This window comes from Papaver somniferum, chromosome 9 (genome assembly GCF_003573695.1).
Source record: "Papaver somniferum cultivar HN1 chromosome 9, ASM357369v1, whole genome shotgun sequence".
Taxonomy (NCBI): domain Eukaryota; kingdom Viridiplantae; phylum Streptophyta; class Magnoliopsida; order Ranunculales; family Papaveraceae; genus Papaver; species Papaver somniferum.
Genome location: NC_039366.1, coordinates 22,605,281 through 22,677,369, shown reverse-complemented (window position 1 = coordinate 22,677,369; position 72,089 = coordinate 22,605,281). Strand labels below are relative to the sequence as shown.

The window sequence follows — 72,089 nt, the reverse complement described above, 5'->3', positions numbered from 1 at the left end:
AAATGAGCTAAGCAAACCTCTAATGGATCTCCCAAGTGACTCTTGCAAATATCTTGCGAGTGCATACTTTCTTTTCGCCAGCACTTCAGACTACAGTACCTAAGAAAAAATCAAACAAACTGTGTAAAAAGAACTAAAAGAACAATAAAAATAAATTATTTACAAAAATTAAAAATAAGCTACATACAATGATATCAACTAGCGAGTATTTTGCTACCACTCCCCGGCAACGGCGCCAAAAATTTGATGTAGATTTTAGATAACCAAAATTAATGATTAAATGAAACCCAGTAATATCCGCAAGCGCACAGATCAATAGTAATATAGATAGCAAATGCGGTTCGTTCTCACAGGGAGTGTGAAATACTCTACCAACTAATACCAAAACAAAATAATCAAATAGATAATGTTTCAACGATTTTTCAGAAATTAGGGACAAAAATGAAATAATAATAATTTAAAGATAAACAAAACGAGTGTGGGTTATTAGGATTTTCGGTTTCCACCAATTAATTATGCAAACTCTACTAATCTTTAAAAGTATATTCCATGCTTTTTCAAATATTGTTTCTCCGCTATAGTTGTCTTCGCTTCATGAGTAGTGATTCTAAAGCATTACCTATCTATCCTTGCATACCACGTCTAGGGATTTAACCGAAGCACGCAGTATCAATTAAAAAGCATAAATAATCTAGAAAATCACATCAACAATAGAATACCAAGCCAAATGAAAAAAAACTACTAATCAATCAGCTCATTATTAAGCATATAAATATAGAGTTTTCATAATAAAATTGGGTTCTACCTAGACCCTAACATAGATTTAGCTAGACATGGCTTTCACAAAAAAACATAAAAAGATTAAAATCAAATATCTAAGCAAAAATGGAGAAGAAAAACTCCAAAATCCTTCTCCTGTTTCTCTTCCAGCTCTGTGGCCGGGCGCCCCTTGGTATATTTTGAAACAACACATAAATATAGCTCACAAATGAATTCACGTTTTTCTTCTTCGTCGCCACATCACCTCCCAATGGAAATCTGCCACATGTCATGAAAAATATAAATTCACCCAATGATGTTGTGTCGCGTGTCATAATATGACGAGATATTGTAAAGTATCACCGAATCTCTACTTTCCATAGTATATGAATTTCATTTAGAAAGCATGATATTTTCTTGCATGTGCTGGGTCCCACCTTAACTGTATTTCCAAAATGACGTCATCTGGCTTCAAATATTCCTTCAGATTCTTTATATAAATATAGCAAGAGAACTTATGTAAGGACAAGATATATTAATCTTTCTTTTTTCTTCATTTGCACGTGGTCATGGAGGTGATATTCTTCCAATCTTATGCTAACAATAATAAAGTCACTCTAGACCAATCTTAGGTGACATTAGTGTGTTGACATCGACTCGCTTCACCATGCATTAATCGAGATTAAGAATTGTCTGTCCGTTGTGAACTCGTGAGTGCCAAGCCAGTGACACTAGCCAACTGAATTTTAATTCTGCCCACGTCTATAGAAATCGTGAACTTAATCATGTACTCATTTTTCCTTGCAAGTTCATAAGGCTCCGTTTATGTTTGGTGCCGCGCAGTGGTGCTGATACATAGGAATACCAGGCCAGCCACATTTACCCATTTTAGTCGCAAATGTCATTTGTTGTTTATTTAACCACTTATTTCTCAGGTGATTGGATTTGTTTGTAATTCCTGCAAAAGCCTTAAAACAATATTATTAGCCAAAATATCGAGTCCTAACTAATATAAATATGGGCATAAAATGTAGCACTTTCGTGCTTATCAGACCCTCGTGTTACAAAAATGAGATGATGACGTTCATAGAGTGTTTCTCGTTTCCAGGGACCCACAAGATCGTCCTGATGTGACCGTCCGTTTAAACCTTGGCTATCTAGTCATGGTGTTTTGAGTGTGAAGGTTCTCCAACTTTCTTCTAATTTATCATCTAGAGAAGGGAGAACTCGTAAGCATAAGTTCTGATTCTTTTTCATTAGTCATATGTTATCATTTCAATAGTGAAATTGAAATCCAATAAACTTCTCCTACATATATATAGATCATCCTCTTCCAAGTAAACGAAACCGCTAATCTTCACCAAGAATTTATATAGAATGTAAATTTCTTACTCAATATTCTAACTCGCATCTGCTTCAGACCGATTTGAATAACACAAGAATAACACAAAAACTACCTTTACTAGAGATAGGTCAACATGATCTTAGTCATCACCTACCACAATAGAAATACTAAAACATAAATAACTCATATGTAGACTAAATACAAAATTTATAGAACATAACTATGATATGTGTATACGTAACTCTTATACGAGTTAAATTACCATCATCTTCTTATGATTATTTGATACAGCAATCCAAAAGGTTAGATATGAAATCTGCTCAATCAAAAAGTCACTAAATCATTAAAAAAATAATCCAATATCATACTTAATCAAAAAAACAAAACTAATCTCATATAACCGAAAGCAAAGTAAAGAGATCTTAAATTGGAACAAGGAATGCAATCGCAACAATCAAATGAATGATACAAGGATTTTAAAAATAAAAACTTACCATTCATATGATTTATTGATAGTTTTAATAAAATTTATACAAAGATTGATGTCAATCACCAATTGATTAGGTTATTCACAAAAATCTGAAATTGAAGATTACTTTGTAAGTTGATTATAGTTTTGATTATCTTGAAGTATGTCTAATCTTGAGTATCCTTCATCTTATCAGAATCTAGTGGTAATATCAACTAGTCCCTAAAGAGTTTCTGGAAACATAAAAGCTAGTTGTTTTATAATACAGTCAAATTGCATACCAAGACGTCCAACCAGAAACATAAGGTTACTGTTTCCTTCAGCAAAAGACTGAGAAGAAGAGACGTTAACTTGTTTCTCTTTTTTGTCTTCTAAGCACTACTGTTCCGTCAGAGACAACTTAGTAATTATCTGATCACCAAACATAAGTACCAAATTACCACAGTTTTAAATTACAATGCCATCTATTCAAGAGGAAAAATTTGTCAAATTAGTACTCAAATGTACAATGCTATCACATATTGTTTTCTATTTGACACACCAAATATGACTAGGATCGTGGACTCCCTAAAATGAGTATAAATTATCATTTAAAATTCAATTGTATTTCGTTACTTTTTTTCCTTCAAAGGAAAATGAAATCCTCTGAATTTTATTGATATAATAAAACTTTGTGCATTATATTTAGATACATCATTGAAAAACATAATAGAATATATATGTTCTATATCACGACAACAAATAAATTTTTAAACACCATGTTACCATATACACGAATTCCAAATTTGAGGGTACATTAAGATTCCGACAATCTGATTCGAAGAAATTTCATTATCCACTATCTTCCTCAGTAAGTTAAAAATATCCCAAAAATTAATTAGTTGCACAAAATATCATTACAATATTTTAATAGTCGAAAGGATCATACCGTGCAAGAAAAAATCACCTGATTAACATAGTTGAAAGGATCACCTTTGTTATTGAAAATTATACTTTGATTAGTGCAAATATTTTTTCAATAGTTCTGCGATTGATTAGGTTTGCAGAATAGTAATTAAAGACTAGTCTTTGGGAACGACCAACTAATTACACATGTCTATCCACTCCTTTATATAACTACCTTTTCCTTTTGACCTGTCCTTATTCCACCAAAAATATCTTTGAATTATGTCTAACTTATTTAAAGTATCTGTGGGGAGAGCTAGCATCTGCATCTGATACGTTGGGTATGCTTGGGGGATTGACCGGATTAAAACTGTCCTGCCCGCTACAACTTTGCTTTCCAACCTTGTAAAGTATTTTAGTATTTTTTAAGGAGCGGTTCAAAATTTTCTTTTCGGTTTCTATCGAAAAAAAGAGGGGTTCCGAAATATCAATCTTTTTTAGTCATCAGGTGAATTTTTATGATTTTTGCAATTATTTTTCCATGTGGTGGTATGGATTTTATGACTGAAATAGATTCCCGATTTTTATAAATTTACCATTTGCCCAGTAATTTCCCCAAAATTAGATAAGATATCCAATAATTTTTTGCATTTGCAATTTGCAATCAATCGAAAGAGGAGAGTGTAGGTATGATGTGTTTGCAATCCTGTCGGGCGAGCAGCTGCCTTCAATTTTACTTTTTACTCTTATGTTTTTATTAGTAGTAATAAATTTTGGGTTTAGTAAGAAACAGAATTTTCCGGACATAATCCTTCATCACGCTGAATCTTCTTTCATGTTAGTGGGGTCCACAAATCCACAATTGATCTTCAATATGATCCCTCCGTTTTTAGAAAAGTGTTATTTTCAAATTTTCAACCAGACTTATTTTAAGATTAAAATGATAAAATGAAAGTAACTCTTTTCCAGAAACGAAGGTAATATAACGTAATTGTTTTTATCATGGTACGAAACATCCTCTGATTCGCATCATTAAACTCCTTGATTCGAGTAAGAAAACATGGGTCCCAACTACTACTACTAAACAAGGCCACTTGTATCTATTTTGAGTTTTAACACGTGTCAACCAAATAGGTAGCCCATACACCATCATTCTATGTTATTAGTGAGATTCTTTTCCTGTTTTGTGTTGGCGCGGTTGCATTAACTCCCACCTGCGTTGCACGGACACGGATTCGGGAACGCGGACACTAGAGATTAATCAAACTAGGATGCGGACACGTATATATATTAATTATATTATATTTTTATAAATAATCTCAATATAATTAAATATACCTATCATATAATTTTTGGAAAAGTGGGCATGATTTCTTTATTTTTTCTTAGTTTTTTATTTATTATATGAAGTTTTTTATGTCGTGGAAAAAATTCATTAAAATTCGCATGAATTTGTTAGTTTGGAGTTTAGGATCTTAAGATGTACTATTAATTAGATTATATAAAGTTGAATTAATAAATAATGAATCGGAGATTCAAATTAAAAGAGGTAGGGAGTTGATTTAACTTTTGAACAAAAAATGAGAAATTTCTGTAATGTCTAGGGAAATAAGATTCGCTCGTGTAACAGTTTAGTTGTTTTTATTATATGCATGCTTCAATAAAAAAATCAAATAATTGGTTTATATAATTAATAAAGTAATTAAGTTTACTATATATATATTAGACGAACTATGAATCAACAACTAAGAAGTGGAACGATGGTCAAACCCTTTAGTTTGGCCCATCAAAGGGCACGAGTTCGAATCTCAGCCCCTCCCCCAACTTTTTAATCAATAAAAAGTAACTAATTTCACTCGCGTCCTTACTGCGTCCAACGCGAGTCCAGATCGAAATCACGAGTCCGCGTCGTAGGCGCGTCCTGCGTCCACCGTGCGTCAGACGCGGACTCGGCACCAAAACTGCTGCGTCCGTGCATCCCAGACTCCCACCAATTCCCTCGCGCATGTTAGCAATATTTACAGACAGGGTGTGAGGGAGTAATTTCAGGTAGTTCATCGGGGTTAAAATCAGAATACAACAGCCTAAGGTATAGAGTCATCATTGTACCTATCACCTGATCACAGAAAGTATCACTGTAATTACGGATTTGCCACAAACTCTTTTGTTTTATGTTTAATTAGATTGAATGAGAATTTTACTAGAACTCGATGCATTCTTGGCAGGGACTAGGGAGGGGTTGATTTATTAGTTATCTGGAATCAAACTCCAATGGGTGGTGCTATTCAGCTCCCTATTTTCCACCTCCCTACTCTGCTTCCTCCAATCTAAATTCCACATTTGGAAAATGGTGAATCCCACCTGTACCTGAATGTGATTCAAATCTTAGATGTGTGGTGTAGATTAGAGGGAGCAGAGTAGGGAGGTGGAGAATAAGGAGGTGAATAACATTTCCGAACTCCAATGGAACAATTATAATTTAGAAGTTGGATGTGTCATTTTGGTGAAATTCCTCATAGTCAAACGGCTTTGCTATATTTATCGAGTATTATACGAAACAATTTGCTCCTATGTTATTATTTTTTTTTGCACTCTCTTGCAACTTTTTATAGAAATCTTACTTTGGTTTATTAGAATTAGAAGCGATTTTGAACCATTTATGTTGGTTTTAATGGTTTATATTGTTACTTTTATATTTACAGGTATATAAATGCAATATCAATTCAACGAAATTCCTCGGCTAGGTTAAATAATTACAACTGCGCGTACCATTCCAATCATCCACTTGGAATATCTGGATGACAATTTTTCCTCAATTTAATTATTTCTTGGTTTGATGAAAGTTTTTAGCATAGGTGATCAACACCCAAAACCACATAACAATCAACAGGCTGATAAACATGGAGATGACATTCAACTGGTAAAAAACATAAGAATCAAACATTTCAAACACAATCTAATTGCTTTCATTATTGTGAAATGACTTTTTGAGCGTATGACTCTAATTTTTCTCTAAGTATGGTTGTTGGACGTAATACTTGGGGTTCCCATTCCATAACACATGATATTTGGAGTCGGCTTAAAGCCACGATCATAAATAATTCTGCGAGTAAGTCAAGAATTACTAGTTGCAAAAACAAAGGTTGCAGCGTCTAAGATTCAACATGAATTACGCACAGCTAGTACTATGAATAACAAAAAGACGTCGGGAGATCAATATATCTGGAAAAGTATTGAGTCATAATCTGATTTGAAAAAGTATTGAGTCATAAACTCGATCATTTTTTCAAACCAGACTCAAATCCTTTTGGAAAAAAGTCATAATCTAATTTGAAAAAATCTCCCGATTAATATATTTGAAAGGATTATCTTTGTTATTGAAAATTTATAATTCAATCGATCCAAAATTATTTTTTATTAGTTTTGACATTGTTTGACTTTGCAGATCGGTAAAGACCACTCTTTGGGAGTTACCGAATAAGAAAATAGAGACAAAATTTAGGAGGTTTTGGGGTATAATCCCTTTTACAATATGGTGGACTATTTGGAGGGCGAAAAAATGATCGCGTGTATGGTGACAAAAAAGATAAATTGAAATCAAACGGTGATTTCAGCCCAATGCATCCTTTATAATTGGACTAGTTCGAATATATAATACCATTTTTTTAAGATTTATCTTTAAGCACAATTATTTATAACTGGAATGCACTGGTTTCTATACGCCAGTCTCTTAGCCATGTTTGTACTTTGCTTCTCCTAATATTAAGGCTTTCTCTCTTGGTCGTTCCATATTCAAGAACACTAAAGCGTTACCCAAATCCTTCATTCCAGATAATGTTCAACGGTTTACTTGAAAGCAATCTGAAATCAATTCCGTGGCACCAAATGTTTAACGTTTTATTCTTAACCATTCAAATTTTCTTTAAATTTTAAAATTTAATGGCGGCTTTAACGTTTCAACGCCAAATGGTTCCGCACTGTCTTGAGTGAACTTTGAATCACCTTAAAACTTGGTCCTGATACAAGCTGATGCGTAATCGTTGAATGTTTACCAATGATAAGAGCAAGCCTAATTGCTTTTTTTACGATTGCTTTCATTTTTAATTTAGTTTGCTGTTTTTCCATGATTGCTAAAGGCTGATGTCAAAATTTCCAGGGAGTACCATTTGAATGATTCAACAGTCAGGATCAATTTTTATCTTTTTGTCTTATATAAAATGGTACCCTTAAGAGTTTTGGCATCAGCCTTTAGCGATCCGTTTTTGGGTATAAGAAACCTGGCGTTTTTAGGGGCCACTCAAAAGGATTTAGGGGCCAACAATAAAACAAAAAAGGTCACCCAAAGGGAAAATGTAGCCAGCCCTTATCTCGCGTAATTCGTAATGGCGAAATTACCCTTATATATTCGGAGGATATGATAACATTGTTACCCACCGAATGCAATCGGAGGCCAAAATATTTTCCAGACGTCCGATTATATGAGGTGCAGTATTTCTTGGTTCGTGTTTTGGATTCAGCGTTAATCGGGAGTTAAATATATTACAAAACCTACCGATTATAAGTTGCCGCAAATTCAAAATTTGAAAGCTACCATAATCGGTAGATATGCTAAATCCAATACCTACCGATTATTGGTTTCGGAGGATAGGTTTTTTATAAAGTTCCGAATGTACGATGGCCCAAAAATCAGAATTTGGAAAAACTTATACTTTTCAAATTTTGTCTTTGAAATAATCGGACGTTAAATTAGTTACCAAAACTTCCGAATATGGGATGTCTAACCTTCAATATTGGCCTTTGGAACCACCTGGAGCCATGGCGTGGTTTGTTTTGAACTTGTGATATTCGGAGGATAGGTTTTTTATAAAGTTCCGAATGTACGATGGCCCAAAAATCAGAATTTGGAAAAACTTATACTTTTCAAATTTTGTCTTTGAAATAATCGGAAGTTAAATTAGTTACCAAAACTTCCGAATTTGGGCTGTCTAACCTTCAATATTGGCCCTTGGAACCACCTGGAGCCATGGCGTGGTTTGTTTTGAACTTGTGATATTCGGAGGATAGGTTTTTTATAAGTTCCGAATGTACGATGGCCCAAAAATCAGAATTTGGAAAAACTTATACTTTTCAAATTTTGTCTTTGAAATAATCGGACGTTAAATTAGTTACCAAAACTTCCGAATATGGGATGTCTAACCTTCAATATGGTCCCTTGGAACCACCTGGAGCCATGGCGTGGTTTGTTTTGAACTTGTGATATTCGGAGGATAGGTTTTTTATAAAGTTCTGAATGTACGATGGCCCAAAAATCAGAATTTGGAAAAACTTATACTTTTCAAATTTTGTCTTTGAAATAATCGGAAGTTAAATTAGTTACCAAAACTTCCGAATTTGGGCTGTCTAACCTTCAATATGGGCCCTTGGAACCACCTGGAGCCATGGCGTAGTTTGTTTTGAACTTGTGATATTCGGAGGATAGGTATTTTATAAAGTTCTGAATGTACGATGGCCCAAAAATCAGAATTTGGAAAAACTTATACTTTTCAAATTTTGTCTTTGAAATAATCGGAAGTTAAATTAGTTACCAAAAATTCCGAATTTGGGTTGTCTAACCTTCAATATTGGCCCTTGGAACCACCTGGAGCCATGGCGTGGTTTGTTTTGAACTTGTGATATTCGGAGGATAGGTTTTCTATAAAGTTCCGAATGTACGATGGCCCAAAAATCAGAATTTGGAAAAACTTATACTTTTCAAATTTTGTCTTTGAAATAATCGGACGTTAAATTAGTTACCAAAACTTCCGAATATACCACACAAATCATTGTCATTTGAACTTGTCTAACTTAGTTACCCAAACAAATTTCCGAATGTACAACAAAAATCATTGTCATTTATCTGCTCTTCTTTACTTTACGACCGTGACTACCTCACAGTCCTGCACGACCACGGGTTTGAGCACCTTCAGTTTGAGCACCTTCAGTTGGAGCAGCTTCAGTTGGAGCAGCTTCAGTGCTCGATGAAGCTCGAGTTCTTTTACCCGTCTTTGATACTGCCACCTTGGTCCAAAATAAAGGGACAAGTCCGACCGAACATTTATATGCCCACTGACTCGATCTTCCTTGTATGGATCAAAGCATACGTCTGAGGCCTTCAATTGGTCCAAAATCTCCCTCATGCGAATCAACTGCTGCTCCTTTGTCCTAGAACGGTTGTCTTTAAATATATACTTTGTTCCTCTAGGAGTACCTTTGCACCACCCCGGGTTCTCTCCGGCCAACTTCAGGATAAGGAAGTGGTCATAGATCCATGCCTATATACATAAGAAACCAAGTTTTAGTAAATAGATTGTGTATATTCGGTAGTAATTTCCAAACATAATTTCCGATTATATATAATCGGAAACAAAACTGAGTAGCTATCCACCGAATACACAACATTCGAAAATATATATGGATCATTTCCTACCGAATATGCGTCATTTGGAGTTCAGTAACCTATAGCTTTTCTGGCCTGTATATTCGGTTCTAATATCAAAAGAATATTTCCGATTGTATATAATCGGGAAAACAATTAAGTACCTAGCCACCGAATAACCAACATTCGGAAAATAAGATGGATCAATTCCTACCGAATATGCGTCATTTGGAGTTCAGTAACCTATAGCTTTTCTGGCCTGTATATTCGGTTCTAATATCAAAAGAATATTTCCGATTGTATATAATCGGAAAACAAAGTAAGTACTTAACCACCGAATAACCAACATTCGGGAAAAGAGATGGATAATTTCCTACCGAATATGCGTCATTTGGAGTTATGGATATGCATCATATGTATTGTCTACTGAATAACTATAGAGTGAGTTATAGAGTTAAAGAAAAAACCTGCAATAGAGCCACATTCCCGGCAACTTGGCAGGTTCCTAGCCTCGAAGCCTTTCTCAACTCTTCCATCAAGAATGCTAGGCATGCCGTGCCCCAAGAATAGTCACCGACTTCATGGAGAGGATCCAAAAGTTGTATAAGGTTGGCGTCGATCCGGTTGCCAGAAGTATTGGGGAATATGACACATCCCAATACAAAGGAGATATGGGTGGCAGCGTGGTTCACTTGCTCATCAGTTAACGTTCCATTCTTTTCCTTCTCCAAGGTGCCTCGAAACATATTCATCAAAGCTGTAATGTTGATCTGTCTTGTTCTGTAACTTGCATGCCTCCTAAACTCTGCTGTTGTTGTCTCTTCATCCCAACCTAAGCACTTGTTAGTTAGAGAATAAAGTTGTGCCCAACTTAACTGCTTTGTGTAGTTAAACTTCACAGCTGTGCCTTGGTCGGGAAGGTTAAGAATCTGCACAACATCATCCGGGGTGATCGTCATCTCCCCAAACGGCATATGGAAAGTATCGGTCTCAGGATACATTCTCTCCACGAACGCCGATATGGCCACACGATCATGTTCCAACAATGAATTCTCGGCGGCATTAGCTAACCCCGAGTTGGCAACAATTGTCTTGAACCTTTCACATTCACCGGATAAAGGCCGCGCAAGCATTTTTGTTGGTGCGGCGGTAGGTTTGAGTAGACGGACCGCATCTTGATGATCCTATTAATACAAGTATTACGATATAACACATAGACAATACATTAATAAAAAATAGTAATTTTATTACCTCGGTTTCATATATTTCTCTGGCCCATGAGTCTTTGTATCCAAATAGCAATTTTCCTCCATCCGCTGGTAGTCCAAGGATTGTGCCTGCTGGAATACCCTTCTTCTTCAAGTGCTGAGGGACAAGATGTGATGCTTTCTTAGCAATATCCTTCCTTACAACATATTTTCCTTTTTTGGCTTTTTGGGTACCACTTGGTTGTCCTTCTTCTTCTACTCTTGCCACTGGATCAACTGGTTCAATACTTGGTCCTGCACTTTGTTGAGCGGCTTGTTCAACACTTAGTCGCACCCCTTGTTCACTGCCTTGTTGTTCAACAGTTGGTTGCACTCCTTGTTGACTGCTTTGTTCTTGTTCGCTTTGTTGAGCACCTGAATTATCTTTGGCACTCCTTTCCCTCCTAGCACTAGCTGTCACTTTCTTCCTCCCTTCTCGACTTTGTCTAAACAACAAAGAAAGGAACAATATTTACAAACTACACAATCGGAAGACAAAGTATGAAAATATAACCCGAATGTACACATTCGGACGTAAGAAGACACATATTGTTCCCGAATACAAAACAATCGGAAGCTAAGTAAACATATTTGCAACCGAATATACATCAATTGGAGTTCAGAAGCTGTAAATTTTTCATCCTACACAATCGGAAGAAAAAGTGCACCTCTATAACCCGAATGTACAAATTCGGAAGTAAGAAGACACATATTTTTTCCGAATGAAAAACAATCGGAATATAACTAAACACGTTTACAACCGAATATTCATCAACTGGAGTTCAGAAACTCTAAAATTTTATCCTACACAATCGGAGGTATAAAACATTATATTGTCTTCCGAATAAATACTGGCCCCAAAATGGGATTTTTCCTATATCATAAATTTTGAGATTTTTTCAATATATACATTCGGTAGTGAGTGTTCTTCCGAATACTTTGTGTCTACTTAAATATATTCGGTAGCCAAAAAATTCATTAAACTACCGATTATTAGCAGTTTGTATCCAGGAAGATATGGCCACCAATATTCGGCAGATAATCATCAAATCTTTCTCCCGAATACTGTCGATGTTCTTGAAAAATGAAGAAAACGACTACATTCGGAAGTAAATGAGCATGCATATCGTCCGAATCTGGATAAATAACCGAAAACCCTAGAAATTTTTTTTCTCGATTCGACGAATTAAAGCGAAATAAACCCCAAAAATGATAGATTCTTACCTAATTGGGGCCATTTGAAGTTGACGAAGTGTTTGAGTCTCGGAATCGCCACCACCGACTACATTGCCGGGTACTTGTTCTTCGCGTTCTTCGCGTTCTTCTTCATTTGCAGCAAGAATTTCTTTATTTCTTGCTAAAATTCCAATGTTTGGATCGATACCCCGAGCAATATTTTTGGTTCTAGGTATTTGGGTTTCATTTCTCTTATCCATTGTTTTATAATCGAATCGACGATGTTTTGATTTTACGATTCGCGGCGATGTTTCGGTTGAACGAGGAATTTTTTTTTTTCTTCCACAATCGGAAGATAATATGAAACTGGAAGAAGAAGAGTTGAAATGAGTAGAATTGTTTTTGATTTGGTTTTTATACAGTTTTACCAGAAGGGCATTTATGTAACTTCAGTATCATATAGGGTACCCTTAACTAGAGTCTTTGGCTGGGTATAAATTGATGGCCCCTAAATCCTTTTGAGTGGCCCCTAAAAACGCCAGCATGAGAAAAACCTGGTAAAAGTAAAAAGATGATTTATTGGCAAAAAGGAGTTCGACTTTGTCTGGGTCCCATTGGTCCCCTTAGTGCCATGCAAATCTTTGCTGCTGTCCCACTACCATGGAATACCCCCATTCGTCCCTTTATTTCTAATTTAATAAGACTAAATATGACAAGGCGGGACCCACCGTTACAAAACCCATAGAAACGAAAAAAAACGCAAAAGAAGAACCGAACTCGCTCTCTTCTTTCTTCTTCTCCTCCTCCTCCCACACTACTCTGATACCCAAATTATCCGGGAAAAATGGCTCACGAATTTCGCCGCTTGTCTATAAATATCACCCTACACTGGAAGCTTCTTTTTCTATCTCAATTTAGAGTCTTCCGATTTTCTCCTCAGCTTTCTCTTTCCGTCTCAAAATTTACCTGAAATTCTTCTCTCCGGCTCAAGTTTTTCCGCGCATCATCAGCCGATTGACCAAAGTTTTAGTATATAAGAAAATCGAACGTGTAAGTATTACTGATCTGTTGAATTTTATCAGTTATTGAGTTGATTTTAGTGTTCTTGAGGTAACTTTAGTGTTCTGGAGATGATTTTATTGAATTTTTGGGTGAATGTCGATAACTAGAGTTCGATTGAACTTGATTTGGCTCTCTTTCTCCTTGTTAAGTGATGATGATCAAACTATCTGATTTTAGTGTTGATTCAGAAGTTTCTGTACTGGTTTGAGTTTCCTTGGTGTAAATGAGTTTCTAGGTTTAAGTTGGATGATGGAAATGTAAGTTTAAGTAGACGAAAACGTCGCGCCTAATTCTTGCCTTTTTTGTTGAATGTTATCGGTTCTTGAGACGATTTTAGCTCTCTTGATATGATTTTAGTGCCTTTTTCAGATTTTTTTTGTGTGTGTAATTTTTGGTAATTGGACATAGATTGAACTGAATATGATTTTACTTTCTCTGTCAATTGATGATTTAGTGTTAATTAAAAGATTTATTTATCAGGTTGTTATAAAAATTGATGATAGTGGAAATGTATGTTTTAGTTTGAGGTTTGATATTATTTATTAAGATTTGAAGAAGTGTTTCTTGAAGAAGTTATCATTTGTTGTTATAAAAATGCTGAAATTAGTGTTTTCTTTTACTGTGAGTGTGAAATTGGTTACTGAACTAGTTTGTTTGTAATATCTTTTGGTCACTTTATAGATACTGTTAGTTGTTGAGCTTCATATAAATGATATTATCAACAAATGCTACTATGAGTGCACGTCCTAAGAGGAGAAACAACTGAAATGAATTTGTTTTAGTAAATGCCCGAATCTTGAAGTGTTTGTATATGCAAGTTTGATTGGGTTTAGGTTTGATTTGTGGTTGACATCGGAAATCTCAACCAAGAGCATTTTCGTTGGGTTTAAGTTTTAGTTGTAGGTTTGACATCGTTTAATAAGTTGAATCTGTAGGTTTGTAAAACGTGTTTCTTGAAAAGGAAAGTTAGTTGTCATTTTAATTGTTAAAAAAGCTGAAATTAATCGTTTATCTTGTTAGATCACCATCACTTGAAAGGTTTATTTTGCTGTTATGTAGTTTGTTGTTAGATTCTTGCAGGTATGTATTGTTGGCTACTGTGAAATTGGTTCTTGAATCAGTGCAAGCGCCTATGGACATTGAAGTAACCATGTACTAATGTAGCGTTTATGTGTCTTTAAATTTTCCTTGCTGCTTATTACTGAAGCTCAGGTCAGACCTAAGATAGATTAAGTGAGCGATTTTTTTTTTTGTCAAAAATGGACATGGGTACAATCCTGTTTTTCATGCACGAACCAAACACATTAAGTTGATTATCACTCAGTTCGTGAACTTCGATTTTTTTTTTGTCAAAAATGGACATGGGTGCAATCCTGTTTTCCATGCACGAACCAAACACATTAAGTTGATTATCACTCAGTTCGTGAACTTCTTGTAGCAGGTGATATCTGTGTTGAATTCATTCCTACTGCTGCTCAGCTTGCTGACATTCTCTCTAAAGGACTCACTTTCACTCTCTTCTTTCTTTTGAAGGCAAACCTGATGCATTGTCTTCCCACTGCTTAGTTTGAGGGGGATGTGTTAGAGTAAATCTATGAATGTATTGTGTGTTTTACTGCTTTACTTATTTTTACTGTGATGAGTCATTTTCTTATCCTTATATCTTTGTGAAAGGGTTCTCTGGGTTATCTTAACTTTACTTGCTCTTCAAACAATCTCCTCTATAAGATGAGTCACCATAGCTATAGGAATTCCTTGTAGCTCATTCTCAGTATTAGTTTTGTTACTATTCGATACAACACCATATTCTTATGGACCGTCGACTGATATTTTAATCTGAATTTCTATGCCTTCAATTTCTGCTGAAAGTTTCCAGATATTGATATGATACTGGATTTCAAATTCTGTATTGCAGGACGGCATGGCAACTAACAAAGAAGTTTATGATGGGCTCTTCTTGAGCAAAAGACAGATTGATCATCAGTGTGCTCATGACTCCAAAGGTGGAGCCAAGCCTGAGCTTATTGAAGAGATCAGTACCTTGCTAGAAAATCTTGCTGCTGCTGGGACGAGATTTGAAATCAACGTGGAGGTCCCTCAGTCATATGCAACCCTAGTTAAGAAGCTTGGTAAGGACGTTTATAAGCCAACCTATGCTTGCCCTGCTGTACTGTTGAAGCTTTTGAATAAGGTAATAATCTACCCACCCTCTAGAGACTAATCTCTTTGTTCTCCTCCATATACTCGATGTCAAAATTCCAGCCAATTTTGCTGTGTCTAACTTTCTTTTTCTTCTTTCTTATTTTTTCAGGTATTTGTTGCTTACACAAATGCATTGAAGGCTGGAATCTGAGTTTCTTCCAGCTTTAGTATTAGTCAAAGAGATGTGACAATCTTGCTAACAGTCTCATATGTGTTTCCAGTTGTTCTGTCAGGTTGTTTAACACTATTATTAGGCTCTACTATATCCAAATCTGGAATGTATTAACTTTTACAAATCAACATCTAGCCTGTGTTTGAATCTGACGGAGGATTATTACTTAAAAACTTTTCATCGGTTCTTGTTGTAGTTTATTGCTCTCTGTCTTGTTGCTTGGTGGACCATGCACATACCTGCACATAAATTGGTGATTGTGGACCATAAATTGGTTGATGATATGGCCAAGCACATTGACCTGCACATGGAGCTTCGGGGTTACTCACCCATATATAAGCAAACTTTTTACTATTTTTGGTTTACCGATATTAGTTAAACCATAAGACTCACATTTACTCATACAGAAGCCTTCTTGAATAGCAACATCTTTAGAAGTGAAAACAACATTAGATTCCTCAGCTTTGAAGCTAAGTAAACGTTATGAACAACGTGGAGTACCTACAAACTTCCTCAAAATCACTGCACTGTCGGCTTTAAGAAATTTCCAAATCAATTCAAATTACGGATGTTTTTTGTTTTTTCTGGACCAGTGACGCGTTTTGTTTCACTAAATAAAATTCTAGGTCACTACAGCTGCAAACTGGCAACAAATGCGGAGTTCTGTAAGCTCTGAATCAGTTGCTTACGGTCACAGCTTAAAGCGCATCCCAGACTGATAGAAAACGGAAATGAAATAAAATGAAAAGGCACTCGAAGGATCTTAAACAGCTGCTTACGGTCACTGGATATCTAGAGGACCTCTTAACATGTTTAGCAACATAAAGAAATGAATTGAAAATGGGCATAAAATGCATGTAATCGGGCATGTTATAGCTCCCCAAGGATCTCAAACCCAACATTGACTTTAATCAAGAACAGGCAAAGGCATTTTGTGTCCCCCCAAGAGAATCTAAAGAAAGACTTCCGCCATGGTGATTCATCTAGACGACGGGAGCTAAATGAATTGGCAGTGCTCAGCATGTGCTGTAATTTGATTCCCAAGTGTGCTCTGGAGATGCTTGCTGGAACTTGGGACTTCCAAATTAGCTTAATAAGCATTTTATGCACCAGAAAGAGAAGATTTTCTAAATTCTGGCCATTTTTATGTAATAAATGTGCGACAGAAAGTAAATGGTTGTGAAATTGAGAATTTAAGTATGCATAAAATTGGCATGGCCTCATGGTAATCTGGGTTTTTCTGATGATGCCAAATTCTTGGAGAACGGGTGAAAGGGGGATGTACTACTAAAAGAACTGGCGTTGAGCGAGTGTGTCTTGAATCCGGCGATCGTCTTGGGCCGACCAGCCCGACCAACCACGTCAACAGCGTACCGATAAAGGTTTGGGACATTCTCGGGCTAGAGCCAGAAAATAGAGGAGTACTTCCAAGAATAGCCAGCAAGTGCCATGCCAAGGCTGGCTAAGCAAAAACCCAATGCCCTAAAATCCCATTTTCACTCTCACCACCACCACCACCACCACCACCACCCAGTCATCCTAGAGATTTTCTCGATCTTTGCTTCTTTCTTTCTCAAGAGAATCTGGTTGATTGCGATTTCACCAAAGTTTGAATCGGTAATGTTTTAATTTAGTGAGTCAATCCCTTTTCTTTCTTTACTTTACTTTATATTCCTTGCTTTAACCCTAATTTCAACATTATCAGGGTTTTTAATTGTGTCTTCTACAATCATTCTTAGATTATGTGAACCTAAGATTATCCTTACAAAATGAAGTTTGTAGATATTATTAAGCTATTCTTACAATACGGGAATGCAAGTCATCTGATTTCTTCTTTGAATTTAGATTCATTGACAAGGCCTTACCCTCTCTAGTTCCTATGTTGTTAGAGACGTTAATGTAACCACGAAGAAGAGGTGGTATAGTTACACAGGTGAAACAATCTTGAAAGCTCCATCCTGTTTGTGATTATTCCTTTTTCAACAGCCTTGAAATATCCCGGAAGTTGTTTTAGCTGATCTGTGAATTGATCTTGCAAATGAATCTTTGGTTATATTATTTCTTTGTATTCTAAAATGCATGTTTTACTTGGTACTTTGAAACAGTTCTTTTACTTGGATCATTCACTATCCATTCTTAAAGTCAGCTTGGATGTCAAATGTCGTGTAAAGACTCTCACAAGTCTGTTGTAAAGTGGGTAAATTTGAAACACCACTTGCTTTAATAGAAGTGCGAAAGCCTAGTCAAGTTGCATTTAAGCCGGCAGATTCTGGTGAGGCTCGAAGACATTCATTTGAACCGAAGGAGCATCAGGTGGTTTCTACTCTAGATACAGATTGTCACTCGGAACCCTTTCACCACTCAGATTCCGTTGGGAGGGTGAAACGTTTTCACACCGCTGATCCACATTTTCTCCAGGAGTCTCTGTTGAAAAGCTCTACTCAGAAAGGAAGACAGCTTGTGTCCTTGGGTGCAATCGAGCTACATGGCAATTCAAAACCCTCAGAAATTTCTATAACTTTTCTTGTGCAAGAAAAGCTGGAGAAATCTCAGTGTGTCCGCCACAAAAGTATGCAGTTTGAAGATAATGTATCACAAGATGATTCTGGCGTGATTTATGCTAATGGTCCTCGAAAAACAAATGATGAGTATGAGTTCATGGGGAATGAGATTAGAACTAGCAAGTACACTGTGATCACTTTCTTGTTGAAGAATCTGTTTATTCAAATCCATCGACATTGCTGCCTTGAACCAGCTCTCCCTCTTGCTATTATTGGTAGAACGGTATCACCTTTTTCTTTTGTTCTTTGTGCTCTGTGTTACGGCTATTAAAGATGGATATGAAAGACACAAATCAGACAGAAATGAGAACAACAGGGAATCTCTTGTTGTGCAATTTGACAAGTATCGTGTAAGAAAGTGGAGATAAAATCGTGCTGATGAGGTTGTTAAAATACGTGCCAACAAGACAATTCCACGTGACATGATTTTTTTGAGGACAAGTGATACTGGTGGGACAGCATACACTCAAACAATGATCCTTGATGGTGAATCAAACTTGAAGACTGATGTATGCGCGGAGCAGTTTCAATGGCTTTTGACGAGGCAGTATTCGAGGGCCTATCACATGCCAGCAGCACCCAGCCGACATGAAATTTGATGGGAATAAATTTCCACTCAGCCAACCAAACATCAATTTTGCCAGTTGAAAGAACACAGAACGGGTAGTGTAGCATCTCCTTCCAAACGAAGCAGAAAGCCATATTAAACAGGGAATTCTTGTGGTTTTTCGGTTTTTCTTTTAATTATGTGCGTGGTAGTGGCGCTTGCAGCTCTGAGCCAATGATCACCAGCTCGATACCCTGCCTTACTAGTATCACTTGCATGATACTGACCATTCAGTAAAGCAATCATCTATTGAAGGTACACGGATCTCCTTATTTATATTTCGATGGATTATTGATAAATATACATATGAGGCATCAAGTTTATTAATTCTATTTGTAGTTGCTGTTGGATAGTATTATCGATCACCTTTTATTAACTGGCTTATTCTTTATCTTGAAGAAACTACTTATAAGAAAACATTCTAAACTGTATGAACATGTAAATCAATCTGTTCTTTTTATCTGAGATTTACCATTTTTACGTACGCGGTAACCTAATTTGCTGCATTATTAGTTGCCACAGCATTCTTGCTCTTGCATTAAGAGTTTCCAGTACAACGTGTTTAAAAATGAGAAATAAAGCATATGTATGTATGTATGAATCATGCTTTGCAGATGCCATACTTTACCTTCTGAGTCAATATTTGTTATATTTTGTTGCAGAAGTGTCAAACCCAAATTTGAAATAGCCATTTGATAGTGAGCTGGTTGGGCTGTTGCATAAGAACGTAGAAGGAGATGAGGGATAGTGGTGCACGAGCAATGAAGATGTAGGAGCTATTGAGTATCAGGGTGAATCTCCTAACGAGCAAGCCTTTGTCTCTGTTGCTTCTGCTTATGGATACACATCTGGGGCTCTGGGCACATCCTGGTTGATGTCAATGGTGAGAAATTAAGGTACAGTTCACTACTTATTAAGTATGCTTTTCTTGATATCCTAAATTTGGAACTTTGAAGTATGATCTTGCCTTGCCACCAGTGAAATATTGGTATTACAGGCTACAGAACCAACCCTGCAGCTTTGTGTTTATCTTATCTCATTGTTCAAGGTTTTCTGGCCAGTATCTTTATCAGCATTTTGGCAATTTTTTTCCAATTCAGGTTGAACGTATTGGGTCTGCATGAGACATGAGTGTGCACAAGAGCATATCAGTTGTTAGATTTCCTAACAATGCCGTCAAAGTGTTGGTGAAGGGAGCTGATAGATCAATGGTCAACGTGAGAATAATACAGACAACCGTAAAGATCTTTTGTCAAGAGATATAAAGCATGCAACTCAGAATCATTTGACAGAGTATTATCGTGAAGGTTTGCTCACGCTTGTCCTTGCTTCAAGGGATCTTACAGATGAAGAACTTGAAGAGTGGCAAGGCTGTTAAGAAGAGGCGAGCACTTCGTTGGTTGACAGATCCGCTAAGCTACCCCAGACAGCATCTCTCTTAGAATGTAATCTTAATCTTCTCGGGGATATTGCAATTGAAGATAAGCTACAAGAAGGTGTTCCAGAAGCCATTGAGTCCCTTCAGCAAGCAGGAATTAAAGTTTGGGTTCTTACTGGGGATAAGCCAGAGATTGGAATTTCAATCGGTCTCTCATGCAAATTTCTGACCCAGATATGCAGCAGATTATTGTAAATGGCACTACTGAGGTGGAATGCAGAAACCTTTGGGCTGTTGCAAAGGTCAAATTGGTGGTGGTATGAGAGTGTAGATTCTGCTCCTCTGTTTCATTGGGAAGGCCTTAACCTCTCTGGTTCCTATGTTGTCAAAAATGCCAGACCTCACTCCTTTGAACTTGACGTGGACGATACATTCATCGTGGGTATATGAGAGAGGTGGTATAGTTACACAGGTGAACCAACCAGAGGTGTTGGAGTTTAGGACACTTAGAGAAGATATCCTGGTGATTATCATCCGAGTAACTTTTCTAAGTTTGATATCCACCTCTGCTGCACTTGGCTTTTCAAGCATTGGATAGGTTTGTCGGGTAATTGGGACGCAGAGAAGTTGTATTCTAATATCTATTTTACTTTGAAACAGTTCTTGTACTTCGACCCTGTTGAATCTGGGACAAGTAGAACGATTTTAGCAAGAGCCATTGCTGGAGAAGCAGAAGTACCATTCTTTAAGTTTGAGGAAATGCTTGTTGGTGTGGGAGCAAGAAGAGTGAGGGATCTATTTTCTGCAGCAAAGAACCGGTCTCCATGTATTTCTTTTTTCATTGATGAGATAGATGCGGGAGGGCGCCGTGACCCCAAAGATCAGAAATGCTCGCAGACGACCTTGAACCAGTTTCTTGTCGAGCTTGATGGCTTTAAATAGAATGATGTAATTATTGTGATTGCTGCAACCGACTTCCCCGACTCTTTGGATAAAGCACTAATAAGGCCTGGACGTTTCGAGCATAATGTTGTTGTACACAATCCAGATGTTGAAGGACGGAGACAGGTATCGGAATCTCACATGTCAAAGGTAATCTCACATCTCACACGGGTGGAATTAAGGCTAGCTTAAAATCTGATACTGCCTTGCTAACTTATGAATTCTGAGGGTAAAAATTTGTTGGAATGAGTCTCATGGTCAGGATGTACATGAACTGTTAGTCAACAGTAACAAGTAGTAAATCCGCAATCCGATTGCAAAGTGTTGCAGTTGCAATCTGACTGCACCCTAGTGAACAACGTAATCTAGATATTTTACCCATTAAGGGAGTCTCTCCTCTGAGTGGATTCTCTCTGTTTCTACAAAATTAAACTCCTCATAATCTTTCAGATTATTTACAATATACAGTCCTATTGCAATGTCTAATTGTACGGCAACTATGTCACTAACTTGTGGGGGTTACTCACCTGTTGCTATGGATCTTCAGATCTCGTGAACAGATGATATAGAACAGCAGTGAGACTTACAAGCTCTGCTCTGCGGTGTTCTTCAGGTGATCATCCAGAAATTGAGTGCTTCAGCTGAGAGCAAGACCGTTATTCTTTAGGCAGCAGATCAAATTATGATGTTATTCCTCAAGGTGTTTGGTTGCGGCAGCTCTAGAGTACTCGAAGAAGCTATCGGGGCATTGCCTTATGCTACATGCTCTCAGTTTGTCAACTACATGCTAGAATTCTACAAGTATTTGTCACAACTTTGAGTATCAGGTTTGTGCCATATCTGTTGGGGTTATAGGTGATATCTGCCATGCTTTGCATTACAAGATCTTACCATTCTGTGATGGGATCATGGCCCTTCTTCTCAGTGACTTGTCAAATGGTGTTTATAGGAACCAACTGAGGTGTGGTGTCTTCGAAGCTTACTCTGGTAGTGAATGATAAGACGAGGTATGTTATGTTGATCTAGTAATCTTGTTCCATCACTTTCCAGTTTCTAATCTAAATGGCCTCACTTGATCTGTTGTGTTTTGGGGATTGCGGGAGTGTCCTAATGCGTTTATATTTTATCTTTTCTTTTCAGGGTGAAAGTTTTTGTTCCTTTTAATCAGCAAAGGGGATGAAAGTGTTTCTTGTTCAGGAGAATGTCTTGAGCCTGAAGACGATCAGCTCAAGGCAACAGCACCTTGGACACATGTGAAGGATACTGTAGCTTGGTCTTTGAGTAGGAAGATATTTGAGAAATTGAATTCGCCTGCCCGTGGTTGTTCTGTGACTCGTCTTGTGGATTTTTTTTTCCAAAAAATCTTGTAGAAATTAACATTTAATCCCATATTAGTTGGGCTTTAGACACTCTATTCCTGTCCCCTCAAGCCTAGTACTAGGAGGTCCAAATATACCAAATCCCGGACGAGTTAGTCCATTTTTGTACGATTCAGTCCAAAATTATTTTTTATCTCGACAAGAATACCCATCAGCTAAATGGAAGGTAAATCTCTAAGAATCTTTTTGTTCCTGAATCAGATCGAAGAGAAAAACCAGATCTAAAAAATGGAGAAACCATAGAAGAGAGAGAGAGGCGATTCCAGAATTGGAGATATTTTGTTCATCTCGATTCAATTTAAAAGACCTATAGTTCATCTCGATTCATCCTTGAAAAGAAGAAAGCATTTTAGGTTTTGGTTCATCCCGATTCATCTCCATTAGTTGTCGCTTGAAAAAATTATAAGATCTATAATTTCATTTCTCGATTCTCAGAGAACAAAGAAAAAAAAGCGGAACTTAAACTGATATATTTCTAGCGTCGTACTTTATGGATCTTCAACCTGCAAGTGCTAGAGATGATTTTGATTACTTTATGAAACTTCTCCTCATGGTTGATAACGGTAAGAAATTACAGATTTTTGATTTTTATTTGTTAGAATTTATTCAAATTGGTTGGTGAAATTAATTGTTGAGAGGATCCGTTGATTTCATGAATTTGAACTGATTTTTCATTTGAAAATACTGGTTTGGCAAGCAAGGATCTGAACATAATGAATGTGTACATTGATATACAGTGAAAGTTTTCTTGAATCAAATTCGATAGGTTACATTTCCGGGCTAAGGAAATTGAAGAGAAGAAAAAACCTAAGATATAATCATTTTTGTGAAACAGGAAGAACATAATAATAATGAAAGTAAATGGAGATGTTAATTTAACTGGAATTGATTTTTGGTTGTTGTTCAAAGTACTTTTTAGTTTAAACCTTAAATAGTTTGAGTCTCTTGGGTTATGATTCCTTGTAAAAATCCGCAGGATAGTGAGAATTAAGGAACCTGGTAATAGTAAGTTGTAATTATGTAGTGGTTTACACGACAACTTCCAGTAAATTTTAATCTGCAGTAGCATACATTTGGTAGACACTAATTAAATCAAAATAAGTATATATGGGAGGAGTTTGTATGTGCATGTGACCATGAACTATACACACATCAGTTTTTAAAGTTTCACGTCTTCTTTGCTTATTTGGTGAATTTATTATTATATGAAATTGAAATGTACAGATAACTTTGTGAGTAAGTTCCACATGTTTTCATATTGAATAAGAGTAGTTATAATACAAACCACTCTGTAGCTCTCATTTATTTATATATTTATTGTACGTGATAGCATTTGGAATTGTTCGTTAAGCATTGCTTGTTAGTTAATTTGTCTAGGCTTACTTGGACGATTATATATTTCGTTAGTTCTTCGAAGAAAGTAATGCAATTATTTCTGCAAGTGAGTTTCATTTTATAATGCAAGGCCTCAGCTAGATAGAAAGCTATATGTAGTTTTATCTGATTATGGTATGCTGCAAAGAAAATTATGGACAACAAAAATGTGGATTCTGGTGAAGACGGTCCAGTTGAGTCTGTCAGTGATGATGAAGACGACGATAAGGAAATGTTGGATCCTGATTTTGAAGGCTCTGATGCTGATGACCCGTACAAGGAAAGTAGTTTATCAGCAGATGAAAACGATGGTGATGTTAATAATATTTTGGATGGACGAACCGTATAAGATTTAAGGTATGCATAAGCTTTAGCAATCTTGATTTTTTTTTTCTTTTTTTCCTTAAATCTTGCATTGAGTTCTTATGTTTCTCCTTGATATGGTACTATGACTCTATATTCCTATATATTATTTACTTTGTGGTTCTTATCCAATGATCGCATTTGGTTTTAATGGAAACTAGGGTGTACAAACTGGTGCACATGGGAAAAACTGACTCCAAAATCTTATACTTGGTGTAAGATTTGTGGGATGTAAAACATTGTCTCCATAAGCTTATGCTTACGTAAACAATTAGGGTGTACAAATTGATGTATATGTGAAAAAATGACTCCATAAGCATATGCTTGGGTAAATAACTAAGGTGTACATAATTCTACACGTGTTGATTCTTAATGTATACATAATTGTATACATGTTGATATTTAATGTGCACATAGTTTTGTAGAGGTATACATGTTTGTACACTGGTATGCTCTGTGATGAATGGATGGCTTGTCATATGGGTGTCGATGATAGAATTTGTTAGGTTTCTGTATAGTTGTACATTTTTGTACACTAGTATGCTTTGTATCGCTTATTAATTTTTTAGAAGTTATTTTGATTATTTTGATTTTAAGATTGTCAGAATCATATTTTGGTGTACATAGTTGTACACATGTTAATTGTTAATGTGTACATAGGTGTATACATGTTGATTATTGATGTGCACTTAGTTGTACACGTACTGATTTCTAATGTGTACCACATACTGATTTTTTGTGTGTGGATTTTTGTAATTGTGGAGGAAGGTTAGATATTTCGATGAAGAGATTGTTCCCATGGACTTGTTGTATATGATGGAGAGTTTTTTTTAAAGCTGCTCAGATCTTTGCATCATTCAATGATATAATTATCGTAAGTATCAAAGTTATGGTTCTTCTTTCTTTCTTCGATATTGTATTGTTTGTGTTGTGAAAGTTGTATTGAACTCTAGTATGTTTCAATTTTGTTTGCTGCATGTGACTGATTTGTCAGGAAGGAAAACTTTGGTTCATATTTGCTGGTATAAATTTGTTTTAGCTTATTATTTCACAATTTTGCTTCATATACCTTCTAGTTTGCATCTATAAGCATCTAGTTGTGTTTATGTTGTTATTACCGGTGCTTAAGATACAAGATTCAAGTTGTATGTGTGTAAAAACTGGTGCACCTTGTCTTGTTTCACGAATATATTGCCTGCTTTATCGGTATGAATGTTAGATTTTCTGGATTTTGTGGATGTGTACATAGTTGTACACCTTTGTCATGTCTCATGGATGTATTACATATTTTATGAGTATTTGATATATAGCATGGCTTATGAGTATGGATGTTGAATTTGCTAGGTTTTTGTAAATGTGTATATAGTTGTACACCATTTTCCTATCTCATGTATTTATAACCTATTTCTTTTATTAATAATTCGTTAGCATTAGTGATTGATCAGTGAAAAATGGAAACAAAATCATTTAATAATTTCCTTTCGGCAAAGTGCAATAAATCAGTGTACTTAGATCGTTTGAAATCATATTAAGTTTGTGCAGTTAAGCACAAACGGATAGTGTCTCTTTAAGTTAATAACCGACTAACTTTTTACTTTTGATAGCTTTCTTTGCTTTGTTTCTTATGTGGTTGTTGATGAAAGGTGATCACTTCCTTTCCAAGCTGTGGTTTCTTATGAATTATTGTTTTATCCTAGATGTTGGTTAATTGCTAAACCATCTTACGCAAATCCAGCCATCATGTAGCTAGAGCTTGGCGTGTTAGATATTTTTTTTCAGTCTGTGCAGACTAGAGTGGCAGTCTGACTATCATGAATGTTGGATTTTCTATATTTTTTGTCGATGTGTACATAGTTGTACACTAGTGTGAATTAAAAGAATTTAAAAAGTGAAAATTATAAAGTCATATGAGTAATCTTTTTGTAGATATCGAAAAGAGTTTTCTGAATATATAAATTTTGTGAATTTTGGACGAGCGTTTAATTATTTATATATTATTTAAAATTGCAGACATCGCCATGAGTCATTTTGGATTAAAATGCAAATATTTGGACTAAATTGTAATAATAAGTGCTATTAGTGTACTTTCCATACATTTGGACTAATTTGTACCTAGTTGACTCGGGATGGACTAAACTGTACTTTGGGACTGAATTTTGGACTAAACCGTATTTTTCCCAGAAGTGAAAACTACAGACAAACCCATTTTCCAGATTTCTTCCACTGTCAAATCCACACTCAAAAATATGAAGGCACACACCCATTTTGTGGGTGAAAATTCTTCGCATACCAGAATTTCTGAAATTAAGTTTCACGGATTTTTTTTCCCGTTAAAGGCAAGACATGGAGAGAGCCGAGAAGAAAAGATTTGTGACTTTTTGTTATCCTCTGATTGGTATCACTTTCCAAGTTTCTTTTCCTTCAAATTTTAGTTTAAGGAATTTCTTACAAGATTTCTACCGAGTTTCCATATCAGGTAAGAAATTTATATACCAATTTTCCTAGAAGATCATTATGTTTTTGAATCAGATCTTGAATCTTATACTTTGATTTAGGGCATTTTTTGGGTATTGTCTTAATCTAGTTTTAGGGTTTCACTTCCATGTGACATTTCCAGGTTAATTGAATCTTAAGAACATTAACGTGTTTTTGGATTGTGATTTAGAATTTTTGGATTAGATTTCAGATTTGAGCTAGAAATGATGTGTGAAGGAATTAAACTATTAGGTAAGCAACTGAATAACTGGGAACCATTGGGTTCAGGAGCAGAGTGACTAACTGGAAGCAGAATGTAGGGGTGTAAATTCGGGCAGGCCGGGCCGCCCGACCCAAAAACTAAGACAGGCCAGGCAAGCCAGACTTAATATTTGTGAGCCCATAAACAAATTCAGGCCGGACACAAGTAGATAATTTGCTACCCAAAGACCGCCCAAAGCCCGCTTTTTATACGGCAGGCCAGATCGGGCCGGACAGGCCATTATTTTGAATTTTTTTTTTTAAGTTTAAATTTTCAAATGAACGGTATTAAATACAATATCCTTTCCTTTCCAACATCGCATATCGTAAGTGATAGTATTATTTTATATTTAAATTACACTGACAAATTTTTAATTTTAGCCTATAATAAATAATTAATTAGAGTATAATAAACTTTCTAATAAGAAAATATATTACCATTAATGTTTTGAAAAGGTTAATTATAAGTAAAAAAACAATTATATATTTTATTTTTCTTGACACAAAATTGACAATTATAAAATTGTAACTTTTAAGTCTTTTTAAGAGGATATTAAATGATTAATGGCACATAAAAGGCTTTCAGGCCGGACACCAGGCCGGGTATCAGGCCGGGCATCATAATTAATCGCAAAGCCCGAGACCGCCCAATAAATTAATCCAGGCCAGGTCGGGTGGTCCATGACGGGCCATAACAGGCTTTGGGCTACTTCGGGTACGTACAGGCGGGCTCGGGTGGATACAGGCAGGCCGAGTATTTTCGGGTATTATTTACGCCCCTAACAGAATGTCTTTCGGAGCAGTAAAATCATTGGCGTGGACTTAAGGGGGAAGCAGAAAGGTGAACTCATCGCTGCAGATACTCCAAAATGACCAAAGTGATGTATGATGTTAACACTCAGAGAACAAGTGAATTCACTCCAACCTTGGTGTAGAATATGGTTCCAGTAATAAGTCAGATTAGGAAGAAAGCAAACATATTAGTTCCAAGCTAATATCACTCATCTTTCGCTACGACTTGACGATTGTTTTACATGAATGAATGACTAACCATAATCTCGAGTTCCAGATTTTGTTTTTGTTTTTTTCTTTGAAGAAAGAAAACATATTAGTCCTACTTTAAATACGTATTCGTGGCATTCAAATGGACACCAACCAAACTTTATACTATTATTCAATTGTATTCCCATTTCAGAGATTTCTTATGGACAAGTACTACAAATGGATGCAGCTATAGGTGGAAGTGCTTTACTACAAATGGACCCACCTGACCAATTCTTATATCTGAAGGGGATTTCAGTGGGAAGGCGGTCCGCAGAGAACCACTCTTTCTTAATTGGTTTGATTTGAATTGAATGTCTACGATGCAACTTTAATCAAAATCCAATACTGTAAAAGAAACATGGCACATTCATACTCTGTTAATAATTATGGGCTGATGTACGGTAGAGGCTGTATAACTTGATATAAATCTGAGACTTCGATGGTGACGAATCAAACAAAGAGAAACTGAATTGCGGATCCTAGATTAGGAAACCAAAACATGTTTAGATAGACAGCAAGATGACTCTGATACAGACCAAATTGGCAGGGTCTACGGCCGTTTAGGGTTTGGAAATCAAAATATAAGGCCGTTCATAATGTCACACTCTTTCCTAGAACCGTTGATCACAAACTCATTTAACTATATAAGGAATCCTAAACCTTTCCGAACTCTGTTTACTGGTTGAGAAAAGAAAAGGTGGGTTAGGGTTCATATATATATATATATATATAAGATGTATAGAGATGGATACACCAAGGATTAGGAGATCCAAGTAATTTATCAATTGTTGTTCAAGTCCTAACGAAGAAATTAGGTATGTCCTCGATTTGTGATTTTATGAAGATTGTTATTATTATTATTATTATCAATTTGGTTAATGTTTCTGTTTTGAAAAATAAAATTGTATAATAGTTAACAACACCATCATGTCTTCTTTGAATTCTGATGCGATTCCCCCTTTAATTTACTATTAACATTAATTAATAGAGTTACTGAGTTATATAGTTGTTTGATGTTGAACCCAAGTTACCCAACAGAACAGAAGATATTGAGTTTATGAATGATAAATAGAGATAATGAACAGAATTAAGACTTGAGGATAAATTTCAAATTTTATAATCCTAACACATGAGGTCTGATTTGTGGATCCATGTGTTGAGAACCCCCAACTTCCTTTCATAGGAGAGGTTGGGGTCGAACCCTTCAATAAATAACACAAAAATCCTAGGCCTCTATACCTTGTGCCTTGGTAATAATTTCTAGGGATAATTGTACTATGTGAATAAAAAAACCTTAGTATATTTGATCGTAGTTATAGAGACTACTGTATTAGTATAACAAAACAACAAAAAGAAAAAAAAAAACTGTAAAGGGGAATTCTACAACCAAGCCTCATCTAAAAATTATATGTAGTTTGGTTTATTATGTATGGGTAGGATCCGTTAACATGGTTATAATGACATAATCTTGACATTTTAGCACAATTTTTTCTACCAAACCCAACGGGCAATGAATTTGGGGCTAATATTTTGATGACATGTTTTTCTTATAAGTCTCTACACTCCCACCAAAAATGAGAGCATTCCGAGATGTATAAGACCACCATCTACCATTTTGAATATCGAGCGTTGAAGATTAACGGTTGAAATTAAATTTTGTGGATGGTGAAGTTTCGTATTTCAGAATTCTCTCCTTTTTAGTAGGAATGTAGAGTTTTATACGAGGAACATGTCGCCAAAATATTAACTTTAAATTCATTACCAGTTGGATTTCGTAGAAAAAATGACAACCATGTCAACGGATTATGTCATTATAACCATGTCAACGGATCTTTCCCCATTATGTATATCTTAGTTAAACAAAGACATCAAAAAATATAAGCTGTATCCCTGTTGGTTGCCCTTATCACAGTGTAAAAAGCTGAAATTTGAGAATCTTCCGATAGTATTTTCCCCAGGGCATTACCCTCCGTTATTGTTGTTTATAGAGTATTTTCCAGGGCATTAACCAGGGCATTGCCTGCTTTGCCAAAGCATATCCGAAATTTAAACCCAAAAGTTGATATATATACTTAGTTTATTTATACGACGGTGCTATTTATCTCCCTATTCTCCTATCTACAATCTAAATCCCATGTTAGGGAAATGGCGAACCCCACCTGAACCTGAATGCGAATCTCGATATGAATGTGGGGCTTAGATTGTAGGGAGGTGAATAAAGAGGTGGAGAATAGGGAGCCAACTAGCATTTCAGTTATTTATATGACCACCGATTATATTTATATGGACATCTATCCTTTTCTGATCGTTTTTTTGTTATATATATACTTAATTTATTTATATGAACACCAATTTTTATTTATGGACATCTATTCTTTTCTGATCGTTTTTTGTTATATTATTGTTATTGTTGCTAGGATCTATGGATTCTCTTCCTTCAGATGCTTTACTAAATATCATTTCTAGGGTTCCAACAGAATCTGTATTGGAATGCAAATTGGTGTGTAAGAAGTGGCTAACTCTTATCCGTGAGAGTGGAACTTATTTTACTAATCTGCACTTCAGGCACCTAATTAACCATTTATACGGTAGCGGTAACGACGGCAACAATATAGCCACTAAGGCGCTGGAAAGTCTCTTTTTTGCTTGCCGAAGGGATGAACTCGATGGCCCAACGTGGCTTTTCCACGGGCAGAAAATATCTGATAAGATTAGCGCCAACGAGAAATACTCTTACAAGGAAAATCTGAGAAAGGTCAATCATCCTCCCATGCACAATGAACTATATGATCACTTTGTTGGCTCTTGCGATGGTTTGATTTGTGTATCTATGCACCATGATCGAGTTATAGATCCCATCTACATGTTTAATCCAATCACTAGAGAATATATTTATCTTCCCGAACTAGTGGTGGCACCGTCGCCCGATATGGAACGTCCTTTTATCACAGAAGAAGGGGAGGTCGATTTGCTTGGTTGCGTATCATCTGGATTTGGGTGTGTTAGATCTACTAATGAGTACAAGATTGTTAGAATCCACTTTCCTTGCACAGTTTATGAAGGTCATGTCGAAGTATACACACTTGGCAGTGGCCGCGGATGGAGATTCAAAGGTGTAACTGCCATTCGGTTGATGAAACCTAATGGTGCTGGTATATTTGCAAATGGATCTCTCTATTGGACCGGAGATAATAATATTGTGGCCTTCGATTTGGCCAGTGAGGACTTCCGATTGATCCCTTATCCTCCATGTATGATAAACTGCGTTCGGAATATTGATATATATGGACTTGTGGCACTTGGAGGGAATTTGTGTTTTTACTTGGAGAAGGTACGCCTGCAAATATGGTCCTTGAAGAAAAGGAGTAACGAAAATAGCGACATCGAAGATATCTGGTGTTTGGATTTCGATATAGGTTTTGAAGGTGTGGCAGTTGATCGTGAATGGACGTGGTTTACACCGGTTTTACTTACCGAGGCCAGAGAAGTCATACTTATATACAATGATTCTGCACTTTATAGTTATGACTCGAAAACGACAACTCTGAAGATGATATCAGATGATGATGAAGTGTCGAAAGAGTATTTCGCCAATGTCAAAGCAATTTCACACGTACATAGTTTTGCTTCGTTGGAAGCGATGGGAGAAAAATCAAAGAGGTATTCGGTTGGTGATATATGGGAATGTAAGATCGCCATTGAACAATTAGAAACAACGAGTCTCGTATGGGGAGGGACGACCGCACAGAAGACAAATACGCCAAATTGAAAAAAAATAAAAGTATTATTTTTCCTGATTCTGAGGGAGTCTACTGTTTAATTAATTGCAATGAAAAACTAGTTGATGCATAAATCAATTATGGATGCATAATTTGTTATGCATCCTTTAGTTTCCATAATGACTATGCGTTCAACTTAAGAAAATTGTGGCTAAAGGATAAACACCTCCAAATTTTTCGTAAAAACTCAAATTTGATATTGTTGTTTGTACTCATTGTGTACATCTTTTTAAAGTCTTTCCGACGAGATTAAATTTGTAAAATTTCAAAACACGGATTTTTAAATATGTTATATTTTAGTTTGCTTGTCAAATATATCCCTAAAAAATATGATATATATAAGAAATTATGAAATTATGTGAAAAGGCTTCACAAAAAAAACTTCAAATCCAATCTTGTTATCAAATTGCACATTTGCGTCATATTTCATTTTACAAAAAAGTATAATGCGACTCACTCCCTTCGGGCTCTCCGGTCGATCAGCCCATTAAGAAATGCATATATACTATAGTTATCTCCCCGACCGCTCAACCTATTTTAAGTTTTGTTTATTGTTTGGTCTACCTGTCAGTATCCTCACACAAAACTTTAGTCAGCCTGCAATGGCGGGTCTTGTTTAGTTAGTCGGGTCATAGTAGTCCGGACTAATGGCCCCGTCCGTGGATTAGAAAATCAATAGTCAAATAGTTTCTGCATTAAAATTATTTGTGATTAGGTTGAAATCTGAGGGTTGAGCATATAAGGTAACCTCATCCTGGAACGTGTTTTACAACATCTAGAGTTAAATACAGTCCATGCATCAAAATAGGTCGGTGCCTACAGCCCCGGACGAGGCCCCTTAAACAGGTCATGGTGTTTCGCTAGCTAGTCGGGATAAATTAGCCGACCGGGGATACAACCCCTGCCATGGCCCCTTGAACAGGTCCTGGTATTTTGTTGGACGGCTCAAAATTAGTTGGGGCCACGGCCATGATCCCAGTTCTTTTGGGAAGTTCATATTTGACATAAAAGCTAAATGTTTTTACGGGCCGTGATTTATAACCCCAAAAGTGTCACTATCCATACACAAAAACTCCAACAAAACAAATTGTTCACAAAAACCGCATTTAGCATAAATTGTCTATATTACCCTTTTAGTTTAAATTAACCTAACAACAACAAAAATCAACCCCAGATTTAATTTTTATTATATTGTCACTAAATACAACAACCCATCACCAACAACTAGCAACACCACCGGTCACCATCCGCCGCCGACCACCACCACCGATCGCTGCCGACCACCACCATCACCGACCACCACCGCCAAACACCACAGCGCCACCACAGTCACGCCACCGCAGTCGCCGCCAACCACCACCACAGACCGTCGCCGCCAACCACCACCACAGACCGCCGCCGCCGACGACCACCGCTGCCGCCGAGCAACACCACCATTATCGTCGGCCACCACCAGAAACCAAACAGAAAAATGATGAAACCAAAATTGGTTTCACCAAAATTGGTTTCACCAAAATTTGTTTCACCAAAATTAGATGAAACCAAAATTTGGTTTCATCATAAAAGAAAGGAGAAGGAAGAAAGAAGAAAATAGGAAACACAATAAGATGAAACCTACCACCACCGTCAACTACACAACCCTCATCGTCGCCACAACCATCATCACCACAACCACCACTACCATTACCTCCTCAACTAAAACTAGTTTCAACAAAAAATTAAAAATCCACCTGTGTCTCACCGTCAAAAAATTGATTTCATAGAGATCAATATTCAACAAAATGAAAAAAATACAATGAAACCTAATTAGGTTTCATCATTTTTCCACATATTGTCATTTCACCAGCACAACTTCAATGATGAAACCAAACACGACGACTTCCAAGTCAGGCCGATTAAACTAGGAAAAAATCAGGTGAAACCAAAATTTGGTTTCATCATAAAAGAAAGGAGAAGGAAGAAAAAATGAAACACTAAAAGATGAAACCTACCACCACTGTCAACTGCACCACCCCCATCGCCGCCACAACCACCAGTACCACAACCGCCATTATCATTACCTCCTCAACTAAAAATAGTTTCAACAAAAAACAATCCACTTGTGTCTCACCATCAAAAATTGGTTTCATAGAGATCAATATTCAACAAAGTGAAAAAAATACGATGAAACCTAATTAGGTTTCATCGTTTTTCCACAGATTGTCATTTCGCCAACATAACTTCAATGATGAAACCAAACACGCCGACTTCCAAGTCAGGCCGAATAAACTAGGCAAAAATCAGGTGAAACAAAAATTTGGTTTCATCACAAACTTAATTTTCATCATTAAAATCTTTGGTTTCATGATAGAAAATAGGCAAGTTTATGATGAAACCGAATTTGGTTTCATTATAAGTTTACTGTTTTCACCAACGAAAACTGTCAGAATTTGATGAAACCAATTTTGGTTTCATCATAAATCTGTCATTTCCCCAACACAATATTGATTTCGACAATGAAGATGTATCATCATTTGCTGGTGTTGTTGGTGGTCGATTTGAAGGTATTGGTGGTGGTTTTAGATGATAGAAGGAGGATGAAAAAGTAGTTTTGGTGGCGGATATGACATGTAGTAGTGGGAAAAAACAAAAGTAAGAGGAGGCGGTGTTGTTGATGGAAAATCAGGACGTAGAAAGATAAGAAGGTGGTGATGGTGTTGATGGAGGAGATGGAGGTGTTGTTGGTGGTGGATCTGGACATAGCGGTTGGTTTGATGGTGGCAAAGCTAATGTTGGTGATAGATCTGAACATAAAAGTAGAAGAAAAGAGAAGGAGGTATTCGCGGAAGAGATGGAGGTGTTGTTGGTGACGGATCTGGACATAACGTCTGGTTTGGTGGTGGCGGAGCTACTGTTGGTGATAGATCTGAACATAAAAGTAAAAGAAAAGACACAGAGGTGTTCGTGGAGGATACAAAGGTGTTCGTGGAGGAGATCACTACAAGAAAACTAGTGTATTGCACCATGTTGTTTGTGTAGCAAAAGCCTTTGTTTGGTGTGGGAAAAGCCTTTTGCCACATAAAAACCTTTTGTCACACCATGTGGCAAGAAACTATGTGACAAAAAGTTATTGCCACACCTTTAGAATCCTGCGGCAATAACCGGGTCTTTTGCCACACTAACTAGCGTGGCAATAAAATGAGCCAAAAAGGTATTTTTTAATTTTAATTTTTTTCCAATTTAGTTTCTTTTTTTTTCAGTTTTATTTTATGCCCGTAATTTTATTTTATTCCTAGTTTTTTTTTCTTTTTTTTTCCCAGTTTTCATTTTCAAATAATGCTCATCATATTGCTTCAAAACAGAAAAAAAATCATATTATTTAACAAGAACAAAATTTCATTTGATGCATTAATTTTATTTCATTTGGAATTTTTAATTTACACAATACACATCAAATGCATAAATGACACATCCCTTGAAAATAATAATGTGATTGCATCATAGTTTACAGGAAAAAAAAAAAGTAAAAAAAGGAAGTAAATAAATAACATGAACTTCATCCCGATCTGCTTCTAGTACTGCAAAACAAATATGCAAGGAAGATAAGTATTTTCAAAATTCGGAATCGTTCTAAATATGTAAATAACAGTTGTACATAGGGAACATATGAAAATTACCTTGCGATGGAAATTTTCCCAACTTGATTAGCAGTATCCACTTAGGCCCTGTAAATCAACCAATTTTATTAACACTAGATCAAGCTAAAAAAGAAAATGGAAGAGTATCAATCTAAGGAAACAAAGGATTTTTTTTTTTATGAAAAATTATTATAAACCCCTAAACATAAATTAGATCTCAACTAAACAATTTCTTAAATACGTAAACCTTTTGCAGAGAGTGTGAATTCTTACACTAATAGTCATCAAACCTTAAGCAAGTTGAATCATCATAAGATTTTCCCCCTGGTTTTGCTGAATCAAGCAAACCTTCATTAACCGGAACTGGTCGATATTATGATTGAATAACCCATGTTCCAGCAAAAACGAAATCAAACTTAAAAGAACTGTTTTTGCAATTTGGTTTCCATGGATTTTTTTTTTCTTGAGATCCGAAAGGTTCTCCGTAAGAAAGAGGGAGAGAGAACATGGAATGAAAGTTCGAGAGAGAGAAACAGAGTAATTATGAGAAACGGAATATGTACATGGGTTGGACTTTGACTCCCGAAAATCTATAAATATACTCTAATTTTAGAAAGAATAAAATAAATTATCCGTAAATTAATAGGCTTTTGCCGCACCCAGTACATGTACTGCTGCAACAAACCATCATTTTGCCTCACCCTTAAGCTTGATGCGGCAAAAGCCAACTGTTTACCCTCATTGGTGGTTTCCATGTGGCTAAAAACTATTTTTTGCCTCACCGTCATCCAAGTGAGGCAATACAAGCATTTTGCTACATGCACTCAAATAGGTGGTGTGGCTATATATTGTTTTTCTTGTAGTGCATAGAGATGTTGTTGCTGGTGGTAACGGAGGTGTTGTTGCTGGTGTTCAGTGAGCTGTTTTTTGCTGCTGGTGGTGGGGAGAAGGAGGCGGAGGAAAGAAGAAAAAAGAAAAGAGACAAGAAAAAGAAGAAAATAAAGATAAAAAGGGTATGCTTGGCTTTTTTAAAAGTAATAAAAACTAAATTTACTCATTATTATTTGACATGGGATTTTTGTGTCATTTTTTAATTAAATGGTTTTTATTTATTAAAAATAACATGCTGGATTTTTTGTACCACAAATTTGGTCACCTTGTTTTATGACTAGTTCTTATGTTTTTAATTAAGAAATTAAATTATAGTCACAACAAACATAAGATTAGGCGTGATGCTCGGATCTCAAAGACAAATGGGTCATTAGGACCATTTTTCAAAACTATGCCCACCATAATTGCATCTTCCTCATTTGTCGTGTCTATCCATTTTCCAAAAATAAACTAATATTTGCATAGGTATCGCTACAAATTTAATTCATCAAATTCGTGATTTTTTGGTAATAGCTTAAGTGACGAGAAGACTTGATATTAACTCTTAATATCTCTTAATATCGCGTGATGTTTATATATCTACGAGGCGCAGTTAAAATATGCAGCTTTCGTTGTTGCTGTCACAACATATACAAAGTGCAAATTACACACTAATTTTTAAAGTTCGTCGATGCATATAATAGGTGCATACTATACATGGCGTAAAAAATAGCGGAGCATATAAGGGCGCAAAATTTTGCAGCTCTACTCATTGCTCGCTGCAACATTTTACACGGTGCATTTATTTTCTCTAAAATCAAGCCGAACTAATTACCATAATAATCAATGGTGAAAAAAGGAAGAAAGCATTCAAAATGTAATATATAGTATAGAGTTCTAACTCAATACCGACAAATCTCCAATTTCGTCAGTTAGGATCGACGAAATATTAATTTATCAAAGCTAAAATATGAACACATTCTTTATCTTAAAGAAATTGTCTCGATATCAACTATAAGTCATTTAACGGATCGTTGATAGAGACTCGCTAACCGTGTTAACCTGGTGTCCATTTTTCATCTTTCCGGTCTTAGGTGGAACGACTTTGAATTCCGAAGGATATTATAGCAAAGGAATATTAAATTTTTTGCTATCCCTCGAGATGCAACAATTCACAATTCCTCGCGCTGCCGATATTAAAACCGTTAACACCACAAAAATCATTGGTGCACCAACAAAAGTAATTTTCTTCTCTACGTTATCCAAAAGGACGCGGGAAAACCTTCCGTTGGTTGGATAAATAGTAGAATAGCAAAACACTACAAAACTCAAATATTTGGCTAAATTCGGAAATCGAATAACATCACAAATATGAGTCTTTACTAATACATATCTATTTTGGATATCTCTTCGTATACCGTATAATTTTTCGTGCTCCAAATAGCACATACAAAACATGGTAAGATGTCAAATTTTCTCTTTAACAAGTCCTAAACAAAATATGAAACGAAGTTAGACTCTATAAAAATTTATGCATAAAACCATTCAACAATAGTTAAATAAAATATGCAAAGGTTAAAGAGAATTATCCTTAATTTTTCCGTATCGGCAGTCCCCATGTGGATCGCTACAGAACAATTCGTGTTGATAACGTTTTATAAAATGATGTTCCTTAAGATCTCTATATTCCATGGCATCAAAATACTGATACGAGATATCAATTAAGTACTCCACTACCTAGAGAACGTATACACAAGTTAAATGGAAGGGGATAATTTCTGTTTTCATTTTTTGTTATGAACTTGGTTTCTGTTACACTTTGACGACATACCCGGCTAATATATATACATCGCCTAAACATAGCAATAGAAAACAGTCACCTGTTGACATGTGTGTCAACCATATAATCAAGAACCTTTCTAGATACACTGAAGTTTTACAGTACGCTTTTTCTCGTACGGTCTCAATTTTGCGTTCTTACCATTGAGATCTGGTAAAAGACATATGTGTGCCCATTACCTTCTTACACGGTGAAAATTCGGTATTTTTTTTTTTGGTATGTCAATCATTTCCCTATAATCAATTACTTAAAGCTTAGTCTAGTTAATGTTTATCTTATTCGGGTAAACTGGCTAACTGTTATCCTTTGACATGTCAAAGGAGGTGCGAAACTTCACGAGTAATTGAGATAGAGTAATGGTGGGCCATCTAATGTTAGATAACAAAATAAAAGAATAAATCTTTTTTTAATGAATTGTGAAAAGTAAACCATGTTAAAACCGCTTCTCGCAGGCACCCCTAAAATGAGACCCCCTGTTTTTCTCCAAGAGGTGGGGCCCACTTGTTTTGTGTCGCGAAGCTCCATTTGACAAGTCACTAAGTAGAAGAGACATGACCCTTCCAGGCCGCACTTAAGGGTTTGCTGTGAGGATTTCATCTGAGTCCGAACTTGGAGATTTTTGCTGGAACTTTGGACTTTGGAAAATTTAGATTCGAATTTTCACAACCAGCGATGATTTACCTATTTCGTGTAATAAACACGCGACAAAATGCAAACGGTTGTGAAATTGAGAATGCCAATGTGCAGCATTTGGGGCAGAGGACTAGAGAGACCCATGAAATTGAGAGTGTGCGCTTAAAATTGTCATGTGCTCATGGCAATCTGGAAGGAAGACAAAATATACTAAAAGAACTGGCCGGTGTCGGGTTTGTTTTGAATCCGGCGGTCGTCGTGGCTATGCCTGCATAGTACGTATAATGCGCCACAACAACAAAATCCCAATGCCCTAAAATCCCATTTTCACTCCTTAGAACCCCCGAAACCACCACAACCAAACGACATACTAGAGATATTCTCTAAAATTTCACCCCAGATTCCATCGACCTTCTACTTAGAGAATCTGGTTCTTTGCGATTTCACCAAAGTTCCAACCGGTAATGTCTTAAACCCTTCTCATTACTGAGTCGATACTTTTCTTTACTCTTTTTAACCCTAATCAGGATTTTCGATTGTGTATTATTCAGTAATCTTCTTGAATGTTGTTTTGATTGCGATGATAATCCTACTTTGATTAAATTCCATACTTATCCTTAAAAAATGAAGTTTCTAGAATGCATTTCATTTGATTTCTTCTTTGAATTTAGATTCATTGACAAGGCCTTTTCCTCTCTAGTTCGTATGTTGTTAGAGACGTTAATGTAACTTGATCACAACAGCCTTGAAATATCCTGAAAGTTATTTCAGCCATTTCTTTCCAGTAAATTGATCCTTTAGATACATCTTTTATTTGTATTCTAAAATGCATGTTTTACTTGGTACTTTGAAACAATTATTTTACTCGGATCATTCAATATCCATTCTGAAAGTCAGCTTGGATGTTAAACCAAAGTAAAATGTCGTGTAAAAACTCTCACAAGTCTGTTGTAAAGTGGGTAAATTTGAAACACCACTTGTTTTAAGAGAAGTGGGAAAGCCTAGTCAAATGTCGTGTAAAAACATGGAACAACTATTCCTACACCTACTTAAGATGCTACACCTACACCTGCTACAGATACAGTTGTTGGATCCTCTATCCAACCAATAGATGGAGCAGCAGAGCCAACAACAATAGATGTAGAAGCTATTTCTACTCAAATTGGTGGCAAGATAACTTCTGACATTTGGAATCATTTCACTAGGAAGAATGTTCAAGAAGCTGAGTGTAATTACTGCAAGAAGATAATAAAGGCTCATACTGGAAGGAATTGTACAAGTGGAATGTGGAAGCACTTTAACAGATGCAAGCAGAATCCGAACAAGCCAAAGCCAAAAGGACAACAAACTCTGACATTAAAACCTGCAACACTAGATGAGGATGAAGATCTGTTAATGTATACTATTTTCAGTCAAGAAAAATGTAAAAGGACAGTTGTTGAGTTTATTATAATTGATGAGATGTCCTTTAGAGCAGTTGAGGGTGAAGGGTTTAGGAGATTGATGCATGTCTTAGAGCCTAGATTTGTTGTACCAAGTAGAATGACTGTTTATTGATGTTTGTTAGAATGTATGTAGAAGAGAAAGAAAAGTTGAAAAATTACTTCAAGTCAAGCAAGCAGAAGGTTAGTTTGACAACAGACACATGGACTTCACCAAATAATTTCAACTACATCTGTGTAACAGTTCACTTTATTGATCAGCACTGGAAGTTAGAACAGAGAATTATTATGTTTTGTGAGGTTAGTGGTCACAAAGGAATTGATATTGGTGATATGTTGGAGAAGTGCTTGTCTGATTGGGGGCTTTAAGATGTTTTTTCTGTCACTTTGGATAATGCTAGTGCCAACAAGGTAGCAATGGATTATTTAACCACTAGTATTGTTTCAATGACAAGGGCAGAAGAGAGAGCTAAGTACTTGCATGTAAATATATGTATATGATTTTTTTTACTTCCTAGTTAGAATTGTGTTTATTAGTTGTTACTTTGTACAAAAATCTAATATTTGTATGAATCTACATCTTTTCAGGTAAGATGTGTAGCCCACGTACTTGCACTTCTTGTAAAATATGCTATAAGGGTCTACAACAAATCAATTGCAAGAATAAGGTCAGTTGTCAAGTATATAAAGGGTTATCCATCTAGGTTGGCTAAGCTTAGGCATTGTGCAAATTTAGTTGGAATAAAGTCTAAGATAGCATTGATATTAGATGTTAAGACTAGATGGAACAACACATTCTTGATGCTAGAGGTTGCACTAGTGTTTGAAAGAGATTTCAGTAGGTTAGAAAGGTATGATAGGGAATATCAGAAGTTGTTTTTTTTTCCTACTAAAGACAGTGATAAAGATTTACCCAATGTTAATGATTTTGATATTGATGTTACTGTTGGTGAAGAAGAAGAAGAATTTAGTGAAGACGAACAAGAAGAACAACAAGAATAAGAAGAAGTGAAAGGCAAGAAGAAGGCACAAAAGAAGAAGAAGAAGGCTATACTGAAGAAACCTGCTCCATGTCAAGAGGATTGGATCTTTTCCAGAGGCCTTGTGAAATGTTTGAAGATATTCTTTGATGCCACTATTGCATTTTCAGCCTCAACTAATGTAACAACAAACACTTTCTTATGGCAATTAGATATCATTTATGAACAACTAGTTGAGTTTAGAGATAATGTAGATGAAGATCCTTTTATTGCTAATATGGCTGGAAAAAAGTTTAAGAAGTATAACAAATATTGAGGTGATTATGCAAATATGAATTCTACAACCTTTTTTGCTATGTTGTTGGATCCTAGAGAGAAACAAAAAGGACTTTTATTTGCTCTTGAGTGCTTGTATGTGAAGAAATCTTCTAAGGTTGAATCTGTTATGAGGAGTGTGTTATTAGATTTTAAGATTCTATTTAAAGAATATAAAGATGTGTATTCAGTTCATGAGGAGGAGTTAAGTACTTTTATTCAGGGAAAAGCAGTGGTAAGTAAACCAGGGGCAGGGCCAAGTCGTATGAAAGAGTTGATGTCAATGAGTAAGAGGTTCAAGAGCATCCCAAGTGATGATGTGAGCAAAACAGAGTTGGATAAATATTTCATTGACAAGTATGAAGAAGGTGAAGGAGAAGATGGTGATGATGAGTTTGACCTGTTGGGTTGGTGGAAGACCAACAGTAACAAGTATAAGATACTTGCACATATGGATAAGGATATACTAGCCATTCCTGTGTCGTCTGTTGCCTCTGAATCTGCTTTTAGCACATGAAATATGAGTTTTAAGTCCTTGTAGAAGCTCTTTATCTACAAGGAAAGTTGAGGCATTGTGTTGCGCACAAAGCTGGCTAAGGAAGCCAATACAACTTGATCTTCTATCTGATTACATACCAGATGACGATGTTGAACTTGAAGAAGGTAACATACAAACATATACTGATATACATATTACATTATTACTTGTGTTTGGCAGTAATAGATATAGACTAATACTACATCCGTCTCTAATTTACACACAAACCTGCCTATCTTTTAGAGACGGAGGGAGTAGTTACTAAATGCTATTACTTGTTTTTGCAGTGTTACGTGGTCCTATCAACAATAATGCCACCACCAGTGCTGCTGCCATGGATTAGAAGATCAAGATTCAAGACTTTGTATTTGTCATTGCCACCACTGTCCAGTCATTACTACTGCAGCACTGCTACTTGATAACGCCACCATCAGTGCATTGTTTGTGTTGGTTAAGACAGTAAAAATTAAGAATTAAGACTATTGTAGACTTGTAGTATTTTTTTTATTGGTCAGTGATTCAGTGTGTGTGTTTGTGTGCTACTGCTACTGCTACTTGTTCTTTTTTTTTTTTTTTCAGATTTTCAAGACTTTGGTTGTTTGGCACTTTGGTTTGCTAGTATTATTGCTACTTATTAGTTGTTGCTTTGTTCTTTGATTGAGATATTGCTTAATATATTGAAAAACAGGCAAAACAGGTACTTACATTGTCTGGGAAAATGACAGAAATATATGTCTGGAAAGTACCAATTGGTACCGGAACCGTACCTGGTACCGTACGTGTACCGAATGGTACCGGAACCGAGACACAAGGTACGTATACCGGTCCAAAATTTTGGAACCGAGGCTAGGGAGGTACAGGTACTCGGTCTCGGCAAGAACCGAGCCGAACCGTACCGTGTGCACCCTTAGTTACAGGTTGCCGCTAACTCAGTATGCACTACATAATATATCTACACATACTTATATACTAACCGTGTGTACATATTTCATCATCAAACACGTGTATGTGAGAATACACGTGAAGATCATGCGGACCAAGTCATCAAAACATGATGACACACGCCCACACCCAAGAAGCACATCCCGTCGACGTCGGATCTTCGCCCGAACAAATCCAAGGGCAGAAGTCAAAGGATGTACCAAAAGCACGGTGTACTGCAGAGCACCAAATAACTCCCGAAGAGTTGCTTTATCTCATCCCCAAAAGAAGCCAAGATCAACGGTGAAGAGAAGGTTGACTGACATGGACGTGACAGGGGAAGAAGACACTTGTCTGACACGAGCATGCGTCTCAACTACCCGCATTAAACACTCTGAGCAGTGTACGTGTCGATCAACCCATGGAACGAACGAGCATGACTCTTCATGATCAAGCAATGAACGAAGACCTCTGCGTGATGGACACAAAGCACAAGAAGATAAGGTTCCAGCGGCTCTCAGAAACGGGTCCCACACTCTAACCCTATAAATACCCCCTCTCCACCAAGAGAGAGGGGATGTGAAAAAAGGAGAGAAGTTTAGAGAGAAGTTGAGAGAGAAGAATAGTTAGTGTAAGTTTACCTTTTAAATCCGCAGACCTATGTAAACTCCAAAGTCATTCGACTACCTCTTTAATCATCAAATGCATAGTGAAAACAACAACCCCGTGGATGTAGGCCTTAGTGCTGAACCACGTAAATCCCAGTCTTATTTACATTTCAGCACTTTACATCCAGTTCATACTCCACGAGTATTACTTTTACACTTCGCTTTCTTTACCTTCCTTTATGCGAACGCCTCTAGTGATGATATTAGACGAGGCAATGATAAACCCGAAGGTTTTGAGCCGAGGAATCAATACAATCGTCTCCTCAGTGCGAGCATGTGTATAGAATGCGAACATTGTTTGTGAACATATAGATTCCCTCGTGATTTACGTGTTCACAATCTGGCGCTAGAAACAGGGACTTCGTCCCGGTAAAAGATTTATCTTATCATGTGATTTCACCTTAAACTAGCATATGATTGCTCTGCTTCATTAGCTCTAGCAGTATTTATCTTTTGTTAACTTTATTATCTTCAAAAACACACCCATTATCTTCATTAGCTCTAGCAGTATCTATCGATGCAGTTTAAACTGGTTAAAAGATTTATTGCTTAGATCCACGGATTTACATTTTTTAGATCTCGTACGGACCTGTTTCTTCGGTGGGTTTTCGTACATTTTCAAAGGATTTACGTGCATCTTCCAAGGAATCTTCACGCGTTTTCATGTATTTTCAATGAGTCCGCACTTTTAATAGACCTTAACCCATGTATTTTAACTCATATGTTTTAATCAAGTGAGCCTCCCTAAAGTTTTCTCTGTGGCCCTCGGGCAGTTTCTCCCCATCTTGGAATAGGGTATTTCGCAAACTGACCCGATCCTCACGGACATTTCTATTCCTCGCTGTTTGAAATTCCCTTGTGCATAAAGAAATCAACAAAAGGACCCAAGATGGAAAAGACACAGGAGGAAGGAAAATCCAAAGCCTCGTCAAAGGAAGCACCAAGGACAACCCCGGTCATCACCCGAAGCAAGCAGAAAGGAGACAAAGCCAAAATGACTAGCAGAGGCAGGATACTGCGGAAATCACTTCGCCTATGAACGCTAACTCCGTTGCAGCCGCGACTCTCAGAGCAGCGGCGACAAAGTACAGTACGGCTGCGGAAGCCCCGAAGGCTGCAGAAACCAGCAAAACTTTTGCTACGAATCAATTCCATCAACCAAAAGAAAGGGTGGATGAATCCAGAACACATCAACCCGCGCATCCGCCAACCTTCGGAATGCCATCAACAAACGATCAGATCAAACTGTACTGGCGGTTCTAACACCGCAGATGGGCACTCGGCCTGAAAGACCAAATTTGGAAATGCCAACAATCGAAGCTGATCCTCTACCACCTTTAGTGCAAATCGTAGAAGAAGGCGGCACCATGGCCGTAGTAGCACGAGCTGGGACTCCTAATCAGGGGTCAAACCAATCACATCGACTGATGGCTGAGCTTGAAGAATTGAAGAAGAGCCAGCAGGTTTACGCAGATGCCGTAGCTTTGCTGGCCAGAGAAAATCAAGATTTAAAAGACCGGATTGCCCTAAGCACGAAGACCAGCCAACAACTTGATGAAGCAAATTCAAAGGCACCAGAACCTAATCGAGACCGAAGAGTCATCGTAGCAGGCGTAGGGGAAGTAGCGCATCCGACCCGGATTATAATGACGAAGAGTCAGACTATCACGGCAGAGAGCGTAGGGCACCACCGCGCGATGGAAGAGCTGCGTGATGAAATGATGGCTGAGATCAGGCAGTTAAAAACTAGACAAGGCGGGGGAAGGTTAGAAGAGGTCATGAGAGAGGCTAACTCCACGCCCCTAACTCATCGCCTGGCCAACACCCCTATTCCGCTGAAGTGCCCTGTCCCGACCTTCGAATGCTATGACGGATCCAGTGATCCCGCTGCACATATTCGGTATTATAACCGTGTCTTAGCCAGATGGAGTCAGAACGACGCCGTACTCTGTAGATACTTCCCATCAAGCCTGAAGGGATCGGCATTGTCTTGGTTTGATAATTTGCCGCCTGACTCCATCCACTCCTACGATCAACTCGCAGAAAAGTTCTTAAGAACTTACATGTACAACAAGGCTGTTAACACCGGAATGGATAAGCTCTTTTCGCTGGCAATTGGCTACAAGGAAAACACGAGGGAATACACTAACAGATGGCACAAGATCTGCCAAGCCATAGGAAGTGTGGACCCAGTAGTAAGTATCAACTGCTACAAGTGGGGATTAGACCGAATGAGTCCACTATTTGTTGAGATTCATGGAAGCGTGCCTAAGACAGAAGGAGATCTTCGAATAATTATTGAAAAGCACGCTCGTCTTGAAGAAATCCAGCGTGAAACCCGAGGGCATACCCGCAGAGGTCTCACCGTACCAATTCCGCAGAACAAACCAATGGGGCCAAAAGAATAGCTCAGTGGAACGGCCTCACGAAGATAGGAAGGAACGAAGATGAACGACGAAAAGACGATCGAAAATTCGAAGATCAAGTTTACACGAAGCTCAATGCTAGCTATGCTCGGATCTTGCGAGAGATCAAAGGAAGGGAAAATTTGGAGTGGCCGTGGTCTAAGGGAAAACAGCCCCCAAGAACCGAGAAGTCTAAAGATTACTGTGAATATCACTGCTTCAATGGACACCAGACCGAGAAATGCAAAAACCTCAAAATAATGATCCAAAAACTGATTGATGCTGGCGAACTCCAACATTACATACGAAAGGAGGTCGCCGAGGATAGATCCAAACGGACCAAGCCAGTCCAACTTCCAGAGGGAAACCGCACAATCAACACCATCTCGTGTTCCGAAGCCGCGGGCCCTCCTTACACGCAGATAGGAAAGAGGCTACGGAAGCAGTTCGAGGACCACTGCGAATTATATAAGATTGATGGTGTAGAGGTGGACGAGCACGAAGAGTGGATGGACGCACCTATTATCTTCGATGCTGAAGATATCGAAGATATAACGATCCCTGGTCCTAACACTACCAGTGTGGATGTAACCTCAAAAAGATCCTCATAGACGGGGGAAGCTCAGTAAACGTTCTATTCTACGACGCATTCAAACGAATGAAGCTCCATGAAGAACAGCTAATGACCTCTTATTACACCATCTACGGATTCAATGGAGCACCCACGAAGCCATTGGGAGACATCGTGTTGCAGGTTAACGCCGGACCCATGAAAGTAGAAACACGATTCAGCGTGGTTGACGCCCCATCCCCCTATAACGCCATTATTGGACGAAAGTGGTTACATAAACTCAAAGGAGTGGCGGAACTTACTACCAATATCTCAGATTCCCTACACCTGAGGGAGTGATGGAAATCAAGGGAGATCGGGTCTCTGCAAAGAGTGCCAAACCACTCAGGATCGTATCAACAACGAACAAGAAGAGCAGCGAAAAACCCGAAGAATTAAAAATAAAGAAGCCGCGAAAGAAAAGGCCATAGACCTGTTCCTCAAGGAAACCACAGGGAGGGGTTTGACAAATGATAATGTCCTAAACACAGAAACAGGTACTTCAGCAGCCAACGAAGGACAGAAACATACCAAATAGCAATCAAAGAACGTCCCAGTCCTCGGGGATCCGAAGCCGGTGTTCACACCAGTAGAGCCCGTAAAAAATCAACATAGGAACGGAAGAAAACCCGAAGATGATCAAAGTAGGGACCATAATGGACGAAAGAAGAGAAGATTCCTTAACCAAATTACTTAAAGAATACGCGGATGTATTCGCCTGGAAGCTAGGAGATATGCCGGGGATTGACCCGAAAATAATCCAACACGAGCTGCGCATCAAACCAGGCACGCCACCTTTCAGGCAGAAAATAAGAAAAGTTGCACCGGAGTATCATAAGGCAGTGGAAAAAGAACTTCGGAAACTACTAGAAGCAGGGTTCATCAAGGAAGTCAAGTACCCTACATGGATCTCCAACATGGTCGTCGTTCCTAAGAAAAATGGAGGGGTTAGGATATGCATCGATTTTACTAACCTCAACAAGGCATGTCCAAAGGACAATCCCCTGCCAAGCATAGATCAGCTGGTTGAAGCAGTAGAAGGATACGAAGAGCTGTCATTCATGGATGGATATTCTGGCTACAACCAAGTAGCCCTGGCAGAAGAAGATCAACTACACACAGCATTCTACACCCCACATGGCCTTTATTGCTACACTAGAATGCCCTTTGGACTTCGAAACGCAGGGGCAACGTACCAAAGAATGGTCGATGCTATCTTCAGGCCATGGATTGGTAGTACCTTAGAAGTCTACGTTGATGACATGCTCGTCAAAAGTAAGCTGCGCAAAGATCACCACCAGGATCTGAGAGATATCTTCGAAGCAATGAGGAAACATCACATGAAAGTAAATCCAGAAAAATGCACTTTCGGTGTCACCTCAGGGAAATTCCTCGGATATCTGGTAACAAAAAGGGGCATTGAGGTAGACCCAGCAAAGATTCAGGCCATAGTAGAAATTCCATCCCCGAAGAATTTAAAAGAAGTGCAGAAGCTCAATGGGTCCATAGCAGCCTTGGGAAGATTTATTGCCGATCCTCGGACAAATGCAAACATTTTTTCAATATTCTCAAAAAAGGGAGTAAGTTTGAATGGACCGCAGAATGCGAAGAAGCCTTCCAAAAATCAAAGAACACCTGGCTTCAATTCCAATCCTGCAGAACCCTGATCCTGATGAGGTTTTGGCATTGTACATAGCAGCGACAGAAGACGCAGTTAGCGCAGTGTTGGTCAAAACCAATACGAAGATAGAACAACCTATCTATTATGTCAGTAAGACCCTCAATTCTGCGGAAAGGAACTACACGAAGATCGAACAACTTATCCTGGCATTGGTATGGGCTACTCAAAAGCTGAGAACCTATTTCCTAACTCACTTCATCCGCGTCCCATGCAAAGCACCACTGGAAGCAGTCCTCAAAAGCGCGGGAAAAGTAGGCAGAATAGCCAAGTGGAACACCCACCTGGACCAATTCAACATCATTCATGAAATTCAACATTCCCAAAAATCCCAAGTTTTGGCGGATTTCTTAGCAGACCTCCCCCTGGACAACGACGAAGAGATTAAGGGAATACCAGAAGCCGAGAAGAAAGCAAGGATCCAATGGATATCCTCGAACCCGCGAGTCAAAGACAATGGGAAGTCTTCGTCGATGGTTCCAAAAATAAGGAAGGGAGGAATAGGCATTGTCATCACCACCCCAACTGGAGAAAGGATCGTACAGGCACTCAGGTTAGAATTCAAAGAGCATACTAACAACATCGTCGAATACGAGGCAGTCGTACATGCCCTCCGCTTAATAATAGAGATGGGGGTAACCGATGTAAGACTGACAAGTGATTCGCAGCTTGTCATACGGCAAATAGGGCTCGAGTACAATGTGTACGACGACACCCTCTCAGCTTACATGGCCTTGGTCCAAACATTGGCATCACAAATTCCGAACATCAAGTTCCGGCACTTATGCAGAAGGGATCTCAGGCACGCGGATGCCCTAGCATATATATCATCCATGCTGAAGGACAAAAGCATCGAAGCTATTAAAATAACAAGGGTATACGAGCCTTCAATTGCATCGCAATTCTCCTTCGCTACCAATCAAGATACAGTGGAAGAAAATATCGAAGACAGGTAGGAGAAGACATCCATAACGATTTTGACGAAGAAGATATCCTGTCAAGAGCAAATCAAGACGAAGATTTCAGCAACGAAGATGATTGGAGAATGGTGATCCATGCGTTTCTCGAAGATGGAACCTTACCCGCGGATCATAAACAAGCCAGGAAAATACTCTCCAAAGTAGGAAGATATGATCTTCGGGATGGGGTCCTGTACAAGAAATCCTTCCTCGGACCGTTACTACGTTGCTTGTCCAGAAAAGAGGGGCATCGAATTCTAAACGACATCCATTATGGTGACGCAGGGAATCATAGCGGCATGAGATCACTAGCCGACAAAGCAAAAATGCAAGGATATTACTGGCCCACAATGATACAGGATGCCGCAAGAATGTCCCGACGATGTGAAGAATGTCAGCGTTTCGCCAAAAAGATACACGCGCCAGCAACAACGTTAAATTCTGTAGATAGCCCGTGGCCATTTGCAAAATGGGGCATAGATATCGTCGGGCCTTTCATCGAAGGATCAGGGAAAAGACGATTTTTGATAGTAGCCACGGACTACTTCAGTAAATGGGTGGAAGCTAAAGCCTTAGCCAGGATCAGAGACGTGGATGTGTTTACTTTCATATTCCAAAACATCATTTGCAGGTTCGGCATACCAGCGGAAATCGTGTCCGATAATGGTAAGCAATTACAGGGGAAAAATATAGACATGCTCTTCGATACTTTCAAAATAAGGAAGAACAAATCCACCCCCATATACCCTCAAAGCAACGGACAAGCGGAAGCCACTAACAAGACCCTCGCCCTTATCCTCAAAAAGCAATTAGACGAACATAAGGGGCGATGGTGTGAACAGCTGCACAATGTGTTATGGGCATACAGGACAACACGAAGATCTGCCACTGGGGAATCCCCGTTTCTCCTCACTTATGGAGCTGAAGCAGTCATCCCAACAGAGATCCTCATGCCAACCACAAAGACCGAAGCATGGGAGAAAAATCTCACAACAGACATGATGTTAGAGAGATTGGACGACCTGGAAGGAAGAGGGAAGCAGCATTGCAGAAGATGGAAAATTATCAACGAAGACTAGCGAGGGAGTACAACAAAAAGGTAAAGCTTCGAAATTTTGTAGAGGGGAGTATGTGCTAAGAACAATCCCACAGTATCAACGAGAGAAGAAATGGGGAAAGTTAGCACCTACATGGGGAGGACCTTTTATAATACACGACATTGCGGGAAACGGTTCCTACTATCTTCGCAATCTGAAAGGCGAGGTCCTCCGGCATCCTTGGAATGCTAAGTGGCTCAAACCGTACTACCCATAGGAGCAACGCAGCTTTGCATCTGCGTGAAGAATACCAGAAGAAGAAGGCAGCGTAACCGCTTTACATGTTTCTATCTCTGGACGAGGAGTAGCAGGCCTCAACCTATCAATCAAACAAGCTTTTGAAACCTTCAAGTAAACAAAATTATAACAATATTGGGGAAAGTAGTTAATCTACAATCTCTCAGGGCTCCCCCATCAGTGTCTATGAGTGTAAGACCAGGGGGAAGGCACCCAGCAGAAAGAGATACCCAACCAATCTTAAGGCAACGGGTCGACGGAATGGGTGTATGTAAATATTTTAACCCCATATCCTAGAACGTTGCCTCGGCCCCCACCGTCTGGGAATCCTCTGGCCCAGGGTTCGCCAGCGGGGTGACAGGTCTCAAGACGATCACGAAGGTACCTCCCTTCGGTATCGCACCCAAACACTTAAAACATTCTTCTTTTGTTTTTAATGTCCTTCCTCACAATGCTTAAAATAAAAAACAAACTGATACTGCAGGTATACAAAAGTGATCCATTTCATAAGGGTTGGTTACAAAAGCGGCAAGGCCAATTCAAGGAAAAACACATCAAAAACATTCTTTTACAAAATACTAGCAAAATCTAACTGAAGGCTAATGCCGTGGTTTCTACTTGGAAGATGCCGCCCCATCAGCAGGGTTGTTCCGAAGAGTTGAAGGGACGCTCCCACCAGAAGAGGGTCCCGAGGAGCCAGGCAAGGAGGCAGGTACAGGACGACGCGGATAGCTCTTGACGAGGCCATGATCGGTCTTAAGGCCAAGCTCAATCTTCTCCAGCATCTTGTTTGTCTCCTCCGCCAATTGACACCGAGCCTTATGCATAATAACTGTCGTTCGCTGGTGGGCTTGAGATAACAACGAGGACAGACGATTCACTTCTTTAGAAGCAGCACCAACGGCCTCCTCGCGGGATGCCACAACTCTTAAAATAATTAGTCTGTCCTTCCTGCTGCGCTAAGGAAGATTGAGCCTTTTCAAATTTTTCATTTGCAGCGCGGAGTTGTCCCTCGAGCTCTGAAAAAGACAACACAAGGGAGTTAGCACAGAAAAGACAATCACACTCGATGAAATGAGGTTATACCTTCGACACAAGCCGAAGCCTCTTCATACTCATTAACAACCGTCTCGCGCTTCGTCAAGATAGTCATATTCCTCGGATAGTTTCTTATAATCTAGTTGAAGGTTGGTGAGAGTAAATTGACTTGCATCTAATTCTACCTGCTTCATCGAATCCATGTGACGAAGATGGTTGACTTCGTTGTTTATCTCTGTTACCCCTTTGTAAGTCTGTACATGCATACTTCGAGATTTCTCTCAGACTCAGCCTGGCGGGCTATTTCAGCGCGAGACGCAGCAAGGGCTTTGCTGAGAGCCCCAACCTCGGCTCTGGCATCGTCCCTTTCTCTGGTAAGACACAACATACTCTCCTAATTCCCGGAAAAGGAAGGGAGCGAGCCTTTCGTAATTCCTCTTCCAGAAGATGTATTCTAGCCTCTAACAAGTACGCTCACGGGATTCCCGCAGATTCTCACGTGTCCACAGCAGCGTACCATTGAACAAAATACGGTCATGGTTATACAGATTCTGCATATCAACCATCTGAACATGCCTTGCGCGCCATCCCTCAGCCCGAGCGTCCCACTTTTTGGCTTCGCTCTTAATTTTTTCGACCAACTCTTTGATACGAGATTTTTGTCGTGCCCTTTCATTCCGAAGCCATATCAGCTCGGGGACTCCACCCACTGAAGATAGGGTGGGGAGACTCAGACAGAACAACAAAGTAGTAGAAAGGAATTACGAGGGATAAAAGATGGAGAAGAACTAAACCTGTGAAAGCTGAAACTTTGCCGCGAGTTTGCTCTAACTCAGCGCAACGGTGGCAAGCTCTGAACGAAGACCAGCCTCCGCTTCACCCAGCCTTTCTTTCTCTTTAAGGCTATTCTTCAGTTCTTCTATCTCCACCTCAGCCGCAGATAATGCCTTTTCCCTGTGACGAAGCTTAGCCTCCAGCTTCAAAGATTTCGCTTTAAAGAATTGATACAACACATGGTTACAATGCTCACTCCTCATCATCTACACATCAAACGGAAACATTATTACACCGAAGGATTCGAGTGTCACGAAGAGATATGTACGAGGACTTACCTCCAAGACACGCTGCTGGGGAAAACCATATTGGTACCCATCGGCTATGGCCATCATTTCAGCAACAGAAGATGGAGGGTCCGCTACGAGGGTAGCCTCTGGAACACTCAAGCTTTTCCCCACATCTCGGCAACACGCGCCTCGGAAGATAGTTCCATCATCCGACGAGTATAAGCATCAGAATCTTTCTCGCCAGCAACCACCGGGGCAGGATGGGGAACAAACAACAGACTCTTTTTCTTGAGCCAATCCATTATGGCATCCTCACCCTCAAACATCAGCGAGTGAGGGAAATCCTCGGAAGGTGAGTCAACCACAGACTTCCCCTTTGCTGTCATTTCCCCATCACACAAGTCTCGGCATCACCGCGCAATGTGATCATCCGCCCCTCATTCTGAACAGCACATTTTCCTTACCAAAATCCCCGAGCACATCCCAATCATCATTGGGGGAAAGCAAAGAAAAGTCTTCGGGAAAACCGAGGGCATCATCAAAGAGTTCCCTTGCGGAATATATCCTGTCAAAGGAGAACTCTTGAGAAATGGTGGGGAGAGTTTCCGCAGCCTCACCCCCCCGATAAATTCCGGACCACCAGGGTTATCACCAGCAGGAGCAGACATTTCCGCGGTAACACTTCCCTCGGCCACCGCGGTATTATTTCCCCCATCAACACCATCACAACCCGCACCAACCTCTTCCTCGACATCAGGAGGGGAAGTATCAGTGCGTTCTTCCCCATCAGACATTTCCTCATCCTCGGCAAACTCTTCGTTCACTGGACTGGTAACTTCTTCATGAACCTCAGCCTCACCCGTCACAATGGTAGAAGACTGCTTGGGCCCAATCTTTTTCTTTTTCGACACCTGCAAACCAATACACGTTCCACAAAAAGAGTTATTTCCTCATACACAGTTTGATTTTCAAAAAAGGAGGGGCGCGGCCAGAATCTGCAATAACCATACCTTGGTAGTAGCGGCACTCTTCGGTGGAAGTATAGCACCAGAACCCTCTTCCTCGTCTCCATCAACAACGTCGAGAGCATAAGGAAAGTTCATGCCCTCGAAATTTAAACGCCAGGGACAGAAATCTCCATAACGAGCAGGAGGAGATTCACGAGGCCTGCTACTCTCAGAAGGACGCCAACCGCGCGGACCGGGAATCCAACCATACGCCCAAGGACCAACAATTTCAATAACAGTGGCATGCCACTCATAATCATGGTCACGCTTGATCCTTTCACGAGCAGGAAAAAGTTTCCGCTGAGCCGACCCCTCGGTGCCTGGAACGTATTTCAGTTTGGCATCGCTCACCTCACTTAAGAGACGAATTTCGCCCCGAGGAGCAGCGAGGTTACGAAGACTAACACTCCACGGTTTACGGTTCCTACTATTGACATAATCCCCAAAGGAGCTGTTGAAGTTTTCAGGAGTATACCACTCCCTCTCAGCGGGATTTGGAACGTAACATGTCATCGTCGTCTCCCCTTACTCCGCAGATAACATTCCCTCAGTGCACGGAGATAGTTCCCCGATAATTGCGACACGGAACGACTATGAGTATTGGTGGAAGAGCCTTCGCGACCAGCCAACATCATAATAAAAGGAATCACCAGACTTATACAACGGCAGCATAAGACCCGCCTCGAAGGCTCCAACCGTAGTCAACAGATGAAACTCATCAAACTGATACTTCGAGATGAGCTCGTAAGTAATATCATCCTCAGGGGCATAGAAACGAACCTCGAAGGCTTGGAGCTCATGCTTTTCCTTGAAAACTTCAAGGTCAATGTGCTTAAACGTGACTTTCTTCTTGCTAACCGAAACGCTGCGTATCACCGGGACAGCCTCCTCTTTTTCCGCGGGATCGGATGAACCAAAAAAAGCTTCGGAAGATTTTCTTTTGAAAGGAGGATTTTTAGATGATTCAGCTCTCGGCACAGCACCTTTGGAGTTCTTTCCTTTGAAAGAAAGTACTGGAGGCGGCGGCAGAGGGTTCTGCACGGGAACTATAGAATGAAGAGGGGGAATATCGAAGGTGTCACCGCGAGGAGGTGTCTGCGTACACCTGGAGTCATCACGAGGACGAGAAGGAGCACGGCTGGCAGCGTATCGAGACCCGAAAGGGACCTTCGATGGATCCCCCTTCCTAGGAGGTGAAGACTTCGTCCCAGAAGAAGAAGAAACTCTATTACCGCGGGGATCCATCTGCGACAATTTAGAGAGATCTCCCCCATGTGGAGATGTATCAGACTCTCTACGCGGAGGGGATCTCGGCAGACTGGAAGGCGGAGTTTGATAAGGAAGCCGCGGAAGGTCAGACATGGCTGCGAGGAGGTACAAAAAAACAAGTTAGAAGCAAACATGAGGGCATCACCAAAGATCAAAAAACCACAAAATTAGCAGTTCATCTCAGCATAGCCCAGAAACCCTAAAAAAAAAAAATCAATACAATTGAAACACTGGCCTCATCGACTTGAGAAGAAGAACAGGGGAAAACTAGCATACATGCATCGAAAGATGTTGTTCATCACAAACAAGGTACAACAGCAGCAGGAAATTTACAATCAACACAATCAACACAAAATTTAAAACAACAGAAACAAAGAAAAGAAACCTTACCACCACAAACAAAATCCCAAAAGAAGACAAATGAGAGAACAAACCAGAAACAAAGAAGAAACGAGCGTGATTAATGCTAGGGCAGAGAGAATTTAATGGTTGAAGAACAAAGGATGAAGTCTGACAGGGAGAATGAAATTAATTTTCAAGGAGAATGAAATTAATTTTTTCTCCTTTCCTTTATATACTCGAAAGAAAGAGAAGAAAGTTAATGGAGGAATGGGAAACGTTCCCGTTAAATGAGTAGTTAATGCACGACTGAGAAACGTACCCAAGTATCTAGGAGAAGTTATTAGGAGAGAGGAGGAATATGTAACGTCTGTTTTCTTCAATGCTCCCACTAAACACTCAAGCCCGAAGAAAATGGGCAAATTGTGTGCACATATTTCATCATCAAACACGTGTATGTGAGAAGACACGTGGAGAGCATGCAGACCAAGTCATCAAAACATGATGACACACGCCCACAGCCAAGAAGCCCATCCCGTCGACGTCGGATCTTCGCCCGAACAAATCCAAGGGCAGAAGTCAAAGGATGTACCAAAAGCACTGTGTACTTCGGAGCACCAAATAACTCCCAAAGATTTGCTTTATCTCATCCCCAAAAGAAGCCAAGATCAACGGTGAAGAGAAGGTTAACTGACATGGACATGACAGGGGCAGAAGACACTTGTCTGACACGAGCATGCGTCTCAACTACCCGCATTAAACACTCTGAGCAGTGTACGTGTCGATCAATCCGTGGAACGAACGAGGATGACTCTGCGTGATCAAGAAATGAACGAAGACCTCTGCGTGATGGACACAAAGCACAAGAAAATAAGGTTCCAACGGCTCTCAGAAACGGGTCCCACACTCTAACCCTATAAATACCCCCTCTCCACCAAGAGAGATGGGATGGGAAAAAAGGAGAGAAGTTTAGAGAGAAGTTGAGAGAGAAGAATAGTTAGTGTAAGTTTACCTTTTAAATCCGCAGACCTATGTAAACTCCAAAGTCATTCGACTACCTCTGTAATCATCAAATGCATAGTGAAAACAACAACCCCGTGGATGTAGGCCTTAGTGCTGAACCACGTAAATCCCAGTCTTATTTACATTTCAGCACTTTACATCCAGTTCATATTCCACGAGTATTACTTTTACACTTCGCTTTCTTTACCTTCCTTTATGCGAACGCCTCTGGTGATGATATTAGACGAGGCAATGATAAACCCGAAGGTTTTGATCCGAGAAATCAATACAATCGTCTCCTCAGTGCGACCATGTGTATAGAATGCGAACATTGTTTGTGAACATATAGATGCCCTCGTGATTTACGTGTTCACACTAACCAACAAAAATTCATGGGAAGGTATAGGAAATCCACTGCCAGGCTTCACTTGAATATCCGAGTGAATTCCCACCCTGAATGTAACAGCTAAGTCGCCTAGAAAACCAATCCAACCTTCTCGTCTCTCTTTCAGCGCTTCTTCGATCCACCTTGTCCCCTAATAAAAATCCAACATCGCTATATGTCAAAAAAAAACTAAAACATAAAATCGTCAAAACAAATGCGCATCTAAATTCTTCACATATAAGGAAGATAAAGAAATGGTGTAATAATTCAGAAGATAGAGAAATGATGAAATAATTCATTTATATAACCCAAGAGAGGTGTGCTGCTTAGTGGTTACCCAATTGGCGTCGGCTGGGTAGGATACGGGTTTTCCATTTCTGTCTTTGTTGATCAACTTCATCATGTTAGTGAATTCCTCATAACAACTCCTACATAATGCAGTTCCTCCATCGGGCACTGTATATGAATAACCGTAATGATTATATGATGGAAATGCAGTCTTGCAGATGGAACAATTCATTCCCGTCTCCTCAACGATACTAGAATACTGAAAGGGTGTTCAAAGGTTGTCAGCTGAGCTGAATAGTTCTGGTGAACCTTTTCACACACCATCGGATGTAAATAAATCATAGAAAGTGAGTCTGAGGTGATGTGGCTGCTCACATGAGTGATTAGTGTCCGTAAACTTGACAGACAGACAGCTATGAAGTATATGTCATGCCATGTGTTTTACTATCATGCAGACAACACAGTTTGACTATCATGCACGACAACACCGTGAACAAGTACTAAAATTTTAACATGTAATAACCTGCTTGCTCAAGACAATATATATGGGTTTTGTTTTAGTACGTTTAATTAGGCACTCTCTGCTGGCTCCATGTAGTAAAAATAAAAAACCCTAAACTCATTTCACGAGTTAAAGGCACATAACTGAATTAATCCGCAAACATATTGTTTTTCCTTTAATCCGCAAACGTAACTGAATTAAAGGCACATAAGGCGTGTCAAAAACTAAATAAGAGCATAAATCTCCAAGACAGAGCAATACAAAAGAAAAAGCTAGAGTGAAAGAAATTCTAAGCTTGCAAAAAGAACCTCATCAACCGGATTTCCACGATACCACTTTTTTGGCGATCTTTCTTCGAAGACAACGGGAAACTAAACCTCATTATGGAACACTGTCCCCAGGATTAGTTGCTGAGAATATCGTCAAAGTGAAAAATACTAGAACCCCTACCATATGGGTTTAATATATAGAAGCCCCACTAAATGGATCCTTCCCTATCAACTTCATATTTTCACTTTTTTAATATTTCTAGGCCCAGAATTTTAGATTTCAGGGCTTGATAATAAAGTTTAGGATTTGGGAAAATTCGTAATACCAAAAATGCCCTTTACTATATATACCTAATGAAATAGGCTATAGGTTTCATTTACAGATTCATTTTTATTTTCACTTTCTCTCAATTCTCTCTCGTCTCTGCTCTGAAGAATTTTACGGTTTTAATATCAAACAGGAGAAAACGATTACAGAGAGGAATGATTCTAGCTTTATCGATCTCTGCTGATAACTACAAACGGATGAACAAAATCAATCATTCATTTTTAGTTTTTAGATTGAATCTCAGACCAAACCTACACAGATTTTTCTAGGGTTTTCTTTCTTCTCATTTGATTTATATATTAGTTTATCGATTTAGCAGCTCAACCATCCAATCAATTTGATATGTGTCCTTTAATCTGAATTTTTCAGTTGATTCGAAGACATATCATGTAATCGATTTGATTCAAATAGGTTTAACAACTACGAATTCAAATCAACCAGCTGATTCCAATTTGTTGTTTCGAAGCTACTTCAGGTAAGGTTTTCGATTTGATTCTATATTTTTTTCTCATTTAGTAATTCTATTTTATTATTAGTTTGATTAGGTTTTGATTTATGTTTTGGTTTTTCTATTCAGATCGGAACAGAACAATATGATTTTTGATGAATCAACAAGTTTTGATTCTAGGTACGTTTAGATTGTTGTTGTTACTGGTGATGTTGTTGTTTAAGTTGGATTTGTTGATAATACTACTTGAAATCTCATAATTCCAATGGATTCAGTTATTGACTTGTTGGTATTTTTATCTTGAGTCCTACACATGTTGAGTTTGATTAACGAATCTGTGGTGGTCTTGGTGGTTGAGGTGTAGGTTCTGAAGGTGGATGAGGAGGTGGTTGTGGTATAGGTGGTGGTATTGGAGCAGGTTTGGAGGAGGATTTGAAGCCAGTTGTGGTGTTTTTCAGAATTGATAAATTGAAGAGATGGTGAGAAGAAAGAGGATGAAGCATTTGAAGTTTTCGCTGCTGGTGCTAATGGTGGTGGTGGCCGTTATTAATCATTTAAGAAATATTTTAGTTGATTATATGAGATATGAAACGAGTATTATATGTTAAACAACTGTGTACTGAAATTGTAACATAGTTCAAGGCGTTAACTATCCTACATGTGATAATTCTACAGATTATTGTCCGCTTAAGATTTCTTACTTATTTTTTTTATGTTACATAACTATCTTTATGGCTTAGTTCAAAGCAAGCTCTGTATGCTAAAGAAAACATGAGTTACATCAATTTTAGCATCATTCATAGATCCTTCAAGTTCAGGAGCTATAATGGTCTTAAGAAAAATTCCTATAATGATGTTCATGAGTTAAATGGTTGTGTAACTTTTAGTTACACATGATAATTGTATGTGTAATTTCTAGTTACACATCAGAATTGAACCTGTAAAAGCTTGAGTAAACCTGATATGATGCATAGTTCAGTTTACTAGTTTGCGTATATGTCCCAACTAGTTACAACCTGGGTATTAAACGTTGTATCAGTTTTCTTTTTCTCTAAAACCTAATGGTCATTGAACTTTTTAATTTTGTTGAGTTGATTTCTTCTTCTTAACTTTCCACATTGAACTGTGTTTGTTTGCTGCTTACTAGTGGTTGTTTTCTTTCTTATTTATTTTTGCAGGTTAGTTGCCGTGTGTTTGCTGCTGCGCGCACAAGCTAAATTCCATGTGTAATTTCTGGATGTAGAAGCTAAATTGCATTTGTCATTGCTGGATGTACAAGCTAAATTGCATTTTATTTTTGCAGATTGCTTCAGAGGGGATTAAGCATAGAATGTTTGAGGTGTGTCTTGCTGATCTACAGAACGATGAGGATCGGTCCTACATAAAGATGCGATTGAGAGTGGAGGATGTCCAAGGAAAGAATGTTTTGACTAACTTTTGGGTAACCATTATAAACTTAAGGTCTCTTGTCCTACATAAAGAGTGGAGCATGAATCCTACGTAAAGAATGTTTTGACTAACAAATTAAGGTCACTTGTCCATAAGTGGCAGATTTTGATTGAGGCTCATGTTGATGTGAAGACAACAGACAACTTCATTCTGAGGATATTATGTATTGGCTTCACTCATAGGCGTAAAAATCAAGTCAAGAGGACCACATATGCAGAATCAAGCCAAATTCTTCATGTAAGGGTTTCGGCTTCACTTTACTCTCTTCCTTTGAACTGATTGGCCCTTGCTTGTTCTTCTTCTGGTGTATCCATTTTATTTCTGTGGAAATATCACATGTACTAAAAATGTTAACCGATACATGTTTTTGTGCACAAATTAAAAATGTTTTATTTGCATCGTCTCTATGGAGCAGTTTTGTAACATCACCTCTGGTTAACCAAGCATCGTCTTATGATTTGAAAGAGTTGGTTGCCGAACTCATCCCCAAGTTGATTGGAAAAGATATTGAGAAGGAAGATTCGGTCATCTACCCCCTGCAAAATGTTTTCATTCGTAAAGGGAAGATCTTGAAGGCTCTCAAGTTTGATCTTGAAAAGCTGATGGAGGTATGTAATTCTCAATCCACATATTATATGTCATTATATTGGTCTTGTTCGTAATGTGATTTTAGTGTGTTCTGCTAATAGTTGAGTTTGTAACATTTTTTGTTCTTTGCTCTTGAAGGTTCATGGCAATTATGCAGAAGATGTGGGTGTGAAGGTTGACAGGCATGCCGAGGAAACACCGGTAGAAGTCGAGACTGAAGTTGTTGGCGCTTAGAGCTATGTTTCTAACATGGGGATTATGCAAAATGTAGGTATGAAGGTTGACAAGTCCTGTTGGGATCTTAGGGTTCTAGTTTTATCTGCTCCTCCTTTTTCTGCTTAATTTTTTCTTTTGCTTAAGTGTTTATGTAAGTGTTTTTGTCCTTCACTTTGAGAAACTTAATTAAATGTGTAACTTCTAGGTACACAAGCTAAATGGATGTGTATCTACTAGTTACACATGCTAAATGGATGTGTATCTACTAGTTACACATGCTAATTTGATGGGATATGCATATGCATCTGTACTAGTTTTGTGTTGTTTTGTGCATGGGAACACATTAGGAAGTTGATTACAGTTGGATTCACCAGCTGCACTGACAGGACACTCTAGCAGTTTATGCCTGGATGGATAAGGATGTTGTCTACTGTCAAGGTGATCAGTGATGATCCTTTACTCGTGGATGATATCGTTGACTATGTCAAGTACTTATAACTTCATATTAAGGTACTTGTCCCTCTTATATTCATGTGTTTCATTTGGACATGGATAAATTGTGCAAAAATGACGCAATAGTAGCATCAGGAAGTACTAAACAAAGTTTTTAAATTTTTCTAGTGAATTTCCTTTTAGATTGGTGTTGATGGTGGTTTTTAGCTTAGGGTTAAAATCGTAAAACCTTACATATGACATGACGTCACTAGCGCATTTATTGAATCATCCAACATGCCTACGTAAGAATTACCAGGGTACCTTTTTTTTATGCATGTGTCATGTTCCACGGAAAAACCCTTATTATTGACCGACATCACCTTCATACCAAACCCTAATTCTCACGCCACCGTGCCAATGGCAAACCATGTCATCCACGTCTCCGCGCCAAGGCATGCCAACCATGCCATCCGCACCACCGTGCCAATGGCAAACCATGCCATCCACGTCTCCGCGCCAAGGCATGCCAGCCGCACCACCGTGCCAATGGCAAACCATGTCAGCCACGTCTCTGCGCCAAGACATGCCAACCATGCCAGCCGCACCACCATGCCAGCCATGTCGTCGCGCCAAGGCATGCCAACCATGCCAGCCGCACCATCGTGCCAATGGCAAACCATTCCAGCCACGTCTTCGAGCCAAGGTATGCCAACCATGCCAGCCGCACCACCGTGCCAATGGCAAACCATGTCAGCCACGTCTCCGCGCCAAGGCATGCCATCCGCACCACCGTGCCAATGACAAACCATGCCAGCCACATCTCCGCGCCAAGTCATGCCAACCATGCCGGCCGCACCGCCGTGCCAATGGTAAACCATGCCATCCGCGCCTCCATGCCATACCATGCCGGCCCTAAACCACGCCGCTGGCTACCAAAACGAAGGGTTGCAATAATCAACGACTACCCTTCCATCTGAGATGCATATCTCAGCCGTCCAAGTTCTCCACCCAACGCATGGCAACTTCCAGCCCAAGGCCAAACGTCACGGTTTATGCAGACCCTAATTTGGCCGCTCCCAACACATGCCAAAGCCGTGCACGACGCTGGCTGCCAAAACGAAGGGTTGCAATAATCAACGACTATCCTTCCATCTGAGATGCATATCTCAGTCGTTCAAGTTCGCCACCCAGCGCATGGAAACTTCCAGCCCAAAGCCAAACGTCACGGTTTATGCAAACCCTAATTTGGCCGCGCCTAACACATGCCAAAGCCGTGCAAGACGCTGGTTGCCAAAACGAAGGGTTGCAATAATCAACGGCTACCCTTTTATCTGAGATGCATATCTCGGCCGTCCAAGTTCGCCACCCAACATATGGAAACTTCCAGCCCAAGGCCAAACGTCACGGTTTATGCAAACCCTAATTTGGCCGCGCCTAGCACATGACAAAGCCATGCATGACGCTGGCTTCCAAAACGAAGGGTGCAATAATCAACGGCTACCCTTTTATATGAGATACGTATCTCAGCCGTCCAAGTTCGCCACCCAACGCATGGCAACTTCCATCCCAAGGCCAAACGTCATGGTTTATGCAAACCCTAATTTGGCCGCGCCTAACACATGCCAAAGCCATGCACGACGCTGGCTGCCAAAACAAAGGGTACAATAATCAACGGTTACCCTTCTATCTGATTGCGTATCTCAGCCGTCCAAGTTCGCCACCCAACGCATGACAACTTCCAGCCCAAGGACAAACGTCATGGTTTATGCAAACCATAATTTGGCCGCGCCTAACACATGCCAAAGACGTGCACGATGCTGGATGCCAAAACGAAGGGTTGCAATAATCAACGGCTACCCTTCCATCTGAGATGCATATCTCGGCCATCCAAGTTTGCCACCCAAGGCATGTCAACCATGCCAGCCGCACGACATGCGCCTATGGCATGTCGTGCAACCTTTCCGCGCCAAGGCATGCCAACCATGCCGCATGTGCCAATGGCATGCCGTGCCACATCACCGCGCCAAGGCATGCCAACCATACCACATGTGCCAATGGCATTCCGTTCCAGCCACATCTCCGCACCAACGCATGCCAATCATGCTGCATGTACTAATGGCATGTCGCACCGTATCTCCGCGCCAAGGCATGCCAACCATGCCACATGTGCCAATGGCATGTCGTGCCAGCCACATCTCCGTGCCAAAGTATGTCAACCATGCCAGCCTTTCCTTCACGTCGTTGGCTTCCAAAATGAGGGGTTGCAACAATCAACGACCACCTTTCCATCTAAGATGAAGATATTAGCCGTACAAAGTCACCATCTAACGCGTGGCAACCTTTGACCCAACGCGAAGCCCTAATTTTGGCCGCGCTCAAACTATACCAAAATCCTAGTTCTTGGTCGCGCCTAACCTATGCCAAAAATCCTAACTTGGCCACGCCTAACCATGTTAAAGCCATGCCGGCCATGCTTTCATGCCACATGCCACCAAACAAAGAGATGCAATAATCAACGACTACCCTTCCTCTCAAGATGCAAAATGTCGACCGTCGAGGGTCACCACCGAGTTGGCAAGTCTCCCGAGCTCCACTTGAAAAACAGCAGCAACATGCTACATGTTTTCCACGAAAACACTCGAGACATCAATACATGTCACAAACTGGGGGATTCTCATTAGGGTATTGGTTTGGAGGTTTACATCATGCGGCGTACACTACGCCCGTTACAAGACAGTTTCATAAGAATGAGGCGGTTAGTAAATACAGGGAGTAATGTTAAACATTTTTCTTCATTATGGAACATCAATTTCATGCATTACCGGTTACCACCTCCTCCCATTTACTCATCCGTTTCTATTTCTTACGAGACCATAGTACGTTTCACTTCGACTTGTATAAATAGGTCTTACCCATTTCCACCGAACAACAAGTTTTGGTCAGGAGCATACAACACTCAGAAATCACTTGTTAGCTTTCCCATCTGTTAGATTTCCCATCTGTTAGCTTTCACTTTATGATACAAGTCAAACAACTGCTCTTCCGGAATCAACTATTCTGGTCTCAACACTCTCTTCGCTTCCCTCCCCAAAACCAACCCTTCTCCTTCACTTTGTGACCGAAGCAAGTCTGGAACGACCATTTCTTGGTTTAGGCCGGATCTGTACAGATTGATATCTCGAATCTAAATTACTCCCTTGCAGTACATTTTTTAGGGTTTAAGCTCGTTTCTCACCCACAACACACGAAATTACAGAAACCAGCAGAAACTGTTTTCACCCTCAAACAATTGGCGACCATAATGGGAGATTAGTCTCTCGGTTGCAATATCGATTTCCAATTTCCAGTATCACCTTTCAATTCCAACTTCAACATGGTGGAACTCAGATCCGGGTCAGCTGCAAACTCCGAGAACACCAACGCAGAATCTGTCCCTGGTGTTAACGCTACTTCCAGCGACATCACTACACCACCTACTGATCCCAGCAGCACCGAAAGCACTCCTTCAGGTGTTACACCACCAATCACCAGGGCCAGAGCCGCTGCCATATCTAATGTTTCTGTGCAACCTGCTAATCCTGGCAGCACCGAAAGCGCTCCTTCGAGCGTTACACCGCCAGTCACCCGAGCCAGAGCTGCCGCTGCCACCCCTAATACTTCTTCAAGCATGGCGCCTCCAACCGCCACTAGAACTCCAGTGACCCCACCAACGGGACGAGAAACCCGGGGATCCAGAGGGAGCCGACCCTATATCACCATCGATGATTTAATGGAACGACAGGAGGTTCTTGCTAGAGCTTAGACGGACATGGTCTCGACTCATAAAGAAGTACTCGTCTTTCTCAAAACCCTTACAGAACGGCTACCGCAGGAGTCACGCCATCCAGAGCCAATGGGAAACGCCTCAAACACCCCTGGCGCCGGCACCTCAGCAGAGCGCATCTCCGCGGACGAAGAGATTCATGACAGAACCCCATTTGAGAGAAATTGACCGTGCAATTTTGTCACACGAGAGGATTTGGAGCAACTTTTTCAGAATCGAGTCAAAGTGATGAAATCGACATGCATCAGCATCAACCCCCTTACCCACCTGAATACAAAGAATTCCTCTTCCAAGAGGATACTCCTCTCCTCAATTCACCCTATACGACGGCACCGGAAATGCACGTGAGCATATCTCTCGATTCCTGGAGTCCCTAAGCGAACACGAATACAATCATGTTCTTCGTCTGAGGGAGTTTTCGAAATCGCCTACCGGAAGAGCATACACGTGGTATAACAACATCACCCAAACAGCATCCCCAACTGGGGTGGCATGGTTACCGCGTTTTACAAGAAGTATTTCTTCGTGTATGAGAAAGTTACCTTCTCGGACCTAGGAAGGATGTACCAGCGAGCCAACGAACATCCAAATGATTTTGTAAAGAGATTCAGGGTTCAAGCCCTAGACTGTCATGACCCAAACGTAACCGAGCAGCAATTGTTGAATTACTGCATCAACGGTATGGCTCCCATTTACCGTGCCTTGCTAGAGAACCTACATTTCCATACATTCTCCGAACTCCATGAAGTTGCCAAGCGATCAACCACGACGATACCAGCATTGTTAGAAAGAGTTAGACCAACCAGAGCCGAATACGTGCGCGAAACTCGCGGGAGTAGATGTCTCGTCAACAAGAAGTAAAACGTCGGTCCCTCCTATGTGAGCATATTAGACGAGGGAGGAAAAATGAAGGCCCCAGCCACGGACCAGCAGCCTAAACGCGCGGCGCCAGCACGACGAGCGGTTCCGCCACGGAGGGCCGCCGCTAAAACTCCCATGCCTCATCACGAAGATGAAGGAAATGTTTTGGATTTTCCATTTCCCATCGAGGAGGTGATCGAACTATTTGAGGCATGGATTCAAGATGATGTTATCAGAATACCATCTCCTAGGCGCCCACCGACCGAGGCCGAGATGGAAAACCCCAAATACTTCCACTATCACAGATTTGTTCATCACCCAACTAGTGACTGCAATAGACTAAAGCATATCTTCAAGGAAAAGGTAGAAGCAGGAGAACTTTAATTTGGGAACGAGGGAGTGCATAAAGATCCACTTCCGGTGAGGAATTGCGGGGTGTATGGGGACTCCGTGCACGCGACTGTACAATCCATGATGCAGCATATATGCGAAATTCTCTACTTTTCCAAGACGCAGCGTCGAGATATCTTCGCGGCTCTCAATCGTTTCGTGTCGGGCAAACGTCTTTTTCCTATTACGGAAGTCGCGCCAATAGCCCAAGCTATCTCGGGAAGCGGTACTGAAAAACACAAATGGAGACTGCTGACCATGTCCTATTTAAGAGGCATTGAATTCGGTAACACACTAGTCAACGCGGCCTCTGACTTCAACATCGTTTTCAAGGCTCTGAAATCTTCGTTAATTTCAAAGCAAGAGGTTACCCATTCCCCGTTCGTAATCAAGAACCCGGAATGGGAAGCCTTGAATGCGTACAGCTACGTTAACCTCGAGATCAAGGTGGGAGACGCTATAACGCATATAAAGTTCCACATTGTCAAAGAACTAAATTACGACATGATCTTGGGGCGCTCGTGGGTACTCGGCAACAAAACGAAACTGGGAACATCCCCTTTGCCGATGTCGACACCCAAAACAATCTCCAACAAGTCGTCCGACCTGCTGCCGTACCAACGACTTACCAGCGGAACTCGATCACCCGGAGAAAGCCCGTTGGCACTAACTCATAGGTTCCAAACGCAAGTAAGTATGGTTGAACGATCTTCTCTACAACCAGTCATTTCTTCCCTTATCCCGTCATGGGGACTCAGTACGATTACCAGAACAGACGCTGTCAAGAGATGTGACTGAGGCGCTGCGCCATTTAAGCGCTTCGCCAAGAATTTGGAAGCTGCAGTCAAAACTGATGAAACCAAGATTCAAGCGTTTACACAACACCCGAACTCGTTTCAAATCGGAGATATGGTGGTCAAAGCGACCTCGTTTCAAGTCGAAAATATGACGGTGAAGAAAGTTGTTCGAACCGATTTACCCAAAGAAAAAGAAGACGAGCCGTATATGGTGGTAGACGTCCTTTTGGGTGGTTACTGCAAGCTCATCAACACAGACAAGCTCGAGGGCGTGATAGTTCACTCTCGATGGCTCAAGCTTTTCAATACCTAAAAATTTGTACTAATTTCTCTTCCAGCACTCTTCCTTTAGTATTTCCTTCATCAATTTCTATTTCCACTCAATATTTGTATCCCCCCCCCCCCCGAGATGAATGCACCGCTTGCATTCTTCATTAGGGTTTCGTTGTTTATTTAAAGCATACCTTTCCTTCCAAATGAGTCTTCTGAATCTCAAAAAAGAAGAAAAAAAAACACATACCAAATAAATCCTGAATCATTGAGAAACCATTAACCATCAGGTCACAACTAGAAAAGTCGAAACGTGCCAGAAATACCTTATTCAATTATTCAAAGTTCTGAAGGGAATAATGTAAGGACAAGGAAAGTCGAAAAACCTATTTTAATGGAAGATTTGGGTCTTTCAAATAAGAAGTTTTATTCAAAGATGAGAAACCGCAAGCGAGATACTAATTGACGAAACTCTAATTTTGCCACGAATACAAAGAAGGTAAAGATGAGTCTGCAAAAGCATCAGGACGACTATGCAACAAATAAAAACAATAAAAAAGAGAATCTAGTCATCAAAAGTTGATGCGCGAGTTGCCAATGCCTCGGTTAGATATCTTTCAAGCACTTTCCCCAACAATCTCTTGGGAAGCAAAGGTTCTATCCGAAAGCCGCATCAGCAGTAGTAACCTCAACATCCCACCCTGAAACCGTCTCATCAGCAACAACATCCGTCTCCTTCCCGACGTCCGATTCAATAACCGACCCATCATATTCCACCATGGCTCCCCCAATGTCACCGACAACGGTTTCGGCATCTACTCCGAAAGTTGTTTCAGTTTCATCAAACGAAACGTCATCTTCCTCGAAGGTCTTCTCAGCAACCTTTCGAGGAGGATTTTACGATTTATCCGCATCAAAATCGAGGATTATGATGTCGTCTTGGACAGGGAAGTTACGTTGGCCTTCCCCTAAAAGTTTAAAAAACTCCGTCTTCCGTCTTTTTAATCGAGGAACGAACCATTTTTCCCTAGCACTGGGCCGTGAAGAAGCTTTGTTGCACTGAAGCCTCTCAATGCACTGGGATGCTTCGTCACCTTCCCATTCCTCCTACATGTTCACTGAAACGAAGAAGGTATGAACATGCACTCGCACTTCGCCTAGATATATAAAAGGTATGTCTAGAATAATTCCGTCAGCTTCACGGAACAGAGATTCAATTCTATCTAATGCCTCCTCATGAGAAGAAAACTGTTTTTCGCTGATTCCAAAGTTACTCTTCGAAGAGTTAGAGGTAAAACTGCCACTGGAAGATCCCATTATGCGCTACAAAACCAGAGAGGGGGGTACGTTTTCACCCTGTCTACACCAGCAACCTACATAAGAAAAAAGACAAAATGGAAACCTGGAGAAAACACGAGGCGATACCTGTAAAGAGGATGGGCACGATTTTAGGACAACCTATGCGAATGAAGGATTTAAGATCATCTCTTATATCCAGCAGAACGGTGAAGTCCCGAAAAAGAAAGCTTTCTACTAGTCGTGAATTAAGGCGTGACATCAGGTCTTAATTAAAACCTATTCTACCAGCAAATATAAGGAAAAGTCTCATAGCTGGCCATGCGAGATAATTAGGTTTTGACGAGAAAACGTGGAAGTACGTGTTTGAGACACACTTGCCCGCGTTATTGCTTCTCTGCTGCCAGCACCGAGATTTGGAAGTAAAACCGGCAACGTAACATGAGGAGACGGAGTAATGCCCCCTTTTATGGGAATAACACTTTCGGAATTTGAAAAGGAAAAGATTCCATATCTGAGCCACACATGGAAGGAAGCAACCAGGATAGCAAGCGCTTCACAGCGCAAAACAGTCTGCGCCATGCAAAGCCAACATCCAGCACCAAGCCAACGTCCACGCCCAGCCGACGTCCACGCCCAGCCGACGTCCACGCCCAGCCAATGTCCATACACACCCAGAGCCAGTGCCCACGCCAAGCTTACGCTAACATATTCATTGCAAGCCGACCAACGCTAATGTCTCCATCGCAAGCCGACCAATGCTAGCGGCTCCATTCCAAGACGCGTAATACCTGCGGATCCCATTCCAAGATGACGCTAACATTCTTCATCTCAGCCAACAACCGCCTCTACCATTTCAGGTCTAGCCAGTAATAGCACGAGTATAATTTACGCAAGGCCTCCAACACAAGAATCAGATATTTTCCTTACCACTCGAAAAAGGTTAGCCGGGTCTTCCTGACCATCTTTCCATGACTTTCCGTTTCGATTTTGTCCTTGTCTGTCACCATCTTATGCTTACCTCGCAACAATGCTCCTGTTCCAAGCTAAGCAGGGGACTTAATGTTGATGGTGGTTTTTATCTTAGGGTTAAAATCGTAAGACCTTACATCTGACATGACGTCACTAGCGCATTTATTGAATCATCCAACATGCCTACGTAAGTGTAGATGGGGAAAAACGATTTGCTGGTTTTTAAGGAATTGAGGAGACGACTGTACGGAGGAGACTCCTCGAACCGAGCGAAATTTTAAACCTCACACTGATGCACCGCTGCAAAGGGGATGCTTTAGATTCGAGAGATTAATCTGTAGTACTCCGGCCTAAATCAAGACAATGACCGTTCCAGAGTAAATTCGATCACAAGAGAGGATGGGTTGATCTATAGAAGGGAAGCTGGGAAATGTGTGGAATCAATGGCAATTGAAGATCGTGGGTGTGTGAATTTTGAATATGATAAGCTATGAATGATTGAAATTGCTCAATTGAGAGTAGTTTCTCAATTGATGAGTTGATGATATCGTGTTGTCGATGAGACGTGAGATTGATGATATTGTTGATGCTGATGATTCAATCATGATTCAGAGACTTATTTATATTGCTGGAATTGTAGACACCATGATTCCATGAAGTGTGACAGTTTATGGAATCAAGGAGTGGGGAAGTGGAGATCGTGTTTGAAACCAGTTGCTCAACGTGTGGAGACTTGGTCGATTTTCCACCCACTACCTCGTGAATTCCTTCAACTGATTGCACGACTTGCTCACATTCCGTCGTGTGTTTGAACACACGTGCCGTAGACCGCCAGACCAAAACCCTAAGTGATATCCCCCCAAGTAACACGATTGACATCTCGTGGTTTGTTAGTCAATTGATGACTTCGTGGTTTGATGGGACGATGAGTCCATGTAGTTGCTGAGTAGAACATGATGTTCTGAAACTCATGAGTTGAACATGTCATGAGACAGAGGTATAGTTCTTACGATGAAGTGAGCAAGGGACCGACCATGGAGTCATGAAACCGGCCCTGGGTTGTCCCGTGACCGCTTGACGATCACTTCATGAAAATCCAAAGTGTTTGGGAGAGTTTTGGACCTAATACGAGAAATTGTGCAAATTAGGTCAAAACTGTGAAAATTGATGGGACCGGCTTCCGTGAGCCAAAGAGCCAATCCTGGTCGGTAAAGATAGCATGCACGTGTCCCTAAGGCATCCGCGTCTCAGTCTTGAGAATTTTGATATTTTATGGCGTGCAATTGAGCATCCATTCGAGAAAATATGCCAAAATTAGGGTTTCGACGAAATTGAGGAAAACACCATGAGATGATGAAAAATAATTATAAAATAAGGAATGAGGAGGCGTGGGACCGCCGTGGTTAAAGCATGGTCGGCCGGTCGTGACCACGGTCCTGTGGTGCCTTTTCCTTAATTTTATAATATTTTGATGATTTTATGAAAAATTCATGAATTTTGAGAAATTTGATGAATTTAGTGAGCTTCCATGAATTCAAGGAGTTTTAATGAGTTCAGGGAAGTAAAAAATATTAAAATAATAAAATAAGGGCGTATGGGACCATGTAGGCATGGCCGGCCGGTTATGGACCGGTCCCACGAGTTTTTCATAATTTTTTAATATTTTTTAGGTATTTTTGATGATTTGAGGGAATTTTTTCCTAATTTGAGAGAAATACCATGAAATCAAGGAATTTGATGAATTCAAGGAAAACTAATAATAAAATAATAAAACAAAGGGGCGTGTCGGACCGGCTAGGGCATGGCCGGCCGGCCAAGGCCCGGTCCCACAAGTTTTCATAATTTATTTTATTTTATTATTATTATTATTTGATGATTTGTGCAAAATACCATGAAATCAAGGAGTTTTTTCATGAAATTAGAGAAATAATAATAATAATAATAATAATAATAAGGAACCGTGGGGTGTGGGTCCGATTGGGACCAAGGCATGGCCGGTTGGCAAATGGTCACGCCCCACACTCCTTTCCTTAATTTTATATTATTTTTATGGATTTATGGAAGTACCATGAAACCGAGGAGTTTCTTCGAGATGAAGGAGATTTGATAAAATGAAAGAATTTTCATCAAATCATGGAAAATAATAAAAATGCATTAAAAATATAAAACTGGCGTGGGATTGACCACGACACGGTCGGTCGGTCGTGTGTCTGTGCTCCCAGCACCCTGGTCAATATTTTTAGTTATTTATTATTTTCTTCCCTATTCATCGTTTCGTTGTATTTTTGAAATACTCGTTCGTGCGGTGACTGTTAGTGTATCGTCGTTGAATACACCTTCACCATTTG

The 72,089-nt window shown here is 39.5% G+C and overlaps 3 protein-coding genes and 2 long non-coding RNA genes across 12 annotated transcripts; 4 read left to right on the top strand and 1 right to left on the bottom strand.

Moving 5' to 3' along the window:
• The first annotated feature begins 13,089 nt into the window (after nt 1-13,089).
• On the top strand, nt 13,090-15,900 carry LOC113309203. Its single transcript, XM_026557610.1, has 3 exons — nt 13,090-13,346; nt 15,274-15,549; nt 15,670-15,900. Exons 2-3 carry the CDS (start codon nt 15,280-15,282, stop codon nt 15,709-15,711), a joined length of 312 nt encoding a protein of 103 aa, XP_026413395.1. The 5' UTR covers nt 13,090-13,346; nt 15,274-15,279; the 3' UTR covers nt 15,712-15,900.
• A 1,288-nt stretch (nt 15,901-17,188) lies between these two features.
• LOC113308834 lies at nt 17,189-26,311 on the top strand. Of its 8 annotated transcripts, none has more exons than XR_003340123.1 (10): nt 17,189-17,349; nt 17,838-19,155; nt 19,563-19,796; nt 20,001-20,801; nt 20,939-21,370; nt 21,834-22,047; nt 22,170-22,227; nt 22,361-23,162; nt 23,977-24,330; nt 25,105-26,311. It is a non-coding gene; the product is annotated as an uncharacterized LOC113308834 (long non-coding RNA). The 8 variants fall into 8 exon arrangements; XR_003340127.1 differs by having other exon boundaries at nt 20,001-21,370; nt 25,110-25,210; nt 26,034-26,311; XR_003340124.1 differs by having other exon boundaries at nt 20,001-21,370; nt 25,105-25,210; nt 26,034-26,311.
• Nucleotides 26,312-28,921: 2,610 nt separating this feature from the next.
• Nucleotides 28,922-31,885, top strand: LOC113311566 (F-box protein At3g07870-like). Its single transcript, XM_026560392.1, has 2 exons — nt 28,922-28,931; nt 30,534-31,885. The coding sequence occupies exon 2, from the start codon at nt 30,539-30,541 to the stop codon at nt 31,883-31,885; it is 1,347 nt and encodes a 448-aa protein (XP_026416177.1). The 5' UTR covers nt 28,922-28,931; nt 30,534-30,538.
• A 3,388-nt stretch (nt 31,886-35,273) lies between these two features.
• LOC113307742 lies at nt 35,274-36,066 on the bottom strand. The gene is made up of 3 exons (XR_003339286.1): nt 35,786-36,066; nt 35,552-35,599; nt 35,274-35,452 (listed from the first exon to the last, which is right to left on the bottom strand). It is a non-coding gene; the product is annotated as an uncharacterized LOC113307742 (long non-coding RNA).
• A 23,349-nt stretch (nt 36,067-59,415) lies between these two features.
• Nucleotides 59,416-60,915, top strand: LOC113311565 (40S ribosomal protein S3a-like). Its single transcript, XM_026560391.1, has 5 exons — nt 59,416-59,520; nt 59,948-60,085; nt 60,151-60,346; nt 60,517-60,701; nt 60,820-60,915. The coding sequence occupies exons 1-5, from the start codon at nt 59,416-59,418 to the stop codon at nt 60,913-60,915; spliced, it is 720 nt and encodes a 239-aa protein (XP_026416176.1).
• Nucleotides 60,916-72,089: the final 11,174 nt, after the last annotated feature.

Coding starts and splice junctions, on each gene's coding strand:
- LOC113309203 (XM_026557610.1), top strand. CDS start 15,280: ATGGCAACTAACAAAGAAGTTTATGATGGGCTCTTCTTGAGCAAAAGA. Junction 15,550..15,669: donor TGTTGAAGCTTTTGAATAAG/GTAATAATCTAC, acceptor TTATTTTTTCAG/GTATTTGTTGCTTACACAAA.
- LOC113311566 (XM_026560392.1), top strand. CDS start 30,539: ATGGATTCTCTTCCTTCAGATGCTTTACTAAATATCATTTCTAGGGTT.
- LOC113311565 (XM_026560391.1), top strand. CDS start 59,416: ATGAGTTACATCAATTTTAGCATCATTCATAGATCCTTCAAGTTCAGG. Junction 59,521..59,947: donor TTCATGAGTTAAATGGTTGT/GTAACTTTTAGT, acceptor TTATTTTTGCAG/ATTGCTTCAGAGGGGATTAA. Junction 60,702..60,819: donor ATCTTGAAAAGCTGATGGAG/GTATGTAATTCT, acceptor TTGCTCTTGAAG/GTTCATGGCAATTATGCAGA.